The sequence below is a fragment of the Eschrichtius robustus genome, chromosome 4 (assembly GCF_028021215.1).
Source record: "Eschrichtius robustus isolate mEscRob2 chromosome 4, mEscRob2.pri, whole genome shotgun sequence".
NCBI classification, from domain to species: domain Eukaryota; kingdom Metazoa; phylum Chordata; class Mammalia; order Artiodactyla; family Eschrichtiidae; genus Eschrichtius; species Eschrichtius robustus.
The window spans coordinates 45,053,979-45,126,067 of NC_090827.1; the positions used below are offsets into that span (position 1 = coordinate 45,053,979).

At 38.4% G+C, this 72,089-nt stretch overlaps 1 protein-coding gene across 2 annotated transcripts; it reads right to left on the reverse strand.

Moving 5' to 3' along the window:
• Positions 1-6,815: 6,815 nt before the first annotated feature.
• On the reverse strand, positions 6,816-15,020 carry FGG (fibrinogen gamma chain). 2 transcript variants are annotated; one of them, XM_068542660.1, is made up of 10 exons: positions 14,781-15,020; positions 14,635-14,679; positions 14,257-14,440; positions 14,052-14,145; positions 12,372-12,502; positions 11,938-12,071; positions 10,834-11,018; positions 9,102-9,379; positions 7,560-7,729; positions 6,816-7,036 (listed from the first exon to the last, which is right to left on the reverse strand). In XM_068542660.1, the coding sequence occupies exons 1-10, from the start codon at positions 14,856-14,858 to the stop codon at positions 7,022-7,024; spliced, it is 1,314 nt and encodes a 437-aa protein (XP_068398761.1). In that variant the 5' UTR covers positions 14,859-15,020; the 3' UTR covers positions 6,816-7,021. The 2 variants fall into 2 exon arrangements, with proteins under 2 accessions (XP_068398761.1, XP_068398760.1); XM_068542659.1 differs by lacking the exon at positions 6,816-7,036 and having other exon boundaries at positions 7,204-7,729.
• Positions 15,021-72,089: the final 57,069 nt, after the last annotated feature.

Genomic DNA, 72,089 nt, shown 5'->3' on the forward strand with positions numbered 1-72,089 from the left:
ATCCCTTTCTTTACCAATTTATTTTAAATGTATTGAATTCTGAGGCCAGTTCACTTACTTATTCATTCGTTTGAATATAACAAACATTTATTGTATGTCTACTATTTGTCAGTCCTGCATGCCATGTTCTTGAGATAGAAAGGCAAATAATGTATAGCCTTGTACATTCAAGTTGCTTACAGTTGGGGAGCAAATAAATACATGTGCAGCTAAGAAGTTAAACCATATAAAATTGCCATTTTTGTAGATCAAAATGATGAATGTCTGCAATTTCATATGATTTAATCTGATATAAAACAATGAAAAAAATTCTGTGAGGTAAGTTCAAAGTACTTTTAGAGCACAGAGTAGAGGCTGAAATACCGTTTCTGCATTTTCTGCATTGTTTTCTGTCACATTTTGTGTAAAATGTTCCTTAAAATATCAGATTTAATTCAAGCCTAAAAATGAAATATGCTTTTGAAAAAATACTAATTGTAAGTCTTTTAGCATAAAAATCTGTATGAATCTATAAATTTATTATTCTCCTAATAACAAGAAGATAATGGTACCTTAACAGGAAATATTTTATTAAAATAATATTAAGTGTACAACTGGAAAGTACCACAATTAATTTCTAAATTTCGAAATGCCTGAATTATAAAAATATAGGAGGTTCTGGCCCTTATACTACTCTTTCAGAGCCTCTGCCTCAGGTTTGGACAACAGTGACGGATCTATAAAGGATTTACTGGAAAACACTGGCAAGGCTCCTTAGCTTTGTGTATATTATTTTCTCTCCTTGTCTCCTGCATTTCAAGAGTATTGCAGAAATTTGTTTTTAACCAATCTGCTTATTGTGAAAGGTGAATGGGATAGTATGATGATCGATCTGAGAGGAACTAATGGGACTTTTACTTTCAGAACTCATCAGTACTCTGACGGCAGATGGTTTTCCTGTAAGTTATAGCTGTAGAAAGAAGTTGGGAATTTCCTTAAATACACATAAATAATTCTGAACTACACTTATGAAAGTGAGGAAGGAAAAAAAGAGTTTTTCTTGATGGTTCTGATTCTATCACATTGTATTTCTCTTTAATCTCTTTATTCAGGAAAGAAATCTACTTTATTTCTTGTAATTAAACTGTTCCCAGATGAGTAGCCATTTAATTGAATAATTTTTTAACATTTTTGGAATTAAATTCTGTAATATTCCAACAATAGAATGATCATTCTTTTTTTTGTTTTTATGCATGATTTTCATGGTCTTTTACTTAAGCACTTTTAATCATTTCCACTAAGTCGTTATGTGTGTGTGTGATGTATGTATGTATGTATGTATGTGTGATGAGTGTGTGTGAGAGAAAGAGAGGTGAAGGTGAGGTCCTTGAGTTTTTGCCACTGCTTTATTTCCTTTGGTTTTTAACTGCATTATGAATTAAATAATTCATTTTTCAAGATAAATTAATTTTACTTATAATGTGCTTTGCTAAATTTTACTGGAATTATCAAATTCTTTGTTGAATGTGTATTAAAGTATAAATCCTTTCTTGAAAAGTAAAACCATTATGCAGATGAATAATCAAGTGATGTATTAATATCAACAACATGAATTCATTCCACCGTCATACAGCTTAAATCCATTTAATTTGGCACACTGTCGATTTCATTGTGGTTCTTCTATTAAAGATTAGCAAACATGATCTATCAGTTGGTATTTATTTAATAGGGATGCATTGAGATCTGGGGAAATAGTATCTGTGAGGTATTTAGACTTTCCACAGCAAGGAATTGTGTGAAAATTATGGGGTAATTTAATTATCAAGATCCATTTAATTCTCTGTGATTCTTCTTGAAACCTATTTTTAACAGACCATTCTATAGTAAAACCAAGGCAATTTAAAGAAGGCATTTTGGTAAAATTTTGCTTAGATAAAATTCAACAAAAAATTATTGAGCATAACAGAACAGAAACCCAAATTGAGGGGCATTTTACACATACTTGACCAGTCCACCAGAATATACTCTAAACAGTCAAGTTCATGAACAACAGGGAAAGACTAAGAAATTGTTACCAAAGCTGACTAAGGAGATATGACAACTAAATGTAATGTATCCTGGATGGGATCCTGGAACAGAAAAAGGACATTAGTGTAAAAACTGATGAAATCTGAATAAAGCATGGAAGTTAGAAAAGAGTGACTACTAGGGTTGGTTTCTTAAGTTTTGACAAATGAGCCATGGTAATGTCAGATGTTAACATTAGAGGAACTGGGTGACAGGGGTAGGGAGCTCTGTATCTTCTTTTCTGCAAATTAAAATGTATTCTGAAATTTAAAATTTATTAAAATATAAAAGCCAAAAAATTAAAGTTTTAAAATTATGTTTCCAAACTTAACTGACATTAGATTCAAATCTCATGCAGCAATACCAATCTTAACAGCAAAAAACAATTCAGTTTTGTTTTTGTCTCTGGAGCAATTTCATATGTGATCTCATTTGACCCTTCCCATAGCTTTGTGATATAAAAAGTGTGATTTAGGAAGGAAAACATTTCCAGTCCAAGGTCTCTTAAATGTTAGATCATTTTTTTTCTAAGTCACACTTTACCTATTTGTCCCTGAGGGTTCGAAAGAGGCCACTTTCATCACAGAATGGAATCTGCCCTACTCTGTTTATTTAGGGAGAGTCATCATTCAGATTTATTTAGGAAGGATTCCCATCTACCTCAGGTTACTCCATGCTTTTAAGTTACCAGCAGAAGCAAACCTGGGTGAAGATCGGGGAAATGGGAGAGAGGGTCAAGAATACTGGATTTGGGATTTGGAAAAGACAGTTTTGAGCCAGTTGAAGACCTGATTAAATGTCATGATCTGAATTTATCCATTTGGACTTTCAAATATTTCCCAATGAAACTGAGATGAACAAGAGCTTGAAATTTCACCAGCCAGCCTTCCCAAAAGGCTTTCAAACCTGCTACAAAGGTGTGTTCTACAAGTCAGTGGTCAAACCTATTATTGATGCTCATAATGGGCCATGGCTACAAGGCCATTTGGGCCAAAGCTCATGTTTACAAGGCCAATCACTATCTATCTTTAGTTCATTTTCCTTCTTAAAGGAAAAAAAATATTAATACTCTTCTTGGATGCAGATCATTATTGGAGAGTGGTTATGATTTATGTACACTTTTATGGGGTTAATTAATTCTCTGATAATTCCTATGTCCCAAAGTAATTTGTGAACTGTCTCTCAAGAACCAGTATCATCAAAATTATGTTCTTTGACCATAATGAAATGAACTTAGATGTTAATTAAAAATACAGTTTTAAAAAGCACAAGCTTTGGAGCCAAATAATATTCACTTTTTAAGTCTTCAGTTCAAAAGGAGATCACAGGAAGTTACAAAATACTCAGATTGTGGGTAGATCTTAACTGTGTTGAATGGAAAAAGTAACAAATACAATGAAGACCTTAGTAGTGTTTCTCAAAGTGTTTGTTCTAAAGGACTAGTTTTATTAAATTTCTAATCAGTCACAGACCTATTAGCTTATAAAATGCAATAAAAATAGTTTCTAGTAAAATAAAATGTAAAAAAGCAAAAATATAGGTCAATTTTTTAATTATTAGATTCCAAAGACATATAATTACATTTGAATAAATACAATCATCACATACATAATATAGGAAAAATGTTTCTACATGATAATTCTCAATTTTTTTACTTATAATGCTGACTAACAAAAAATTTGTGGATCAGCATTCTGAGAAACACCCATGATTTATAAGAATATGTACAAATAAACATGCATCAAATCTATTACAATGGTTGATTATTAAGGGATTAAAGGGAGGAATCAGAGTGACCCAGCACAGATGAATGAGAATGGTGTGCCAGAAGTATGACTAATTTAACTTCTGTCTCTGGGACACACACACACACACACACACACACACACACACACACGGAAAAGGTATATGAAACAGTCTTTCCCACACTCTTGGTCTCTTTATCATCAACTTAGTATTTTCCATCTACTTTAACTCATCTTATTATCTTTAACTCTTTTTTTCCCCATTCTTTCTGAGCTACATCAAACTGATAAGAAGTCATCAGTAGATTAATTTTCCCCAGGGTTAAATGTGTATTTTGTTTTTCACTTCGATCATCTGAATTTATATCTACAAAGATACATACTATGTATAACTTGGCTTAGTTTATGCTGTTCAGAGTTAAGAATTTTAGACCTTGTAAGTTCTCAAATATGCTGTCTATACTTACATGTTTTCACTTCCCACTCACTTTCAGCCTACCCACAAATCTGAAACATGATCTTTAAAGCCAAACTACTAAACATAACAAAGAATTGAAAAAAAGCTATAGCACTTCAGAGGTATATTTAAAAATCTTGATATTGTCCAATAAATGACTGTTCCTGTCTGCTGATTAAAGAACTCTGCCCTGTAGTTCATGACCTGAAGTCATAGTATCGGTGCATCTGTACCAGTACTCTCCTTTTTGGAAACTTCCCTCTGTGGGTTTTTCAAAGTGTGTGACCATGCACATCTGTTTTGTACTTAGCCGCCCTATTTTGCAGTGACCTGAGTTTTGTGTGCCCGGAAAGTGAAGGGAAGGGTTGGGTAATAGTTATCTGTGATTTGAGCTGTGCAGAAAATTAATCTGTCGCTAGGAGGCTCCAAACTCTTTGTTTCACTTAAAAGTAAATTTTTAAAAGTTGATTTGTCAAGATAATCCTTTCATTTCTATTTTATTTGTGGAGACACGATCCAATTGAGTGTGGAAGTATATATCTTGCTTCATTTCTTAAGCTATAACCCTTCAATGTTCACCATTGAATATTAATAACTAAACAAGTAAAAATTTTAAATTCACCTTTTTATCTCTACCTAACTGGGTTTTAAATTAACTACAAAACTAATAATGTACTCATTATAACAAATCAAACAATGCAGAGGTATAGAAGGAGAAAGTTAGAAGCCCCTTCCCACTAATCAATCCTGAATTACCCAACATATATGTACTCTGGACACCCACAAAAACAGGGGCCTCCAAAATGTTTTTGAAAGAATGTTATAATTGATATTTTAGAAGAAGCATTGGAAAAGTGATGATGGGAAAAATCAGAAACTTTTGGACTTGTTTATATTTATTTTGTTTAGTATTTTTATTAAATTTTATAAATCGATTGGGGAGAACAAATATATACAAATAATGCATGTATGTCAAGGTTACATTTTGTTCAAAAGTATATGCATATATACTTTTCCATACTTATCATTGTAGAATTGTTTTTCATCTTAAAATTTCACATATTATTTAGTAAATGTTTCTATGCTCATACAGAGATATTATACTTATTATGTAATCATTGCATTCTCTTCCATTGTACTAATAAACCACCTTGCTTGTCCATTTTTCCACTGTTAAATATTTTCTAAATTTCCCACTGTTATTAAATATTTATTTAATATTTAAATATTATCTATATTTCTATATAGAGCTATTTTTTTTTTTCAAAAATAATTTTCTTGGGATAAATCACTAGAGTGATATTACTGCATTTAAACTTACGAATATTTACATAACTCATCCTGTCTATGACCAAATTGCTCACCCAAAGGATTTTATAGATTCTCAAAGGGTAGACTATATGCATGCTGAATTTAGAAGCGGTTTGGAGCATGATGAGGTGGGAACAGGTAAGGCTGGAAGCAAGATGGAAAACAGGAAGGAGGCATTTGCCATTATCCTGGCAAGAGATATATATCCCAACTAGAACGGTGGCAGTTGGCATAGAGAAGTAAATGAATATAATAAATATTTAGGAGGTGGATTTGACAGGCTTGAGGATATGGGGAGGGAGGAATAAGGAAGACTTATTGCTGGTTTTTTGGAACTTGAGAACTGGATGGAATGGAACAGTACTGGGAGAAAGGAGGATGCTACTATGTGCTATATACCCAGCACAGGGGCTAGTACAATGAAGGAAGTCAATAAATGTTAGTTGAATGAATGCCTCATGCATACATGAATGAATGAGTGCTACAGACAATGAATCAATGTTGCTATTTTCCCAAAGCCTCACAAGTATTTGGCTGTATACCTAGAAGTTGACTTACTGGTTTTTATCTCCTCAATAGGATGCTTTTAAAATCAGGACTTATGAGAACAAGGAAGTGAAAGAGGAAAGAAATTGTGAAAAGGAAGAGAATCCAAAGCCAATGCTCAGGACTTCAGAACAACCAGATCTCCCCCCACGACCCCGTAAAATTAGTCAATTACTTTTCATGTTCAACTTTATGCCAACTAATGTAAATGCAGCTATTCCTTACAGAAAGTTGGCGATTCCTGATCTCTGGCTACTGCAATAATGGCTTCATTCTGCTCAACTTGTTCAGCAGTGAGGGGCTGAGCAGATTGTTCCCTGGAGCTCTCTGTTCTGAGTTGTAATCCTCTCCAAGTGCCCACATATGGCCACAGGAGCCCGGAGCTAAAAGGATTTGCTGGGAGAATCCCCAAACAGCCTAATGTCTCCAGCTGCACTGGGGTACTATGAACCTGAGTTATGTGATTGTGACATGTATTTATGTTTTTATATCAAATTTTGTCATTTTGGGTTACTGTATTTTTCTGTATTTGTCTTATAACCCCTGGAGGGCAAAAGCCATGATTTCTATTCCTTCATAACTTCCCAAGAGTCAGGTACAATGTTTAGCATAAAGTGAACACTGAGCAACTACTGATGATTGTCCAACTGTAATTATTAAATTGAAGGAAAGTGATGGTTTTTAATGGTCAATAAAATGTACCATGTATCTAGTCTTAGGAAACAAAATGTTTATTGAAATGGTGTGTAGATAAATTACAACCAGCATAAAACTGTTAGTGGAGTTTTCAACATGGGTTCTTTTTACTCTTAAAATGAAGTGAGGCTTTGCAAGTCCATTGTCCCATAGGAAAAATATTATATTTTTCTTTTTAGATAGAGTCATTTCATAAGTAAATCACTTTTGAAATGGTCTTTTATACGTCTCCAGCCTATGACCAAAGCAAAAAATATATTAAAAAGATATAATTATATCCATTTAAAAGAATAATTAAATATGAATGATTTAGGGGTAATAAATATGGAAAAAATATTTAGTCATTTGAAATGCTAGAGTTTGCTCCTATTATATTAGTATATACTAAAATATTTAAGAAATAATTTAAAAAATCACCAAGACACAATGACATGTGATCATTAAAATGCAAACTATCACAATGATTTTATTACATATTTAGGAAATAAGCTAAAATATTATTATCTCATTAAATAAACAAATTTTAAATAATTCTGCATTCAGTAATTTGGGAATACAGTCCAAAGTGAGTTTTAATTGCCATTCAAGGCTAACTATTCTTAATAAAAGACTTAAAATTAATAAATACAGTAAGAGAAAATGGGAAGAAAATTTCATAAAAGTTTCTGAAACTTTGTGGGTTAATAGAAGTGAACAGCTAATCCTCAGGGTAAAATGACTTAGTAATATTCTATTTCAACATGGTGTTCTGGTCTGACCTGTTTGGCTCCCCCAAGGTGGTGCTGCTGTCCTTCTCCAATGGCGATTCTGTTGTATGGGATTAATTTCATGGTGGTTGTCTTCATTGAATACCACCGGGATTTCCAAGTGGCCCAAATAATGCCATTATCATAACCATTAGGAGTAGATGTTTTTGAGTAAGTGCCACCTAAAACAAATTGTAGATGCACATATCACTGCTCTTGAATCTCTTCCCCTCAGAAAGTCTATAAAGAACTGTCTATTATGAAGTCCATTGTCATATACATCAGATTTTACAGTGTTATCTACTAACTGAAAATATCCTTAAAGACTCCTAAATTCTCCATTTACAATTGACATAAACTTATTATTAAACAAACTCTTACAGCTGTGTTGTGCTTTCTGGTCACATCCATACTTTAAATGTATTCACTGCTAACAGGCTTAGAACCCCAAATTTCCCCAATTGGTCTCTCTCCCTAAGTTTAGCCATCCTGGATTCAGTTATTATGGACCAACTTTCTGAAAACAGGTCATAATTCCTCATCAGATGATCTCAGGTCATCTGAAAAACACAATTTTACTGGAAAATACGAGGAGCTCTAGAAAGCGGTTCTGGAATGTTATTTTACATCTCCATTATAAAGTGGAGGCTAGGCTGAAGTGCCTTCACCTCGTTCCTGGACACTAAATTTCATGTGATTTTGTAAGGGATTGTCGGGGTCTAGCACTGGAGGGTACCAAAAGATATCAACATGGCTACTCTGGATCATATGGATCAGGCAGCTTCCCTGAGAGCTTCTTCTAATCACATGGTTTGTTGGTGCAAAGCTAAGTTAGGTTTCAAAAAAAAACATTGTGAAAACCAAAAGGTAAGTTTAAGTAGTTTTTAAGAGGATTCCAAGTCACCTCTTGGCTAGAACAGTGCCCTAAGGAGGGAAGATTGCTCATTTTAATGGATGAGGGTTTCCCCATGCATACCTGTTGGGTAGTTACAATAGTTTGTCAGTAAGTAAAACCAATGCTCAGAACTACTCCAGTCTTAGAGCAAACTATAGCTTGCCCTCCTCTTGTCCTAAAATAAGTGTCTACACTCTTCAGGCTGGACTCCTCTCCTCTTAAGCTTTCATGGACATCTGCCCTCACCAATACATCCCTGCTCTTTGCTTAATTCCTCCAGACACCTACTCACTGCTTACTGGATCTATCTGACACATAGCTCATGGGAAGCTGAACCAGGCTACTGTGTTAACAAGCATAAACATGGTAATGTTAGTCCATCCAGATCATATATATGGTAAGCCTAGAGGAGACACCATAACCCAAAGTATTAACTCTGATGGAGGCACGATGAATACCACTGCATAGTTTGCAGCAGTTGGATTTCTTGTAGAAGGACCAATTTCAGGTATAAGCTAGCACTATTCAATTCTGGTTTAAAATAAAGAACTATATAATAAGCTCTCAATATCTTTATTCATTTCCTTATATTTATTTATTACCTTTTATAAAAATATAGACTATGCACAAATTCATGCATCTAAGGAAGAAAGCCATACCTTGGTAATAAATTCCATTGAGGTGGCCAGCATGACATTTGTTCATCCACCAACCAGATCCATCCTGTTCAGCACAGTTGCCTTCAAACTTATCATTGTCATTGTCCCAGGTACTGAACTGCATGCCATTGTGGGATGTGAAAAACTTGTCACTAGTATCCTCGCCAAAATCGTAGCCATCAAACGCATCTCCAGCATCTCCACCAATGAAGTAGGCATATGTCATGCGGTATTTGTCGCTTTCACCTGTCACCCTGAATGTAGCATAGTCTGCAGTACTACAAAGAAGGGAATAAAGACCTTAGACCCTGAGCCTCAGAAGGCATCTCAGAAGTTCTCTCTTTCATAGGACAATTGTTTGGAATCTCTAACTTTGCTTCTTCATCTGAAATGTGCTCATTGAATAAAATTTTCTGCAAATCTGGCAAGGGAAAATGGATGTGGGAACTAGCACCACTCAGGATGGGTCTAGAAGCCTTCAAGGAAGGCTTCTAGTCCCAGGAAGACTAAAAATTTCAGCCATCTGAATGCTTTTTGCCTATAGGATCCTAATATCCAACCCAGATATGTGGATGAACCTGACTAATTTCATATTTTCCACTTTTATCTCAGTATGTAGCATGTACACACAGTTCTCATAAACCACATTAACTTTCTGACAGTGAGTGACAAACAATGCAGCAAACCTGAAGGAGCTACAGTTCCATTAGCCACTCATACCATCTAAAGTGTGAAGTCCTAAAGGGGTTTTTCTTTCCCAAGGCAGTGTGGCAGTGACAAGAAGGAGGGTTTCCTCAAGCATCACATAAAAGAAGTTCCCTGTATGGCCCACAAAACATGAGCTATAGGATCAGAGAGAGATTCTCCCCTGGAAAAAAGTTGTGAATGACGGCCAGAAATCTATGGAGTGCAGGGAAGAATGGGCTTTGGTGCATGAACAGAGATTTCCAGAAAACATTTAGCTTCCCTGATCTCTAGGACTTGGGATATAGGAGATGTTCTCATAGGAGGTCTATTGACTATGGTATTACACTTTCTGGTTAAAAACTTAAAAAAGTAAAAATACGTATTTGGGCACAGACTATATTTCATCATGCCATAGACATAACAAGAGGGTTGGATATTGTTTTGAATTTTAATTAGGCATACAACACTCAAAGTGCCCAGACAGCTCTAGCTCACCAAAGAAGCCAGCTGGTTTCATTTTAAAGTAGCTCCTGGATTTGACTGACTGAATGGTCATTAAAGCACTGGGAAATCTGAAGAAGCTAGATTCACTCTTCAACAAGGATAATCACTAAGAGGATGGGTTGTAGAGTTAAACTACCTGAGTTTAAATCCAACCTTTACCATATACCAGCGATGCGACCGTGGAAATGTTAATCTGTAAAATGGGATTAATAGTAGTTCTTGCCTCATGAAACAGTTATTTGGATTAGATTAAATTATAATTTCATGTTCAATTTATGGTACATATTAAATGCTCAGGAAATACTAGCTATTATTTTGTATGGTTCCAGGGTAAGTGGATTGTACCAGAACACTTAGACCCTGCCTAAATAGGACCTAGCATCTTGGACTGCCCAAGAACCAAACTGACTTCTGGGGAACATAGTTGGATGTTCTCTTCACATCTGTCAGACTGTTTTCCTCACTGTTCTGTTGAGAGCTGGAAAGTGCATACTCCAGACTGTCTCTATGGCAAAAAGTTAAAAGTCCTTTCTAATAGTACCTGGTTCTGCCATTCCAGTCCTCCAACTGCACTCTTAATACATATGGGATGGTAGACTGTGTGCTTATCAAATGAATCTTCTCATTTCCCAGCCAAAATTCTGTGTTTCCAGTAGGAGACAGATGTCCAAACCCTTCTTTATATTGAATCCAGTTTTTCTTGAAATCCACACTGCCATCAAGCCTCTAATTACACAATTGCACGGGCAAAAGGAGAGAGTGGATTATCAGTGCACATAAAAAAAATTATAAACATTTTGTACAAAACATGGAGGATATGATTTCATCATTTACTAAGTGACCCTGGGCTAGCTGCTTCAGTTTTCTCACCTATCAAGTAGGAATAATGATGCTTACTTCTTAGGGTTGTTGCAGGGATTACACCAGAGAATGTAAAAGTACTTAAAAGAGCAACTGGCACATGATAAATTATAAACTAGTAGTAGTTTTAAAAAGACTCCTAGAAGACTCCAGAACACCAGCTTGATGTTGCTGACTCTTGTACTGATGGTAGAAAGGTCAACCTATTGCTCAATCTGTGTCTACCAGCCAGAGCTCCCATCACTCACTGGCTCTGAGTGGCCCCTTCAGGATTAGTTGTAACAGTGGTCAAAGGTAAACAGAATGCAAGAGGATTTGCAGTGGGTGCCTGGGGCTGGCAAAGGCAATAGAGGGTCCTGGTCTTGGAACAGCCTAAGTGTATCCTCTGGGTGACATCATCTTCTTGTGATGGGCAGCCCTAGGTCTTGATGTACCTGTCAAGAGAGGTCTCTTCGAGTTCTTTGTCACTATGATACTGTGATTATGTGCAATCATGAATCTACAACAGCAGGGCCAGCATAGTAGAGAGTCACAGCACAGACTGAAACCAGACTATATCCTTTCTCTGTTACTTATTAGTTATGTGACTTTGGGCAAGTTACTGATACTCAGCCTCTTGTGCCTGTTTCCTCCTCTGTAAATAGGGATAAGAAGGCAAAAACTACCACAAAGGGAAGTTGTGAGTGTTAATTGAGTTAATGTTCACAAGGTGCTTGGAAACGTATCGGGCATATAGCAGAACAATTAAGTGTCTATTAAATACACACGATGTGGGAAAAAATACCTTCTGAAACACAGTCCATCCATTTCCAGACCCATCAATTTCACAGTAGACTAAGAACTGCTGCTTAGCTTTCAGAGGTTTGATAAAGTAAAGGCCACTCTCTCTGGCCCCCTTATTGGCAATGTCTTGACAATCTGAAAAAGAAGAAATTATTGTGGTGATTTGAAATCCAGGTAAGACTGTTCCAGTCTTGAAAATGAAATTTTTAACATGTCATAAACTATTCATTTCCTGAGAAGTATTTTCTTACTTCTCACATGATTATTCCTTTCAAAGTATTTTTTTCAGCCACTCAAGAAAAGTCTAAGCAGACTGTTTAGATTTAATAGCTAGACATTTTCCAATGTATTTGTATACATTCCAATACATACAATCTCCTTTACTTTTTATATTTGCTTTGATGAACTTAATCCCAATATAAAACTTTCACTTACCTTTCCCAGTTGTATCACGTATTTTCACTGTATCTTGACAAGGTTCCTGACACTTTGCTTCCAGCTGGACCACTTTCTGTTTCAGGTTAATGATTTTTTGATCATTTGAATTATATATGTCCTGCAAAAATCTACAAGCAAAATAATAAGATAACAGAGTATTCCTTTTAGAGGAATAGTTTTGTATATTCTTTTAAAAATACCACCTTATTTTCTCAAGAATTATTTCCTGATAAATTACTCCATTCTTGGAAAAAGTGTAAAATGCTGTTAATAAATAAATTGAGGTGAATTAAAATTCTAAGCTTTTTGGAAAAGAAAATAACAAGGTCCTTGCCAATAAACAGTATCATTGTTAAGTGGCCTTTCTGAATTTTATCTTTTGCATAAAGGGCAGCAGATAATGATGTACACAAGTGATGAGCCTGATTAATAGGAAGACCATCTGGTGATTATTCCTGGGACAATATTATTAGGGAAGGAAAGGCCCTGTTCCAAAATTCACATGTGCTGAAGCATTATTCCTTTTCACTTGTGGATTTACTGAGGATCTGTTTGTGGACTTCAATCTTATAACTTACATAGGAAAAGTATCTGGGGCACTACCTTACCTAAAATAAAATAACAGACATTTTCCCTTTCTTCTTAATGTTTCTATTTACATAGCTTCAGAAAAAGGCTGGGGGAAGTGAAAAATCCTGCTTTTGTTGTTTCTCACAGGGTTGCTTGTACATATTCAGAAATGATAGAAAACTATCTACAGTGCATAGACTGTCATCTCTTTCTTTGAGGTACAGGATAGACAAACTATTTGACTATGTTTTTCTCTACTGCGCCTTAGAAAATTTCTGCACTGTAGTCTCCTTCAACTTCAATGATGGGCAATAATAATGTAAATCATAATGCTAATAATATCACAATAACAATAATAATAATAGCTCTCTGATATCAAAAAGAGGATAAATCCTTCCTGGGCCACTTTTCCTCAGCCACCATTTATCTCAATTTCTTATACTACTTTGAGAACAATTTAGGAAAAAAATTGAGGAAGAAACTAAAACTGTATCTGAGACCCTATGTTCAGAAAGTCTACGAGTCCCTGGGAAGTTGTTAACAGAGACATTTTACTTTCAAGAGAAGGGAGGAGAATACGTAATTGCAGGTTCCATGATCAACAGGTAGCTTTACAATGTTTGTTACACTTATCTCTTAAAACACATTTTTTCTGTTCTGCCTTCAATATAATTTACTTTTGCAGCCAAGATCCTTCCTATGTCTCTGCTTACAAATTCCTCACCACACATTTGTTGACATTCTTATAAAAAGAATTTTATTTTCAACACCCATATTCCCATCAGTTTGAATTTACCTTGTAAGACAAATGGGGGTGAGGGGAAACATTTTGGTAAATACGGTCATAAAGCATTTGAAGACACCTAAAACATTTTTCTCCCACATGATTAATTTTTTTCCACATCATTATTAAAAAGCAATTACAATCCAATACAACTCATATTGCCTAAATACTCCTATCTCCACTGTGTTCAAGATGGTCAGGCATCATGTCAATTAGATATTACAAGTAGAAAAAAATAAAAAGTTTTCTTCTACTGAAGCTTGGAATATTGAGTAAACACTAGCTCAGTGTTTGGAGAGCAAATTGAAACAAAAAATTCTTACCGAACTGTTGATTCATGTGTTGAAATAAATGTTTCGTATTTCATAATTTCTTCCAACATTTTCTTGGAAATCTTGGTAGCACTGTCTATCCCATCTGTAACATGGGATCAGAGACATAAAAATACGTAAACAAACAGAACCACTGAAATAACAGCAAAAGAACTTCACAGATGAAGTTCTCAGTCAGTGGTGGTTAGATTCTCACTTGGCTTTGCTGGTCCATCAGAGCGGTAGCTGATCTGGATTGCTTTGACCAACTCTCTGGCTTCTGATGTCTTGTTCTCAACTTGACGTAAGATTCCTTCCAAATTCTGTAGATCCTTGTCTACACTGGTTTGGTAAGTAGACAGGAAATCTGCAATTCCACAGGTAGTTGGGCAATAACTACCCTGAAAATACAATAATAGAGTGATTAAAAATCCTGATAAAAAGCTACATAAGATCTACTAATCAAAATAGGTAAAACCTAGACTACGTTTTAAAAAAAAAGTCTAAACTGCCAAATGGTATTTGAGAGAGAATTTCTTTTATTTCTCTGCCCACGTCCAGTGCAAACACAGTGAGAAACATAAAAACTACTTACAAATCTTTCATCTAAGATGCAGCAGTTGTCTCGGGTAGCAATATACTAGAGGAGGAAAATACAGACATTTCACTAGTTTATCATATATTTTCTTATTTTTAAGCTTTCCGTTTAAAACAAATACGTTTTGTAAACATCACACTTACTGCCAGGCATGTTGAAGAGAGCAATGAAAGAGTGTAGAAGCAGAGGATTAAACTCCGGGGGTGCGAGGACCAACTCATGGTGTCGGGGTGCCCGGTGGTCCAAGCCTGAAGGGTCAGAACTGTGACATCTCGGCTCCAATTGTCCCTTTATTTAAGCTCCGAGGATGGCAGGACCGCCAGTGGCTGGAGCTGATCACGGGGCTTTCTTACCAGGGGGGCGGGATGTCTTTCCAGTCTTTTTGTCCTCTTCCTGGCCCCGGACTAATGTTTAGTCAGGTTCCCAGGTTTTGCACACAGGTCTAAGCTCCTCCTTTCTGGCCCAGCTCAACCCTTCTCCTGAGAAGCCAACTCTTCTGCAAAGGCTAGTGAAGCATTAGCCGTTGCGATGAGGAGGGAGGGGGCCGGGGAGGCTGCGTGTTGCAACAGCTTCCAGTACAGGCGGAGAGAACAAACACACAGCTGACCTCGGCCAGAACAAACCTCCCCAACCTTAAGACGGAGCCTGGTACCATAACTCAAATACCCCAAATTACAGCAAGTCCTTTCTTAGACCTGCGATGAAGGAACATCATTACTTTTAACCTGTGCCTATGGCAGGTGGAGGCTTTGCCTTCCACCAGGTCTCAGCACGTCACTCTTGCCAGGAATGAATGACACTGGAAATGTATTCCTGCCCCACTGTGTTGGCCATTTTCTTTTTCTTTTTTTTTTTAATTGAAATATAATTAACATATAACATTATATTAGTTTCAACTGTGCAACATGATTTGATATTCGTATATATTATGAAATGATCACCACAATAAGTCTAGTTAACATCTGTCAGCACACATAGTTACAAAAAACTTTTTTTGTGTGTGTGATGAGAACTTTTAAGATCTACCCTCTTAGCAACTTTCAAATATGCAATACGGTACAATTAACTATAATCCCCATGCTGTACATTATATCCCCTGGACTTATTTTATAGCTGGAAGTCTGTAACTTTGGACCCCCTTCACCTATCTATTGACTATTTTCATAGGCTCTCAGTTTGCAGTGGGCTTTTTTTCCCAGATGGTAGCCTAAGGACACATGCCCCAGCTCATTTTATTTCTTTTATTTTGTTAACCTTTTTTTTTTATTGAAGTATAGTTAATTGACAATGTTGTTTCAGGTGTACAGCAAAGTAATTCAGTTATATATATATATGTGTGTGTGTGTATATATATATATATACACATATGTGTGTGTATATATATATATATACACTTTTTCAGATTCTTTTCTCATTACAGGTTATTACAAGATATTGAATATAGCTCCCTATACTATACAGTAGGTCCTTATTCATTATCTATTTTACATATAGTAGTGTGTATATGTTAATCCCAAACTCCTAATTTATCTTTCCCCCACCCCATCCACTTTGGTAACCATAAGTTTGTTTTCTATGTCTTTGAGTCTATTTCTGCTTTGTAAATAAATTCATTTGTACCATTTTTTTAGATTCCAGACAAACGTGATACCATATGATATTCGTCTTTCTCTGTCTAACTTACTTCACTTAGTATGATAATCTCTAGGTCCACCTTTGTTGCTGCAAATGGCATTATTTCATTTTTTTATGGCTGAGTAATATTCCATTGTGTAGATACCACACAGCTTCTTTATCCATTCATCTGTTGATGGACACTTAGGTTGCTTCCATGTCTTGGCTACTGTAAATAGTGCTGCAATGAACATTGGAGGGCATACATCCTTTCGAATTATGGTTTTCTCCAGATATATGCCCAGGATTGGGATTGCAGGATCATATGGTAGCTCTATTTTTAGTTTCTTAAGGAATCTCCATACTGTTCTCCACTGTGACTGCACCAATTTATCAATACATTCCCACCGACAGTGTAGTGAGCTTTTGAGCTCAACTCCTCCCTCTGTCTGGAAGCACCAGCTGGTGGGGCACCACACCTGCCGCAGAGGGGATACAAGTCAGGAGCCTACTTTGTTTTCTCTGAGGCTCCATCTCGTTACCACAGAGGAAACCCTGGCTACAGGAGGCAGGGGCTAGGAAAATCCACGTCCCATATATGTGACTGGGAGCATAACTGAAGGAAAGGGTGCAAAATGAAATATTAAGCGGGAGCTGTCCTTTTCACTCTGCCCCTAGAGCTTCCTTGTATATTGGGACAACATGTTTATCATCATCTCCTATTGATAATTTACAATTATGCAGTATCATTACCCCTACTTTTAATATCCCTCATTTCATTCTCTGAAAGCAAGCTTACTGCAAATTTTGATTAAATATTTAGTGGGAGAAATACATCTAAATTGAAAGAAATACTAATACTTCAATGTTTAATCCTAAATCTTTACAAAGGAATACTTGTTTTGACTTGAAACAAAGATAAATGTTCCTACTCAGTAAATAATCAATAATTATTATAACAAAATGAGTACATCAAAACCAGATTTGTTGCCTTCTCCTTCCTCCTTAACAGTTACCCTCTCTGACTTACCAACCATTGCCAATCACATCACCAACCACCAGCCAATTAAAGCCTCACAGTCATCCTCTTTGCTTATTCATCTCATCAGTTGTTGAAGCTTATTATTAAAACTATTTTCTCACTGTCATTTCTTTTTTTTTATAAATTTATTCATTTTATTTATTTATTTTTGGCTGCATTGGGTCTTCGTTGCTGCACAGGTGCTTTCTCTATTTGTGGTGAGTGGGGGCTACTCTTCACTGTGGTGTGCAGTCTTCTCATTGCAGTGGCTTCTCTCTGTAGTGTTGCAGAGCACTGGCTCTAGACACACGGGCTTCAGTAGTTGTGGCACGAGGGCTCAGTAGTTGTGGCTTGCAGGCTCTAGAGCTCAGACTCTGTAGTTGTGGCACACGGGCTTAGTTGCTCCACGGCATGTGGGATCTTCCCGGATCAGGGCTCGAACCCGTGTCCCCTGCATTGGCAGTCTGATTCTTTTTTTTTCTTTTTAACATCTTTATTGGAGTATAATTGCTTTGCAATGGTGTGTTAGTTTCTGCTGTATAACAAAGTGAATCAGCTTTACATAAACATATATCCCCATATCTTCTCCCTCTTGTGTCTCCCTCACACCCTCCTTATCCCACCCCTCTATGTGGACACAAAGCACCGAGCTGATCTCCATGTGCTATGAGGCTGCTTCCCACTAGCTATCTATTTTACATTTTGTAGTGTATATATGTCCAGGCCACTCTCTCACTTAAGCCCAGCTTACCCTTCCCCCTCCCCATGTCCTCAAGTCCATTCTCTACGTCTGCATCTTTATTCCTGTCCTGCCCCTAGGTTCTTCAGAACCATTTTTTTTTTTTTTTTAGATTCCATATATATGTGTTAGCATACAGTATTTGTTTTTATCTTTCTGACTTACTTCACTCTGTATGACAGTCTCTAGGTCCATCCACCTCACTACAAAAATCTCAATTTCATTTCTTTTTATGGCTGAGTAATATTCCATTGTATATATGTGCCACATCTTCTTTATCCATTCATCTGTCGATGGACACTTAGGTTTCTTCCATGTCCTGGCTATTGTAAATAGAGCTGCAATGAACATTGTGGTACATGACTCTTTTTGAATTATGGTTTTCTCAGGGTATATGCCCAGTAGTGGGATTACTGTGTCATATGGTAGTTCTATTTTTAGTTTTTTAAGGAACCTCCATACTGTTCTCCATAGTGGCTGTATCAATTTACATTCCCACCAACAGTGCAGGAGGGTTCCCTTTTCTCCACACCCTCTCCAGCATCTACTGTTTGTTTGTAGATTTTTTGATGATGGCCATTCTGACCAGAGTGAGGTGATATCTCATTGTAGTTTTGATTTGCATTTCTCTAATGATTAGTGATGTTGAGCATCCTTTCATGTGTTTGTTGGAAATCTGTATATCTTCTTTGGAGAAATATCTGTTTAGGTCTTCTGCCCATTTTTGGATTGGGTTGCTTGTTTTTTTGATATTGAGCTGCATCAGCTGCTTGTATATTTTGGAGATTAATCCTTTGTCCGTTGATTCATTTGCAAATATTTTCTCCCATTCTGAGGGTTGTCTTTTCGTCTTGTTTATGGTTTCCTTTGCTGTGCAAAAGCTTTTAAGTTTCATTAGATCCCATTTGCTTATTTTTGTTTTTATTTCCATTTCTCTAAGAGGTGGGTCAAAAAGGATCTTGCTGTGATGTATGTCATAGAGTGTTCTGCCTATGTTTTCCTCTAAAAGTTTGATAGTGTCTGACCTTACATTTAGGTCTTCAATCCATTTTGAGTTTATTTTTGTGTATGGTGTTAGGGAGTGTTCTAATTTCATTCTTCTGCATGTAGCTGTCCAGTTTTCCCAGCACCGCTTATTGAAGTGGCTGTCTTTTCTCTGTTGTATATTCTTGCCTCCTTTATCAAAGATAAGGTGGACCATATGTGTGTGGGTTTATGTCTGGGCTTTCTATCCTGTTCCATTGATCTATATTTCTGTTTTGGTGCCAGTACCATACTATCTTAATTACTGTAGCTTTGTAGTATAGTCTGAAGTGCAGGAGCCTGATTCCTCCAGCTCTGTTTTTCTTTCTCAAGATTGTTTTGGCTATTCAGGGTCTTGCATTTCCATACAAACTGTGAAATTTTGTGTTCTAGTTCTGTGAAAAATGCCATTGGTAGTTTGATAGGGATTGCATTGAATTTGTGGATTGCTTTGGGTAGTGTAGTCATTTTCACAATGTTGATTGTTCCAATCCAAGAACAAGAACATATCTCTCCATCTGTTTGTATCATCTTTAATTTCTTTCATCAGTGTCTATAGCTTTCTGCATACAGGTCTTTTGTCTGCTTAAGTTAGGCTTATTCCTAGGTATTTTATTCTTTTTGTCACGATGGTAAATGGGATTGTTTCCTTAATTTCTCTTTCTGATCTTTCACTGTTATTGTATAGGAGTGCAAGATATTTCTGTGCATTAATTTTTTATCCTGCTACTTTACGAAATTCATTGATTAGCTCTAGTAGTTTTCTGGTATCATCTTTGGGATTCTCTATGTATAGTATCATGTCATCTGCAAACAGCGACAGTTTTACTTCTTCTTTTCCAATTTGGATTCCTTTTATTTCTTTTTCTTCTCTGATTGCTGTGGCTAAATCTTCCAAAAATATGTTGAATAATAGTGGTGAGAGTGGGCAACCTTGTCTTTTTCCTGATCTTAGTGGAAGTGGCTTCAGTTTTTCATGACTGAGAATGATGCTGGCTGTGGGTTTGTCATATATGGCCTTTAGTATGTTGAGGAAAGTTCCCTCTATGCCTACTTTCTGAAGAGTTTTATCATAAATGGGTATTGAATTTTGTCAAAAGCTTTCTCTGCATCTATTGATATGATCATATGGTTTTTCTCCTTCAATTTGTTAATATGGTGTATCACATTGATTGATTTGCGTATATTGAAGAACCCTTGCATTCCCTGGATAAACCATACTTGATCACGGTGTATGATCCTTTTAATGTGCTGTTGGATTCTGTTTGCTAGTATTTTGTTGAGGATTTTTGCATCTATGTTCATCAGTGATATTGGTCTATAGTTTTCTTTTTTTATGACATCTTTGTCTGGTTTTGGTATCAGGGTGATGGTGGCCTCATAGAATGAGTTTGGGAGTGTTCCTCCCTCTGCTGTATTTTGGAAGAGTTTGAGAAGAATTGGTGTTAGCTCTTCTCTAAATGTTTGATAGAATTCGGGTAGGTGGATTCTTAACCACTGCACCACCAGGGAAGCCCTCACTGTCACTTCTGTTTTATTGCTATTTTCTATTTACATGGCCAATGTCCTAGAGAAGACTCTTTTTTTTCTTGTCTAGACTGCTTGTTTATGCTATTAACTGATTTCCCTTCCTCCAGTTCAGTTACCTCCTGCTCCAAATCAGTTGTCATATTGCAGACAGATTCATCTTCCTATAAATGGAGCTCTGATTATTACATTCACCTGCTCAAAAACCTTCCATGACTTTCTATATCCCATCACAGTGAATGTAAACATAATAAATGTCCCTTCCTACCACTGCTACTTTTTCTCTCTTGATTGTATTTCCTGCACTCTCTAGTCTAACCAAACTGAATCACATAATATCCCTAACGTGCACCATATTGTCCCATCTCTCACATGTGTTTCTTGCTTTACATGCTGCTCCCTCAGCCTAGATTGCCTTCACACACACTCCTGCATCTCTGGCTGTGTCTTGATTCCTGCTTCCTCCAAAACCAAAACCCAAGCTCTGGAGGCCAGCTCCACTTCTTTCATAGCATTTATAGCAACCTAGAATTGTATATACACAGGCTGCATCCACCTCATTAGATTGTAAACTGATTTTTATGGCTATTGTCCCTAGCATAACAATATTAAACACTCAATAATGATTTGATGACACTAAATTGAATTGGGCTGGAATAAATAAAGTTTAAGTAAAGTTTACATTTCTAATATCCCTTAAAACTTCCAAATTGCAAAAATAAATGACTTTGGCAAGGGTAATTATGTAAAGGTAAATGAATAATCAATTAGAAAGTAGCTATTGGTAAGGTGGTTATATAAAAATTACTAATTAGAAATCAATATAGCCATCGTCTACAGAAACAACCAGTTAAAATATATAACAGAAGAAAAAAAATTGCACTTATAATTTCCACCACACAGACTCAACTAGATAAAATATCTAAGGAAAAATTTAACAAGAAATAAGCAAGAAGATTGATATTATTAAAAATTCCAAATAATACTATCAGGATACAAAATAAGAACTGGAAAAAAACTCATGCTCTATGCCTAAATAAAAAGAATCAATAAAAGTATCAATTATTTCCATGATAATTTAGAACTGTATTGATATTGCAATAAAGCTAAAAATGAGATTTTTTCTTCTTCTCCTTCCTTTCTTTCTTCCTTTTTTAAGAACTAGATAAGATGTTTCTAAAGCTCAAATGAAAAAAAGAGAGAAAATTATCTTGGAAAATTCTAAACAAGAGGAAGAAAAATGAGGGCAAAACTATCTCTCAAATATTAAAGCATATTATAAATCCATAATTTTTTAAACAATGTGATATTGATTTTTTAAACAATGTAATACTGTAGGTAGATAGATAAATATTGTTGAGATATAAGACTAAATATAATTTGGTGTTTAGTACAATCAAGTTGGCATTGCATATCAGTGAAGACAGAAAAAATTATTCAATATATGGCATTAGTACGGTGTTAGGATAATTGGGACGCTATCTGCAACTAACTGCAGGTTGATACTGTAATGCTCCCCAGAGGAGAGAGCATCTTGTTGTCTAATTTAGGTGGAAATGCCACCTAAATTAATTCTACCCATCAAAGATGAAATGATAATAGAACCAGTATGCTCGCCTTATGAAAAGGTATACGTCCTACCAGTAAGTGTGTTGGGCAGAGCATGTTGTCATTGTAGTTCTTTTTGTTGAAGACCATAAAATATTGATTTCTTGAATGTAAGGTAACAATTTATAACTTTATGTTTACCCTTTATGTTAACATATATATAATATATATATAACTTCATACTCACAAGGTTAATAAACAGTTAAATTGAGGAAATTGGAAATTCTATCTTATCCAGTTTTAGAAGTGTAGTATATTCTGGTTTTTGCTGACTTGCCTTGGAATCTGATATGTGTTATCAGAATTTTATAGAAATGACTTGTTTTTTTACCACAATCTCAAGTCCTAAATCTGAATCCTATCAGAAAAGATGCTCTCTGAGAGAAAATGGCCATCAGTGACTTAGTGACCTACATTGGCCTTGCATTCAGTCACTTAGGTTTGTTAAATTTTAACTAGTTGTTCTCATCCATGTTTTGGACACTTTTTTTCTCTGATAAATTGTAAATGATTAATGAATTCCAGGAAAGGAGAGTATTTCTTAAATCAAATTTTTTCTACTTCCCAGTTGGTTTTCTGAGAAAATAGCAGAGGTAATATTTAAGCCAAAATAATCATTTTATTTAATGCAGAGGTCAATGAGCTTGCTTACTGGAATAATAATTTTCCAAATCACCTATTATCCAACTATTTGTGCTCTGATTTGAAAATATCATTTTCAAATATTTCAAAATATTGCTAACAGTCTTCATGTATATTGATCATTCACCCTATGAGCTCCCTTTTCTCTTTTGTTCACCTCTGCTCCAAATTGTTTGCTGAATTTGAACTGGATTATGTAGAGTTAAATTTAAAACATCCTGACCTGTGACAAATGATAAAGGCCTAAAGGAATAATAGAAAGAACCACTGATTCTGAGCATCATCTTTATGTTTGACGTCATGCTGTAGTTTAGTTGATGTTGTTTTGTATATTCTGTCATTTATTCTCACAACAGACCTTGGAGGTAGTCTGATTATCTGCATCTTATGAATGAAGAGAGTCTTTGGGAGGTTATGGTGATATATGCAAGGTCACTGTGCCAGAACGGGGTTCCAAACCCTTGGGTCCAGTGCCTGCACTCTTAACCATGACTGTAAATAGAATCATGAAACACTTCTTAATCTAAGGTGATATACAGATACAAAATGTTATTATGAGAACCAAAGTTATTCACTGATGGAATGGGTTGCTAGTGGAGTTTATGGATTTTAAAAAATAATGTGTGTATGCATATGCACAGGTGTGTGTGATTGTATGAACATATATTTACATCTATCTTATCTAGCTAATCTGCCTATCTGTCTTCTTCTCTGGATTAGAAACAAGGTTGGCTGTTACTGTCTTTCTCAAACCTGAATTTTAGTTATTTTATAACGCTTGTATTTTCAGTCCAATTTTAGATGGAAGCAGTTTTTCAATGCTGGCCACATGGTTCAAGTAAATAGGAGTTGATGAATTGAATTCTCTCAGTAGCTTAAAGGAAGATACATCAATTGGGTGGTCCAAGGAAGCTCAAATCAATGCTGACAATGATATGTCTATTTTTCTAACAAGAAACCATTTATAGATCTAATTTATAGCCTTACTCTTCAGAACTGGATTTCCTCAAAATAGGCAGAAAGAAATGACCTGTTGACACTGTTGAAAATCAGTCCAACCTAAGTTGTCTGTTAGAATATTTGCTTTGTTTATAAAAATAGCCCAGGGAAAGTGAAAATGAAAATGTTTTCTTGATAGTCTATGAATAATGTGCTTTTGGTTTCACTATGTAAATCAAAGACAGAAAAACAACGTGTGGCACGTAATATAGAGTTTTCCCTGGGGGTGGGGCAGCAGTCACAGGTTGGGTTTTGAGCTTCTTAACTTTACAAAGAAATTTTCATTGGATGTGTCCATGGAGGCATCTGGCTGAGGGCAGGGATGTTCAAAAAGTGCTACGGATGAGATTTAATTAATTACGGATGAAATTATGCAACTAAGTGCGTTAAGAGAGAAGGATTATCCTAATGTGAATTACATCCAGAGCCCAAAATGGCCAAGAATCAGCCATTTTTAATACTGGCCAGAGATTAAGGAATGTGCTGAGGCTGCCCTGGATTGACACAAATTGGAATGGAGAAGTTAGATTTAAGTGTTTGCTGTGCCAAGTTGGTCCATTACTGAGTTTCTGGTGTGTTTGTTTGTTTGTTTGTTTCTATCTTCATGAAATTTGCAATTTGAGATCTCTGTCCTATGAAAGAATTTTCGCTATTAATTTTCATTCCTCTGAGAAACTCTGGTCATTTTTGTCCAACAAATTATCTTTGGAGAAAAACAATTATCTATTCCCAAAGAAGGAGGGAAAATAAGAATGCTGTCAGATCAACAAAATGATTCATCTTATCTCACTTAATGCCTACATTTACTTTAACATTCTGTCTTGAATGAGGGCAAATAAACATTTGTAAGACTTGTATCTTTGTTTTAAATTGTAACTGCTTGGGTTAGTTTACTACCTTACTGTGATTATACTATAATCCTTTCTGTTCCAAGTTAAGTTCACAAAGAATACACTGTGTATAAAGGCTAACTTCTTATTGACATTTCGAAGGATGTTGCTTCATCCCTGAAAGGTGACATGTGTTGCTACTCTTCTTCCAGCAGAGATTGCTGTGTATGTTTTACCTTGAGTGATGGCGCAGTGACCTCTGATCAGTAAACAAAGATACGATTTGTAAAAGCCCAAATATTTACTGAATGTTTTGCAAGGAAGACCAGAGTCTAAACCACACTCTTGGTTGATTACTATTGTGCCTGCAGGACTAACTAGGACAAACTTATCCATCAAGAAACAAAATAAGTCAAAATTCAGAACACTGTGTCTCATATTTTATAAACAACACAGGGGAAATTCCATTAACCAAGATCCAGGAAACCAATTGCTTAATCATGCACCCCTCTAGGTCAGAAAATACCCAATATTCTTATTTCAGCACTTCCTGTGGATCTCACCCAATATGCCATATTAGGTTAATTTCATTGATATCTAATTCTGCATCATCGCATTATGGGTGTGGAAGTTCCCTTCTTCACACCCCTCCTCATGTCCTCCTCACGTGGCAAACTGCCTCTGGCTCTGACACACAGACTGTATAGCATCATCCTAGGAAAATTCCTGAAATAATGCTTAATCAAATATGCACCCCCAAATTTGGTTAAAGGGTCACTGAACACCTTCCCATGATGCTCCTCCACTGGATCTCAGGCCAAATGCTTATTGAGCATGTACTATACACCAGGCCCTCCTTGTCCAACACAATAAGCAAAATAGACAAAATCCTCCTCTTAAGAAGTTTACCCTCTAGTGGAGAGAAGGAGGCGATAAACAACATATTATGTAATGTCAATCGGTGACAAAGACTGTGAACAAAAATAAAAAAGACCTCAGGGAGTCAGTGCTAGTTGAGGTCTGGTGATCTGGGAAGCACTCTGCTGGGTGCTGTGACTTTGCTGGGTTTGTGGTGGGAGAGTTGCCAAGTGCATGGCTGGCTCACCATTGCCACTTGGAAGTCCCCTGGAGGGTGGTTGGTTTGGGGCCAACATACATATTTTTTTGATTTGGGGTTGTCAGAAATTTGACAAGCCCACGTAAGTGACAGAGTGAGAATAAAGTAGAGGAACCCTGTGAAAATTAGCCCCAAAACACCACGAAGTCTATCTACTCACATCTACTCACTACTGTCAAGTCTGGGATCCTCTGATGATGCCATTTTCCTCATCAAAAGCCTCCAAGGACTCCTTATCTCCTACCCAATTAAATATAAACTTCTTGGCCTTGTATTTAAACTTCTCTGCAAAAATATGCCCAGTATAACTTATCAGCCAGATCTTCTAAGTCAAATTGAGGTTATCACAATACCATAAAATTTTAAGATATTATTATAATCATGTAATAACTAATTAATTAAAATAAATTTTATGAAGCCCCATGAAGGCAAAGATTCTTATCCACTGTTATCTGCAGCCCTTCAAACAGTGCATTAAATAAATATCTGTTGAATAAATAAAACATATTTCATGAAAATATTACTAAATACTAAATATTACTGGAACAATAAAATAAAATATTAAAATGCAGTTTGAGGGCTTCCCTGGTAGCGCAGTGGTTGAGAATCTGCCTGCCAATGCAGGGGACACGGGTTCGAGCCCTGGTCTGGGAAGATCCCACATGCCGCGGAGCAACTAGGCCCGTGAGCCACAACTACTGAGCCTGCGCGTCTGGAGCCTGTGCTCTGCAACAAGAGAGGCTGCGATAGTGAGAGGCCCGCGCACCGCGATGAAGAGTGGCCCCTGCTTGCCGCAACTAGAGAAAGCCCTCACACAGAAACGAAGACCCAACACAGCCAAAAATAAAAATATAAAAATAAATAAATTAATTTAAAAAAAAATAAATAAAATAAAATAAAATGCAGTTTGAGGCAGAACACATGACCATTAAGGGGCTTACAAGGTCAGTCAAGAAAAGAAAAGACAAAGTACACCGGCCTTGAAAACATGTTTCAGAGCGAAATCTGTTCTCAGATGCAGCAAGACAATCAGATAGCACAGGGCGGGTCCGTTATAAAATGGGAGCAGTTGCCCATGGATGAACCATGGCGATTCTTCTATGTCTGCATTTGAGTGGCATCAGGAGGGGAGATAGACACTCACTGTGACTTTGTGACTGAAGGGGACCTCACATGTATTTAATTTTTGGAAAACAAAAGCAAAACTATATAACACTTTAAAACAAATACAAGTTTGAATGATGGCCATAAAATAGGCTGGACAAGTTCCCAGATGCCAAACACCAGGAAGAACTTCCAGGACCTGACAGTCACTGGAAGCCTCTCTGGATCCTCTCTGGATCCTCTCTATGAAGTGTAAGGAGAGAAGGCTACACACAGACCTCTGAGCTACTCCCACTTGCCTGGAACAAGTGGGTTCTAACCAAACAGCAAAACCTTAACAAAGTTAAATAAAATTCTAGAAGATGGGAAATAGAAGAATTTATAATAGCATTGTGTTTGGGAGCTACATCAGGCCCCTGCACTAACATAAGAAAGTCTGGAGCACGCTGGACTTGGGTTAGTGTGTGTGGTAAGGAAAGCAAAAGGCCCTTCACCTGCCCTTTCCCTTAGGCTTGTCTGCCTGGTCCCATGCTTTAGCCCAGCTCACTAACCTGTGCTCCAGGCCAGCATTAATATGAGGGGTCATGGCCTATATTTGGGAATCTTGCAGGGTTTTGCGTTCCTGAGCCCATTCCACTCCTCAGCTACCATTTGCAATGAGCCTCAGACTGACACACCCCTGCCTGCTGTGAGGAAACCCTGGCCCAGCTCCCCAGCCTACTTGAGCATGTTGTGACACCTTCTTTCTCCTTTCAGGAGTCTTGCCTACTTCCTGCTCTTCCAAGAACAGGGTCTGAAACACTCATGTGGTATGAATGGATTGATCTACCCTGAGCTGTTACTTCTACCAAGACTGAAATTTAAACTTGAGATAAAACTAGAAACCAAAGATATGAGCTTCTAAAGATAGGATTTTAGGAAACAGTCAGCTCTTGGGAGAGAATTACGGGATCAAATAACATAAATGAGGTGACTAAGAGTAGTTGTATAAAGCAATTTAATGGTGTAAGGACAATATTTTATTTCTATATTAAATACTTGGATTTTCTTCTACGTGACTTTTTCCTTAAAATGCTCCTTAGATTTCTGTTGTAGTTTGTTTAAAGACGCAGATTCCTCAACTTCCTTCCAAATCTACCAAATCAGTGTATCAGGGTATGGACCCTACTATGCCCAGGAAAGTAGGGGAATTCCCTGCCTTACACTGGACTGCAGAGTCATCACACCTGCTTTACATAAGGGGCCCAATTTCTACTCAGCAATCTCAAAGCTCGCATAATTCCGCTTTGTTATATTTTATTCTGAAGACACGTGAAATTATTTACTGTGACAAAACGAATAAAAAACCAAACTGCATCAGTTCCTTCTATTTAAGTTAAAATTAGATTTTTGGTAATTCAATTTATTGATATGTACTGCTTTATGAGTTTTGCTTCAATGCTGCCAAAAGAATGAAAAGTAGACTGGCGCCAAGTCCAAGGCCTTAACACAGCACAGGAGTCCTTGCACGTACAAAGGGCTCAAGAAATAGTTTGGAGAGATGCAAGCACTTTACAGAAATAGACTAGAAAGGACTTAGGGAAGGACTGAATTGGGAGGATGTGGAGGGGAGGAAAGGGTCAAAGATAATAACTCTGAGGAGTCGAGGAGATGGGAGACCATTAACAGAAATAGGAAAATGAGAAGAAGAAAGTGGTTTAGGGGAGAGAGAAGATGGGACCAATTTCCAACATTTTAAGTTTGAGCAGTAGCAAGACCTGTAATAGGTGATAGCTTAGGAATGCTGGAGACAGAGCTTTGGGAATGAGAATGGACGTTTAGTCAATGGTAGACAATGAGAGTTTCCCAGAAGAAAATATGGTATGAAAATAAAAGGGCCTGAGAACAGAACTTGGACCTGAATTTCAGGCGCTCAGAACAGACAGATAAGGAAAGAATGGTTCTGTTCCTGCCGCACGCCCCAATCCTACAAACGTACAAAGACTTTCAGATCTCCAAAGTGAAATCCCTCAGACTTGAGTTCACCTATTTATATGGGCCTTGGAATGCTTTCAAATTAAAAAACAATAAACAATATTATATAGAGAGAACCTTCTCTGTTGGATAATATGTCCAACAGTACAGAATGAGTAGTGGAGTACTCATTTTATTATTTCTTGTCCTATGGAGCCAGGAGCAGGTAGACTGTCTAGTGAATAGATTTTGTTTTGTTTTCCAAAAATTAAATACATGTACTGAATTTCCTGAGGGTCTTGGAGGAATATGCTGGATTGCATAGTGAATGGGTTTAATATCACACGTGTTATTGTAGATGTCCATGATTACGTAGGGCTTGGCTAGAGCTAGTGACCAGAGTATAAGGAATTTTAAGCATGCTTTCTTTTCAGGCCATAGGGTGGAAGGCAGACCCTCTCCGATATGTAATGTAACAGCGCCGCCTGCTGGTGAAATTAGACAACAGTCACACTTGGGTGGATGCACACCTCTCCACTCAAACTGCCTCATAGATTCTTGCAGGTAAAATATCCTCCTACCCATTCCTTTTGCATGTATATTATTTATTGTCTGAATGTTAGATTTCTCTGCTTTTGTGCTGATGAAGGGATGGTGAGGTGGGAATCAATCATCAGCCACTGCCAATGACCAGCATTCAAAGTGGGTTCTCAGGTCAGAACCCTGAACCTAGAATTCGGGTGTGCATCAGTTTGGGCCTGGTCGAGCTGTGGGTGCTGGGTATGTTTGGCTGCACTTCCTACTGGGTCTTAGGATGTTACATAAATAAGCCAAAGATGGCCCCTGTATATTGGCTCCTGACTTGTGAAGACAACAGGCTGGGATCCATGAACTCAAAAGCCTGTGGGCACCAAAGCCAAATTTTCATATTTACAATGTATTCAGTTGTTTTAAACACAGCATAGATGAGCAGATTTTTAGCTGTTTAGAAATGGCCTGCTTTGCATACCCTGAGAAACCGCATCCAGCATCTGCGAACCATAGACCAGAGAAACTTCGTAGCTGTTAAGAGACTTCGCTCTGCTGCTGCCCTTTGGTAGAGTCCTGACACAGAGACTCCCAGAGGGGCTGCTGAGCGCGTTCATCTAAATGTGTAAGTCCCTCCCCCACCCCCTCTCCCTGGGAGTTCCCTTACCCTCCTACTCTTCTGGGTGCTGCCCTGTTCTGCCAGAGCCTCTGATGGTCCCATGCTGTGTGGGACTCCCCTCCCCGCCTCCTGCATGCAAACCTATCAAAGTGTTGCCCCAAACCTTTGGTCCTATCTTTCTCCTTGATCAGACCCAGTATCCCTCGAACTCACTATATTGGGCAGAATAGGCCTTGCCTGGGCAGGAAGAAAGAGATGAGCTTCATAAACGGACATAAACCAAGTTGTTGTATGGTCATGGCCATACACATCCTCTGTGCTTCCTCTTTGATTGCTCTTGTTCCTCTTCAGAAAACAACACTATTTCCCAAATAGGAGCCCAGAGGGATTGGTGATACTGGCTGTCCCTTCTCAAAGTGTCCTGGAGGCCCGGCTGCAAAGAGGATGAAAGCTCAGTGTGTAGGTGCTTAAGTATGCTGTGCGCTCCTCAGGGAAGAGATGTCCCCTCTGTGTACAATGGCAGGACTGTCTAACTCTGCATTTAGTCAAGGGCGCCTGTGTTCTCAGCATTGCTAGTGGAGTGCAGGAATGATGGAGATGCTTGGAGAGAAAGTCCAGCTCAGCATTAAGCCTGAGAAAGGGCATGAGGGACTGAGTCTAAAGCCCAGGGGCTCAGTATTTGAAGGTTATGAAAGCTTCACATGCTTTCCAGGCAATTCCTTCTCTCTCTGGATGGCTAAATGTACAAAAATAGCATCTCTCTTCCTGTGGTTAGTTAAGGATCAGACTGATGGATACCAGTCCAGTCTTGCCTGAACCACTTACCAGCTCTGTGATCCTGGACAGTTCCTTAGCCTCCCTGTGCCTACATTTTTTGCCTGTAACATGGAGACAATAACAATACCCACCTTGTAGATTTGCTGTGAGGATTAAGGGAGGCAGTGTAACATGAGAGCTCAGAACACTGACACTGGAGACAAGACCACCTGTGATTTTTTTTAATTTTTAATTTAATTTAATTTTATTTTTTATACAGCAGGTTCTCACTAGTTATCCATTTTATACATATTAGTGTATATATGTCAATCCCAATCTCCCAATTCATCACACCACCACCACCCCCCTACCACTTTTCCCCCTTGGTGTCCATACATTTGTTCTCTACATCTGTGTTTCTATTTCTCCCCTGCAAACCGGTTCATCTGTACCATTTTTCTAGGTTCCACATATATGCGCTAATATACGATATTTGTTTTTCTCTTTCTGACTTACTTCACTCTGTATGTCAGTCTCTAGATCCATTCACGTCTCTACAAATGACCCAATTTCGTTCCCTTTTAGGGCTGAGTAATTTTCCATTGTATATATGTGCCATATCTTCTTTATCCATTTGTCTGTTGATGGGAATTTAGGTTGCTTCCATTACCTGGCTATTGCAAATAGTGCTGCAATGAACATTGGGGTGAATGTGTCCTTTTGAATTATGGCTTTCTCTGGGTATATGCCCAGTAGTGGGATTGCTGGGTCATATGGTAATTCTATTTTTAGTTTTTTAAGGAACCTCCATACTGTTCTCCATAGTGGCTGTATCAATTTACATTCCCACCGACAGTGCAGGAGGGTTCCCTTTTCTCCATACCCTCTCCAGCATTTGTTGTTTGCAGATTTTCTGATGATGCCCATTCTAACTGGTGTGAGGTGATACCTCATTGTAGTTTTGATTTGCATTTCTCTAATAATTAGTGATGTTGAGCAGGTTTTCATGTGCTTCTTAGCCATCTGTATGTCTTCTCTGTAGAAATGTCTATTTAGGTCTTCTGCCCATTTTTGGATTGGGTGGTTTGGTTTTTAATATTGAGCTGCATGAGCTGTTTATATATTTTGGAGATTAATCCTTTATCCGTTGATTCATTTGCAAATATTTTCTCTCATTCTGAGGTTGTATTTTCATCTTGTTTGTAGTTTCCTTTGCTTTGCAAAAGCTTTTAAGTTTCATTAGGTCCCATTGTTTTATTTTTGCTTTTATTTCCATTACTCTAGGAGGGGAGGTGGATCAAAAACAATCTTGCTGTGATTTATGTCAAAGAGTGTTCTTCCTATGTTTTCCTCTAAGAGTTTTATAGTGTCCAGTCTTATATTTAGGTCTCTAATCCATTTTGAGTTTATTTTTTGTGTATGATGTTAGGGAGTGTTCTAATTTCATTATTTTACATGTAGCTATACAGTTTTCCCAGCACCACTTATTGAAGAGACTGTCTTTTCTCCATTGTATATCCTTGCCTCCTTTGTCATAGATTAGTTGACCATAGACGCATGGGTTTATCTCTGGGCTTTCTATCCTGTTCCGTTGATCTATATTTCTGTTTTTGTGCCAGTACCATATTGTCTTGATTACTGTAGCTTTGTAGTATAGTCTGTAGTGCGGGAGCCTGATTCCTCGAGCTCCATTTTTTTCCCTCAAGACTGCTTTGGCTATTCGGGGTCTTTTATGTCTCCATACAAATTTTAAGATTTTTTGCTCTAGTTCTGTAAAAAATGCCATTGGTAATTTGATAGGGATTGCATTGAATCTGTAGATTGCTTTGGGTAGTATAGTCATTTTCACAATGTTGATTCTTCCAATCCAAGAACTTGGCATAGCTCTCCATCTGTTTGTATCATCTTTAATTTCTTTCATCAGTGCCTTATAGTTTTCTGCATACAGGTCTTTTGTCTACCTATGTAGGTTTATTCCTAGGTATTTTATTCTTTTTGTTGCAGTGGTAAATGGGACTGTTTCCTTAATTTCTCTTTCAGATGTTTCAACATTAGTGTATGGGAATGCAAGAGATTTCTGTGCATTAATTTTGTATCCTGCAACTTTACCAAATTCAGTGATTAGCTCTAGTAGTTTTCTGGTGGCATCTTTAGGATTCTCTATGTATAGTATCATGTCCTCTGAAAACGGTGACAGTTTTAGTTCTTCTTTTCCAATTTGTATTCCTTTTATTTCTTTTTCTTCTCTGATTGCTATGGCTAGGAATTCCAAAACTATGTTGAATAACAGCGGCGAGAATGGACATCCTCGTCTTGTTCCTGATCTTAGAGGAAATGCTTTCAGTTTTTCACCATTGAGAATGATGTTTGCTCTGGGTTTGTCATATATGGCCTTTATTATGTTGAGGTAGGTTCACTCTATGCCTACATTCTGAAGAGTTTTTATCATAAATGGGTGTTGAATTTTGTCAAAAGCTTTTTCTGCATCTATTGAGATGATCATATGGTTTTTATTTTTCAATTTGTTAATATGGTGTATCACATTGATTGATTTGCATATATTGAAGAATCCTTGCATCCCTGGGATAAATCCCACTTGATCATGGTGTATGATCCTTTTAATGTGTTGTTGGATTCTGTTTACTAGTATTTTGTTGAGGATTTTTGCATCTATATTCATCAGTGATATTGGTCTGTAATTTTCTTTTTTTGTAGTATCTTTGTCTGGTTTTGGTATCAGGGTGATGATGGCCTCATAGAATGAGTTTGGGAGTGTTCCTTCTTCTGAACATTTTAGGAAGAGTTTGAGAAGGATGGGTGTTAGCTCTTCTCTAAATGTTTCATAGAATTCACCTGTGAAGCCATCTGGTCCTGGACTTTTGTTTGTTGGAAGATTTTTCATCACAGTTTCAATTTCATTACTTGTGATTGGTCTGTTCATATTTTCTATTTCTTCCTGCTTCAGTCTTAGAAGGTTATACCTTTCTAAGAATTTGTCCATTTCTTCCAGGTTGTCCATTTTATCGGCATAGAGTTGCTTGTAGTACTCTCTTATGATGCTTTGTATTTCTGCAGTGTCAATTGTTACTTCTTCTTTTTCATTTCTAACTATGTTGATTTGAGTCTTCTCCCTTTTTTTCTTGATGAGTCTGGCTAAGGGTTTATCAATTTTGTTTATCTTCTCAAAGAACCAGCTCTTAGTTTTATTGATCTTTGCTATTGTTTTCTTTGTTTCTATTTCATTTATTTCTGCTCTGATCTTTATGGTATCTTTCTTTCTGCTAACTTTGGGTTCTGTTTGTTCTTTTTCCTCTAGTTCCTTTAGGTGTAAGGTTAGATTGTTTATTTGAGATTTTTCTTGTTTCTTGAGGTAGGCTTGTATTGCTATAAACTTCCCTCTTAGAACTGCTTTTGCTGAATCCCATAGGTTTTGGATCGTCATGTTTTCATTGTAATTTGTCTCTAGGTATTTTTTGATTTCCTCTTTGATTTCTTCAGTGATCTCTTGGTTATTTAGTAACATATTGTTTAGCCTCCATGTGTTTGTGTTTTTCACGTTTTTTTCCCTGTAATTCATTTCTAATCTCATAGCGTTGTGGTCAGGAAAGATGCTTGATATGATTTCAATTTTCTTAAAGTTACTGAGGCTTGATTTGTGACCCAAGATATGATCTATCCTGGAGAATGTTCCATATGCACTTGAGAAGAAAGTGTAATCTACTGTTTTTGGATGGAATGTCCTATAAATATCAATTAAATCTATCTGGTCTATTGTGTCATTTAAAGCTTTTATTTCCTTATTAATTTTCTGTTTGGATGATCTGTCCATTGGTGTGAGGTGTTACAGTCTCCCACTATTATTGTGTTAGTGTTGATTTCCTCTTTTATAGCTGTTAGCAGTTGCCTTATGTTTTGAGGTGCTCCTATGTTGGGTGCATATATATTTATAATTGTTATATCTTCTTCTTGGATTGATCCCTTGATCATTATGTAGTGTCCTTTCTTTTCTCTTGTAACATTCTTTATTTTAAAGTCTATTTTATGCGATATGAATATTGCTACTCCAGCTTTCTTTTGATTTCCATTTGCATGGAATATCTTTTTCCATCCCCTCACTTTCAGTCTGTATGTGTCCCTAGGACTGAAGTGGGTCTCTTGTAGACAGCATATAGATGGGTCTTGTTTTTGTATCCATTTAGCAAGCCTGTGTCTTTTGGTTGGAGCATTTTATCCATTCATGTTTAAGGTAATTATCTATATGTATGTTCCTATTACCATTTTCTTAATTGTTATGGGTTTGTTTTTGTAGGTTCTTTTCTTCTCTTGTGTTTCCCACTTAGAGAAGTTCCTTTAGCATTTGTTGTAGAGCTGGTTTGGTGGTGCTGAATTCTCTTAGCTTTTGCTTGTCTGTAAAGCTTTTGATTTCTCCATTGAATCTGAATGAGATCCTTGCCGGGTAGAGTAATCTTGGTTGTAGGTTTTTCCCTTTCATCACTTTAAGTATATCATGCCACTCCCTTCTGGCTTGTAGAGTTTCTGCTGAGAAATCAGCTTTTAACCTTATGGGAGTTCCCTTGTATGTTATTTGTCATTTTTCCCTTGTATATTATTTATCGTTTTTCCCTTGCTGCTTTCAATAATTTTTCATTGTCTTTAATTTTTGTCAATTTGATTACTATGTGTCTCGGCATGTTTCTCCTTGGGTTTATCCTGCCTGGGACTCTCTGCGCTTCCTGGACTTGGGTGGCTCTTTCCTTTCCCATGTTAGGGAAGTTTTCGACTATAATCTCTTCAAATATTTTCTCTGGTCCTTTCTCTCTCTCTTCTCCTTCTGGTAACCCTATAATGCAAATATTATTGCATTTAATGTTGTCCCAGAGGTCTCTTAGGATGTCTTCACTTCTTTTTATTCTTTTTTCTTTAGTCTGTTCTGCAGCAGTGAATTCCACCGTTCTGTCTTCCAGGTCACTTATCCGTTCTTCTGTCTCAGTTATTCTGCTATTGATTCCTTCTAGTGTAGTTTTCATTTCAGTTATTGTATTGTTCATCTCTGTTTGTTTGTTCTTTAATTCTTCTAGGTCTTTGTTAAACATTTCTTGCATCTTCTCGATCTTTGCCTCCATTCTTTTTCCGAGGTCCTGGATCATCTTCACTACCATTATTCTGAATTCTTTTTCTGGAAGTTTGCCTATCTCCACTTCATTTAGTTGTTTTTCTGGGGTTTTATCTTGTTCCTTCATCTGGTGTATAGCCCTCTGCCTTTTCATCTTGTCTATCTTTCTGTCCCACCTGTGTTTATGTTCCAGCTTTATGACTTCTAGCTTGTGACCTTCTCTATGTCTCAGTCTCAACTGTAAAATGGGGATAATTACAGTATTCATCTCATAGGGTTGTTTTATTTAATGTGTTAATAAATGTAAAATATTTAAAGCAAACTCATAAGAGCTTATATTTATTATAAAGTAAATAAAACTCTTAGAATAGTTTCTGGTAAGCAGTAAGAACTCAATAAATGTAAACTATTTTATTATTAGTCACATAACTCCCCAGATAATTCATAAAATTTATTAATCGTCCTCTAAAGAAGCAAGGCCTGGTTTCTGTTTCCTTCTTTTTATTTTACTTCTTCTAACTTGAACTCTTGCTTTGCTAAATTCAAACTAGGAAGAGAGCCAGCACCAGAGGACTTGAAAGAAAGAAAAGTGCCTTAATGGTAACAAAACGATTCAAATATTAAGTTTAAAAAAGGAGACTGGTTCCCCTTTCTTTGTTCACTAATAATTAACTAGATTGTAACTCCTTGTGCATGGTTCTTTTGCATGCCTTTAAGTACCTAGAAATTAATATTTGCAGTCATCCTGTGTACCAGCAGGCTTTGATTGGATGGTATTTATAACTATACAAAACAAAACAAAACAAAACAAAACAGGTTCCTCATGGTCCTGGCTGGAGAAACAGAGCTGACCTTCATACAGTTCTCTAGCTCCTTGGAAGAGAATTTGGGGGCTCCCATATCTTTATCTTGTTGGATTTTTCCTTCTCAAACTCAGAATTTGGAAGGGAATGGTGAGTGCAGGGAGAATCTTTAAGTTTTTGGCACAAACTCCAAAAACAGAGGGAAGGAGCTGAGCCAGCAACCGTAAACAACATTTTGCGGTCGTGGTTGTTGGAATCAATCTCAGGGGGACCTGACGTGGGGCCTCAGAGCCGAGCTGGGTGCGGTGCGGCCAGGCCAGCAGGGGGCGTGCGGGCGCCGTCACCCCACGGGTTGGCAGAGTGGGGTGCGGGCATGGACGCAGGCATTTGGGCTTCCCACTGTGCGGCCATGAGCAGGGCCCTGTGTGTTGCACCTGTTGAGGGTGACTCTCCCGCCCAGGCTCGGGGTCCCACAGCCGGCCGCCTCAGGCATGGGGCCCTGCACACTGGGCACCCAGGCTGAGGCGGGCGCAGGGTGCCAGTAGGGGCTGGAGGGCCGTGCCATGCTCCGCTCCGTGCTCTTGGGCTGCGCATCCGCCTTCTGGGGACACACGGTGGTGTCAGGTAACCGAGCAGCGGCCCGCGATCCCGGAAGGAGAGGCGGGAAGGGAGGCGCACCGAGTCAGCTGCGGCCCTGGAGAGAGACCCCAGGTCTGGGCCTGAGCGGTGGCACCTGGACTCTGCCAGGCCGGAACCTCACCACACGCCCAGCTCCAGAGGAGGGTCGGCCGCGTGCACCCTAGTGCAGCCTCTCGCTGGCCAGGCGAAGTGCCTGCCTTCCCCACTTTCCTGGCCCGTGATAGTCAGTCCCTCCCTCCCCACCCCGTCTTCAGTGACTTTCCTGTTCTGAGCCTCATCCAGCTCCTTTTAATTCATCCCCCGCTCTTCTTCCCTTTAGAAATCTTCATTTCCTAGTCTGCAAAATCATTCAGCAGACATTGGCAACAGAGTGGATTCCTTAAATGATCCAGCCTCTTTGGCTGTTGGGGGTTGTGAGTTTGAGGGGAGGGAAAGGGACTGTTTATACCTGAATGGTTTAGGACTTTCTTGTGCCTTTGGCCCCCTAAAAATTTTGTTTGAATTTTTTAAATTGAAAGTGAAAATATATCTTCCCTCTCTCCCCCTTTTTGAGCACCTTGATAAGTCAAATAAAGGAAAGAGGATGGGAGATCTGATCCCCTCTATTCAAGTCCTGATTACATGTAGTACTAGTAACATATGGTAATCAGGCCTGGGGGTATTGATTCATCTAATTATTTACATGGGAATCATCTAGCAAAACACAATGAACAGAGAATTCATTTTGAGGAGATGCAATATTTCTTTGCATCGAAGTGTTTGACACCTGGGCCTGCCCTGGTTGCAGAGTCTGTCTATTTGATTTGAGGGCCATTGTCTCTGTCATGAAATGCCAAACCATTGTCTGACTGTCGTTGTGCCCAAAATTCTACTGACATTTATTCCTGTTGGTTTGTGGTCTTAGTGTTCTTTTAGAGCCCTCCTCATGCATGGCAGTTACCATGGGAAGGGTGGCATCATAATAGGTTACTGTAGAAGAGCCTGATCTGGGATTCAAGAAACAGGGCTAACTTCTGAAGGCCTGTGTTCAGTGCTTTCTTCTGGGCCCAGTTCTGTTGCCAATTGGCTATTTGACCTTGGTTGTTCAATTTATTTAATCTCTCAGAACCTTGTTTTTCTCATTTCAAGGAAGCTAGTAGTACTACTAACCTCCATCCATTGGCCAATGACTGCAAAATTCAGTGGTCAATCTTGGCCCTCATCCTTCTGGACCTATCAGTGGTATTGGACCAAATCGATCACTCCCTTCTTAAAATGCTTTCTTCTGGAAGTCTTGTGAAGATTTCTGCCTTCCTGCCTGCCCACTCCTTCTCAGTCTCCTTGACTGGATCCTCTTCGTTTCTAAAAGTTAAGGTGTGGAGCATCCCAGGCCTCTCCTCTGTCTCACCTACTCTTTAGGATTGATAGACTCCACATTTATGCCTCCAACATGGACTTGTCCTCCTGTAAAATCCGTATTCAGGTATCCTGCTGCTTTTTTGACATCTTTTGTAAAAGGCATCTCAGAAATAACATGTTTAAAGCTGAACTCCTGATCTTCACCCCCAGATCTGATCTCCACCCCCCACCCTCAGTCTTGTCCATCTCCATAAATGGCAACCCTATCTCTCCATGCTCAGGCCAAGACCTTTGCAGTCAAATTTGTCTTTCACCATCATTCTAGTATATAGCACCATCCCTCTAATTGGACTATAGCAATAGCCTCCTGCCTAGTCTCCCCTTTCCCTTCTGCAATCTGTTCTCCTCACAGCTGCAAGAGCAATCATGCAAGTTAGTCATGTCCTGCATCGGATGAAAACTGTACAATGGTTTATCTCCTTCAGAGTAAAATCCAAAGTCCTTCCAGTGACCTAAAAGACTATGTGATTTAGTCTGGCCTCATCTCTTTCTTGCCACCCTCCCCTCCCACTACTAACACTGCTAGGGGCTTCCCTGGTGGCACAGTGGTTAAGAACTCACCTGCCAATGCAGGGGACACAGGTTTGAGCCCTGGTCCGGGAAGATCCCCCATGCCGCGGACAAACTAAGCTCGTGTGCCACAACTACTGAGCCTGTGCTCTAGAGTCTGTGACCCACAACTACTGAGCCCGCATGCCACAACTACTGAAGCCCACGCACCTACAGCCCGTGCTCCACAACAAGCAAAGCCACCGCAATGAGAAGGCTGCGCACCACAATGAAGAGTAGCCCCCGCTCGCCGCAACTAGAGGAAGCCCGCGCACAGCAGCAAAGACCCAATGCAACCAAAAATAAATAATACATAAATTAAAGAAAAACACTGCTGGCACGTTGACCTCCCAGCTATTACTCCAATAGGCCAAGAACATCCCTGTCTTGGGGACTTTGCACTTATTAGTCTCTCCATCTGGAACACTCTTTCCTCAGACAACTGATGGCTGGCTCCACTTCCTTCTGCTCACTCAAATATCTTACAAAACACACCTGCCCTTGACCACTGCACATCCAATAGGTACAATTCTACCCAATCCCTCTTGGTACCTCCTAACCCCTTACTTTGCCTTATCTTTCTCCAGCGCACTTGCCAAATATCTGTAGGAATTTTTTTTTCTTCTTCCCACCCCCTTCCCAGAATGTAAACTCCAAAGACAGTTTTGATCACTGCTGTGTCTCCAGTGTCTAGAACAGTGCTTGGCATATGTCTTAGTCTCTTTGGGCTACTGTAACAAGATACCAGAGACCAGGTAGCTTACAAACAACAGAAGTTTATTTCTCAGGGTCCTGGGGGCTGGAAGTCTGAGACCGGGGTGCCAGCATGGTTGGATGAGGCCTCTCTTCCAAGTCAAAGGTTCCTTGCTGTATTCTCACATGTCAGAAGGGGCTAGGGAGCTCTGTAGGGTCTCTTTTATAAAGGCATTAATCCCATTCATGACCTAAACACCAACCAAAGGCCCCACCTCCTAATACCATCCCAGTGGGCATTAGGATTTTAGCATATGAATTTTGATGGGGACACAAACATTCAGTCCAAAGCAGCAGGTAAAGTTATCAATACATCTTTATTGAATGAATGAGTCTGTAAAGTGATTTGTAATATTTATATACTACATAGGCCCATAGGCCATATTCTTAAGACTCTAAGTTTAGAAGCTTCTAGGGCACTGCTGTGGGGTGTGGGGGCTGAGACCCAGGCCTAGTTTTGTATTCTTATGGGTGGAGATTTAAGAATCATAGTCTATAGGACTGCTACATAAATGGAGACAGCCTCAAAACCTTCTTGAGGATTCCCAAGCACTCCTACTTAGGTTGTGATGTGCCTTTTAAGGTGTGATGTACAACACCTTCTTTAATACATGCAGCTTCAGAATGACTTCAAGAACCCAGGTACCTGCTGAGGTTTCCCTAGATCCACACCCCACCTCCCTGACAGCCCCGCCTGAACAAGGCTAGGCTCCCTAGGGGCCCAAGCAGAGCACACCACCTGGTGTTGAGAGGGAGATGATCCCAACGTGTGAGGGTTCAACCAGGACAGAGTTGTCCTAGACCTGGAGAAGAGATGGGTGTACTTGACCTTGGGACATTACACTTGAAGAAGGGACTTCTTCAATTAAGAAATTGGGTATGGGGCTTCCCTGGTGGTGCAGTGGTTAAGAATCTTCCTGCCAATGCAGGGGACACGGGTTCGAGCCCTGGTCTGGGAAGATCCCACATGCCGTGGAGCAACTAAGCCCGTGTGCCACAGCTACTGAAGCCTGCACTCTAGAGCCCACGAGCCACAACTATTGAGCCCGTGTGCCACAACTACTGAAGCTCACGTGCCTAGAGCCCGTGCTCCACAACAAGAGAAGCCACTGCAACGAGAAGCCTGCACACCACAACAAAGAGTAGCCCCCGCTCGCCTCAACTAGAGAAAGCTGCGTGCAGCAACGAAGACCCAATGTAACCAAAAATTAATTAATTAATTAATTAAAAAGAAATTGGGTATGGTCAATAAATGCCTTTATTTTTCAATAAAGTAAAGACGGCCTGGTAAGCACTCACAAGACTGCGACCATGTTTTATTCATTCTTGCTTGGTACAGTGCCTCTCACACACAGTATATCCGTCATTTATTGTACATTGATTTATTCTTTAGGAATATCTATGAGTCTCATATTTATTCGTCAGGAATTCTGGAACATCTACATAATTTGAATTGTTTTAGTTTAGTATTTACTTAACAATAAATATTTCTTGAGCACCGTACTGGGCCTTGGAAATACAAAACAGAATACAACCTATTTCCTGAACCCAAGATCATTTCTACTGGTCTTTGTTTTATCTCCAGGTTTATAGCAAATTCAACATGTTGTTTACCTTTCAAAAACCCAGGGCTCTCAACAAACAACAATAACTTTTTTAAATGTAAATATAAACCATAGAGAAATAATTTAAGATGATTATTTTTATATTCTCATCTCTATTTCCTTTTTTAAAAAGTTCTAATTAACACAGTGTACAAGCAATGTCATTCATTTAATTCTTCAGTAGCCCTCAGCCCCATAGTTAGAGTGGGACAAAATCAGATCCAACTCCGACCCTCAGCTCTATCTCCACAGAGGGTGAATTCAGTGAGGATGCCTTACAGCCCTTGGGAGAGAGGCATCTAGTTAGGTCTCTGATGCTTCTGCATCCTTGCACCTTCCCTTTTTGGCTTGGGCTCCTTGCATGTTCCTGTGCACTGTGGGGAAGGCAGACTGACAGCCAGTTCTGCTCCTTCTTGAAATTTTCCACTACGTCTTCCACTTGTTCAGATACCTTTTTTCAAGAAGGCAGATTTCGTGAGCCACTTCATTTGCTTCTGGACTATTGAAACTCTCACTGGCAGATATGATGATTTAAGAATCTGAACAAGGAAACATTTAAAAATACATGATACTCATTTGCAATGTGGTTTCCATCTCTACCTTGGAGTTTGCATTGTCTCTGCAGCCTATGGTGGTCATGTGATTATCTGTCAGCCGCAAAGCGGGCTTTGTCTGATCTTTGTGGCATCCATTTGTTCTTGTTTTGCTTTTCTCCCTTCCCACAATATTCCCACGATCGCAGACACAACCACTTGTTATGACTTGTTTGAATTTTGCACTTTTACTAAACATCTTGACCTGAAATCCCAAAGTGAGATTTGTCATCATTCTCTGAAATCCCTAATGAAAAGATTCTGTTGCGTGCAGTCTGTAGAACAGTTTAATTGGAGACTGACGGACGTTTCATCAGATGGTTCTGCTTCTCATCTCAAAGTAGTTTCTGTTGACCTTTCTGAGCTGAAATGTCCTGGAGAAATAACATAGAATTAATTATAGAACAATTTGTCTTTCAATAATTTCTCCTCATATTTTAAAGGGTTTTTCGTATGTATATCACATCATGTCTGAATTTACTCTTATGATTGTAAAAGCCATCCATCTGTCTTATAGCATACTGTAGCTGCATTATATAGGGAAAAATGTGTAAATGACTTCTCAGTAATTAAGCAATACTTCTACACTGCACTTATTTTATGTATTCACATAAGGCTTTGCTGTGCCAAGGACTCTGACGTAGTGGAAAATGTTTCCCTGTGAAAAACTTTTACATAGAATCTTTACAGTAGGTCTGGGAATTTCAACAGGTCAGAAGAAAGGGATTCTATGGCAGTTAATAAGAAATTAGAGGTTTAAGTACTCCTTGGTTATGCATAATAACTTATGAAAAATGAGAGATATGATGTGAAGGAACCTTTAAGAAGAAGAAATGTTTTGAAATATATTCTCTTATTCATTCAGCCCTTAATTCAACCAACTTTTGCTAAGTGCCCATCGGGTACAGTACTGAAGACTTCGGGACCCCACATTAAGACAAAGCTCCTACCTTTAAACATACCACTGTTGAGGAGGAAACAATATCTTTTGATAGTATTTTTCTTTAGACTTTTTATACCTCTGTTTTGCATTTTGGGAACTGCCTTTGAGGCTTTTAATTAGGAAATAACTTAAAGACAGCCAATTATCTTAGAACCATGGAAGGAGCAAAACTAGGGGCTTGGTCAGAGCAGATTTCCCCTTTGACCTCTCATATTTGCCTCAGACCAAGTTTCGTGAGGGGCAGTGTTGATTTTTGCCTGAATTAATTATAAGCTTGGAATAGCAAAGATTTAACACCTGATGAATTAGAAATATATCATTTCTTTTACCAAGAGATCCTTGCCATTTGAGGGAAATAATTTTTGGAGCACATTGGGAATAGGAATATCTGCTACCACTGCTATAGATATGTTTCTGTTTTCTTGTCTTTTCTGTTACCCTGCAATAATTTACTTTTCCTTTAATCAGCAGGGTTCAGTATGTGGATTTTCACCCTAAAATGACAGTGCTTAGATGTAAAGTACAATGACCAAAAACTCATTGCAATAGAAAGGGTTCCCAGGGCATAACCCCAAAAAGCATAAGTATATAGCTACAGCTTCTGTATTTGGAAAATGTAAAGAAATGAGATCTTACACATTTTTTCCAATTTTGATTAAATTATTATTAAACTTAAATTTTAAAAAGTAAATTACACTTTGTGCTTTACTTCCAGTTCCTCAGCTACTATACGGAGAGCAGCTGGATTATTTGTTTTTGATTATCTCTCAGAGATGTGTCTGCTAACTGCTACAAAAGAAAAATCGTCTGTAAGTTAAGTACTGTGGTCATTTTAATGGCCATGTAGCCACACATGGCTAATTATACAAGACAATGTTTATGTGACTTATTGTAAGACTTTAAAATGTGAGGTCTTCTTGTTATTGGGAAAAAAATGTAAGTCATTTGGCTATTTACCATCAGTTTGTCAGAATTGTCTTAAGGAAATATAGCTAACTGCGGAAGAGCTTTGCTCTCAAAGATGGATAGTACAGCCTTATGTATAACATACACAGAAAACTAAAGGCCTAAATGCCCAACAGTAAGGAAGTGATTAAATAAATGATGAGAGATCAAGGCAATGAAAGCTTATATACCCACTAAAATTATGTTTATGAAAAGCTTTATTAGCAAGGAAATTTGTTTATGCTGTCACGTATGGTGCGTGATAAATGTCTTAGTCTTAACTTTGAAATATTTCTGTTAGTTCTATTAGTTCCAGTGGATTAAATTTTCTTATATTAATATGTAGGGCCTAGATGTTGGCCTGAGGCATGGACTTGTTTAGCTTGTTAGAGAATATGTAAAAGTCTTAGTACAACTTTGTTATTTAGTCTATGTAAGTACCTGCTTTTACTTGGTAGAATTAATTTTTTTTAAATGAACCCATATTAACATAACTAATTATCTAGTTTGTGCTTTAAACTATAGTTTGACTGAAAATGAGATACTTTTGAATAACTCCATCACTCCTGGTAACTCTTACCCTAATCTACCTTTTTGGTCTCCTGCATCTGTTTCTATAATCTATCAATTACATGTGAACTCATTGGCTTCTACTGAGAATTAGTGTTGGATTTTCATAATGAATGCTCAGGGCATGTATAGTGTTGGAAATTTTAGATTTTAATGGAACTTTGGAATTAAAATTGCTAATAGATCACAAAAGAGAAGTGATTACTTTTTAAAGTTATTATCCTTATTTCATCACTTTGGTGCTGATGAAAGTTCCATTTATTTTGAACATAATGTTAGACCTTTCCATTGATTGATTGTAAACATAAATATTACAATTACTTAATATTTAATGTAGTTTTCCAAGTAATTAAAAGATTGATTAGTCTGTTGCCTTTGAGTTGATTACGTACATTTTATAGTGCATAACACATTTATTTTTATATTTTAGGACATGGACTATGTTCCTGATTTTGTACAAACTGCCATGGTTCCATATATAAAGGACATTCATCAAAAAAGTAATCTGAAAAATGTTTGTCATTAAATCATCTTAATTTCCTGTTTTCAGTGCCATGTCAACTTTTAAGAATGAGAGGATTTATATATAAAAAATATATAGGGGCTTCCCTGGTGGCGCAGTGGTTGAGAGTCCACCTGCCAGTGCAGGGGACATGGGTTCGAGCCCTGGTTCGGGAGGATCCCGCATGCTGCGGAGCAGCTGGGCCTGTGCGCCACAACTGCTGAGCCTGTGCGCTAGAGCCCGTGAGCCACAACTACTGAGGCCCGCTCGCCTAGACCCCGTGCTCCGCAACTGGAGGGGCCACCGCAGTGAGAATCCTGAGCACCGCAACGAAGATTGGCCTCCGCTAGCCACAACTGGAGAAAAGCCCACGCACAGCAATGAAGACCCAACGCAGCCAAAAATAAATAAATTAATTAATTTAATATATATATATATATATAAATAAAACTGTTTTATATAGTCACTAAAAGTAAATAAATAACTCAATGAACATTTATTAAAAGGGCTTTATTAGCCACATTGATGTAGTTCTGAGGAAAGAAGGCAGTTGCCATTAGAGAAAAGAATACTTGAAATATGGCCACTGTTAACTAACCAGCATATTTGGGTTGATTTCTAGTCAGAGGGTTAGAATTGTGGTTGTTTGCTCTCTCTCACCCTGGGTCTTCTGCGGCTCAGTTCAAATCTTACTAAGATGATTTGCTGGACTCAGGGTGAAACTTGTGGATTTAGGACGCATAAAAGGTGCCGACCATACTTGAACCAAATCCAGGGCTCTGGCCTCATTATCACAGTGCTGTTATTTATTGGGCTAACAAAGAAAGTCTTGCAGTTGGGTACAGAGGTGGCATTACCGAATATTTCTTTTTTAAGTACTGAAAATGTATCTCTGCTTAGGAAGGATAAATCCCTTAGAGTATGTTGTTATTTAAGATCATAAGATGAAGAGCTTTGAATAATTAATAGTCTGGACATAGTTATACCTGTTAGTTTTATTGTTGATGCACTTCAGAATACACCAGTTAGGAGGGTCTGGTTTTTTAATATCATTATTTTCCACCAGAAGGAGCTATATCCCATTTAAAAAAATTAGTTACCCAGAAAAAGTAAGGCAAAAACAAAGCAAGGTGTCAGACTTACTAAAACTTCTCATGAACCCCAGGTATTGGTTATTTATATTGTCTAATTCTGGAATAATAAAATATCTAGTAATCCACAAGAATTAACACCACTCTTGCTACATGGCAGAGAGCAAGATGTTCCCCTACAAATAAGGCCCAAGATACTAACTCTCCTTAGAGGAGAGGGTGGAAGCAGAAGCAGGTTTGGAGGAGGGAGCTTCATTCAATGGAAATAGCAATTGAAGCCCTTATTGGGAAGGATTTCTGTGCGAGGGTGAGAATGGATATGAAGGAGGGTAGGGCTGAGCTTTAGGGAAGCCCTGGGAAGAGGAGGGGGATGGAGGTGGTGAGTCCTTGCAGAGACAGGGGAAGAACCTGGAAGTGCAGTCACCAGAACTCAAGGAGGAGGGAGTTTTAAGAAAGTGTTGGTGGGTGGAGGGAGGAGGGAAGGAGGTTAGGGGTGGGTTCAGATGTAGCTGAATAGGTTGAGGAGAGTGAGAACAGAGAAAGAATGTTGTCTTCTGTTAGAGGATGAGTGGGTATGAATTCTAGCTGCATATACTTCCTCATTCTCTGGACAGTTAATAGGAGTGGTAGCAGAACACTCAAAGCTCTGCAGATATTGTCTGATGGCTCTTGTCATTAACCCCACATCTCCCCACACGCGAAAGTCCATAGAGAGTCTGACCCTGCAGACGCAGCAGTTGTACAATAAGTGGGAAGAGCGGGTTTTCATCTGGCCTCTGTCACTAACAAGCTGTGGCCTGGGACAAGGCACTTAGCCTCTCTGCACCTTACCTTCTTCATCTGTAAATGATGTGATTAGATGAGGTCAAGGTTTCTTAATCTGATTTCCAAGGATGGGCTTCAAGGAATCTGAGATTCCCCCTAAATTATAAACAAAAAAGTGTTTTTCCCCTCTAAGGAGAGGATCCATAACTCTTATCAGATTCCACAAAGGATAATGAACCTTAGAAAGATAAGAACTAGTGGAATAGGTGATCACTAGAGTCCTGTCTTCTATAGAATTCTGGAATTTTGTTCACCTCTCAGGCTTTAGTGTTCCACATGGCCTGTCTCAACAAATCACTGTCAGAGATGGAGTTAAAGATTGGAGCTTCTGAAAGGTAGTTGATTGGATCAGTCCTCTCTAGAGGATTATTTAGAAAATCCAGACAATTTTAAAGATGAAAACTAATCGTTTCTTTAACAGCCCACAGATATTTTTATTAAGACCTAACTTTTACATCTCGGTTCACATCAGTTACTAGCCATGCTTCTGAGGAGCATAAACACCAGAAGTGGCTGCAGCCACTTAAATATTGTACAGGGATGCCATTGCCTGTGGTGTGCTTGCCTCTAAAAGGAAAAAAAAATGTAAACAACATAAAAATAATGTGAAGGGAAAGCAGTTCATTGAATGTAAACTGGTGATGGGACTCAGGTCAGAGTGGTTGCCATGGTGTTTCTATTCTGGCAGGTGTGCGCATGATCAGCAATGCTGGGGGTACCAATCCTCTGGAGTGTGCTGCTGCCCTTGACAAGATGGCCAGGAAGGCTGGCGTCAATTTGAAAATAGCAGTTGTCACTGGAGATGACATCATGGGAGAGGTTACTGACATTTATGTGATACCTCCTAAGCAAGAAGTTATATCATGTGATAAACAATTACCATAATTTAATTTGGTCTAATTATTGGGTTTTGGTATAACTCAGGACTGAGCTCTAGAAATCTCTTTCTGATCTGTTACTCTATAAAATCTGCCTATAAAAGCTGCCTAGATTGGTTATCCATTTATGTCTATTATTTATGTTTAAACCACTTATGTCTGGTATGAAAGATTTATTGATTCATTGAAGCCAGTGTTTAAAATGACTCTGGACCCTTCTTTGGACATGAAGGTTAAATTGAAATTGTGCTTCTTACAAAACATAAAGTTATTTGGTATAAGTCATTATCTACCACTCTAATCTTACCATCATTTTGTTACAGCTGATGGATTTTGCTGCAAGTGATACATTCTGTGTCACAACCGAAGGGAAATTAAATTAATAAATTCTTTTATTAACACTTCAGTGTGAAAAGCTGGATGTTTCAGGCAAGCATCATGTTTTGCATGGCACTCTTTCCTTAGTACCATCTGAGCTTGGTTCCTGGTAAAATGCAAAAGATGTGAAATCCCACTTGTGAAATGCAAATATTTTTTGTGGGTCTTTGGTTATTTGTAATATTGGTAATAGCTGTCAGGAACCCACAGAAAACCAACTGACTCATTTTTTGGAGTGTAAACAGAACAGATCTGATAATTAGCTTATCTTCCTAGAGCCAGGCCTGCTAAATGTACTATCTGCAGGGTTAGATTTATGATTTGTGAAAACTGCTGTGGAGAGAACCTTGGGAGCCATCCTATTTCTGTGTAAATAGTGTATTGTTAGTTTATCTGTGTCCTTCTTCTAAAACAGAGGTTCTTATTTTTACACTACTTAAAAAGTAACTGCTATGAGTGAATTTGCTGCCATAACTATCTATTGATATATTTTAAATCTGATGCAACATTAACATGTGACAGACTTCTGTTTTAATAATTACAATGTGATGATGAACATGCTAAATCTTATCCAAGAGAATTAAACTGTAGGCATGTTTTTCTCTTATGGAAAGGAAGATACTCCTCGGGAGATTTAAACTTATTTAATGTGTTTACAGAAAACAAATATGGAAACAGTAATACCTTGAGAAGCAGGTCCCCCCCTTAGGAATAATAACATTTGACCTTTCATAGCCTAAACCTACTCCCTGTTGTAATGGTAACTGACACAATATAAAATATACTTCTCATAATATATAACATGTTCTTATATGTTCTGTATTTTATATATATGTTTTCTATTACATATATGTCATCGTGTATAACACCAGATTCCACTTAGGGTGGAGCAGTCCCAGCTTTAGCTTTTGGTGATTGAGTTCCTTTTGGCTTTGGTGCCACTCTGAGCCACGCACAGGCTTGAGAGTAACAGAAAGTGTCCTTGGCAGCTTTGGAGCCTCTGCAACGCGATTACATATGAATGACCATAGCTAAGCACCTTCAGCTGGTGCTCTGGGGGTTCACACAATTTTCAGGTCCTTTGTTGCGGTTTCCATAGCTCTAGCCTGAGCCCGGCTGGGGGAGGGTATAGAGATCCCCCTATAACCATGTTCTCTCTAGTGCTCAGCCTGGGAAGGCATGCCTGTGTCAGGGGTCCCTGAGCACAGAACCTCATGATTATGGGGAGAAATACCAAAACAAAACTCACGTCTTTCAGGGACACGTATTGGTAACTTTTATTCTTAACTTTGTAGGAAGCATGATTCTTTACTGGAGATAAATTGCTATAGAACCTTTCAAATTTGGTAAATCACTTTGTAAGAACAAGAAGAGATTATCTGTCTATTTACACCAATCCTATGAGACAGATACTATCAGTGTCCTACTTTAAAGTGAAGGGAACTTGGAGAAGCCAGGGGGTACCCAAGGTCCAGAGCCCGCAAGGTTCTGGCTTCCTCAGCCTCTCTTTGGTTCACGTTTCTCATCTATCAAGTGGGGGGTTGTAATACCTGCCTAGATGAAACATTGAATGAAAAGTCCCTGAAACAGAATACCTTTTTCAATACATATTAATTTCTTTATTTCAGCAATGAAATGTATAGGATTCTACTTACATATTACATGTTTTTATTGCTTTAGCATGTGTAATAAAAAGTAAGATTTCTATGAATAAAGATTTTAAACTTTTTTTTGCAAAATATTTATAGAAGGAGACTCTGCAAGGATCAGCTATCACAGATATAGAGAGTGGGAAGAAATTTCCAGACACCATTAAAAGCATGAATGTGTACCTTGGTTACCCAAGGTCTTCTCTTAGGTTCTTTATTTCTCTCCCTCCCTCTCTTGTCGATCCTTCCTCCCTTCAGAGGTAGCTGGATACATATGGCTTCAAAGTGATGGTCATTTAAAAAGCCTTTCTCTCAGGGTGCCCAGGTAGCAGCAAGAACTCTTAGGAGTATCAAAAGGACTTTCTCAAAGAACAGACTTGTGGTTGCCAAAGGGGAGGGAAGGACTGGGAGTTTGGGGTTAGCAGAGGCAAACTATTACATATAGGATGGATAAACAGCAAGGTCCTGTTTTTACCACATCATTTTATGACTGGAATTACTTGAAACATATTGTGTCATTGGATGAAATGATAACATAGGCCATTTTGCTTCTTTTAGTCAAAAGCTTTCATCTGACCTGGATTAAAAACAATGATGTCCTACTTCCCAAAGAGCAAGACCAATAAGCAGGGCCCTGGATCTTGGTGCCGACTTGGTTCTGACAGGGAGGTGTGTGGACAGTGCTTTGGTGCTGGGACCCCACATTCATGCTGTGAGTTTAAGGGGAGAGCACATTTATCAGCTGAAGCAAATCATCTTTGTTTTACTTACTAACACACAGTTAATTTTCTCTGGCCTTTTCAAAATGTGTTTCAGCTGCCAATTTGTTAACTTTAAAACATTAAAAGCAATCCAAAGTAAATAAATTTCTTTCCTATTTGAGGTTAATACCTAGTGTACCAAAAGGCACACAGTGAATTTCAAATCCAATTTTATAGAATGATAATGTTCCATTAAAAATGGTAGACATTTTGTTGCTCTTGTTAACCAAATTATTCAGAGATGACCGCGTGAAGCTGGTTTATAAACTGAGATGTGTGGTTGCTATAATAACTTCTGCACCTTTATATTCAATATCCCCAGATTTTTTATTCAATACCTTGCAATTCTTTAGAATCTTAGGGTAATTAGAAAAGTCTTTACTGAGGACCTTCTGCATCTTTGGGGAGTATTTCGCTGAAGTTAATTTTTTTTTTTTCCCCCACTGGGAAAACTGTCTGGACTTTATTTTGTAGACTGAATTTAAAATACAAATTCAATGCCTTTAAGAGCAAAAAACCAATGGAAATATATTTGACATACAACATTGTGTAAATTTAAGGTGCAAAACATACTGATTTAATACATTTCTACATGATAATATGACTGTGCATTGTAGCAAGGGTTACCACCTCTATCATGTCATATTATTATAATAATAATTATTTTTTTAACATCTTTATTGGAGTATAATTGCTTTACAATGGTGTGCTAGTTTCTGCTTTATAACAAAGTGAATCATTTATACATATACATATATCCCCATATCTCTTCCCTCTTGCATCTCCCTCCCTCTACCCTCCCTATCCCACCCCTCTAGGTGGTCACAAAGCACAGAGCTGATCTCCCTGTGCTATGCAGCTGCTTCCCACTAGCTATCTATTTTACATTTGGTAGTGTATATATGTCCATGCCACTCTCTCACTTTCTGCCAGCTTACCCTTCCCCCTCCCCATATCCTCAAGTCCATTCTCTAGTAGGTCTGCGTCTTTATTCCCGTCTTGCCCCTAGGTTCTTCACGACCATTTTTTTTGTTTGTTTTTTAGATTCCATATATATGTGTTAGCATATGGTATTTGTTTTTCTTTTTCTGACTTATTTCACTCTGTATGACAGTCTCTAGGTCCATCCACCTCATTACAAAAAACTCAATTTCGTTTCTTTTTATGGCTGAGTAATATTCCATTGTATATATGTGCCACATCTTCTTTATCCATTCATCTGTTGATGGACACTTAGGTTTCTTCCATGTCCTGGCTATTGTAAATAGAGCTGCAATGAACATTGTGGTACATAACTCTTTTTGAATTATGGTTTTCTCAGGGTATTTGTCCAGTAATGGGATTGCTGGGTCGTATGGTAGTTCTATTTTTAGATTTTTAAGGAACCTCCATACTGTTCTCCATAGTGGCTGTATCAATTTACATTCCCACCAAAAGTGCAAGAAGGTTCCCTTTTCTCCACACCCTCTCCAGCATTTATGGTTTGTAGAATTTTTGATGATGGCCATTCTGACTGGTGTGAGATGATATCTCATTGTAGTTTTGATTTGCATTTCTCTAGTGATTAATGATGTTGAGCATTCTTTCCTGTGTTTGTTGGCAATCTGTATATGTTCTTTGGGGAAATGTCTATTTAGGTCTTCTGCCCATGTTGGATTAGGTTGTTTGTTTTTTTGATATTGAGCTGCATGAGCTGCTTGTAAATTTTGGAGATTAATCCTTTGTCAGTTGCTTCATTGGCAAATATTTTCTCCCATTCTGAGGGCTGTCTTTTCTTCTTGTTTATGGTTTCCTTTTCTGTGCAAAAGCTTTTAAGTTTCATTAGGTCCCATTTTTGTTTTTATTTCCATTTATCTAGGAGGTGGGTCAAAGAGGATGTTACTGTGTTTTATATCATAGAGTGTTCTACCTATGTTTTTCTCTAAGAGTTTGATAGTGTCTGGCCTTACATTTAGGTCTTTAATCCATTTTGAGTTTATTTTTGTGTATGGTGTTTGGTTAGGGACTGTTCTAATTTCATTCTTTTACATGTAGCTGTCCAGCTTTCCCAGCACCACTTATTGAAGAGGCTGTCTTTTCTCTGTTGTATATTCTTGCCTCCTTTATCAAAGATAAGGTGACCATATGTGCATGGGTTTATCTCTGGGCTTTCTATCCTGTTCCATTGATCTATACTTCTGTTTTTGTGCCAGTACCATACTGCTTTGATTAATGTAGCTTTGTAGTATAGTCTGAACTGTGGAAGCCTGATTGCTCCAGCTCCTTTTTTCTTTCCCAAGATTGCTTTGGCTCTTCGAGGTCTTTTGTGTTTCCATACATATTGTGAAATTTTGTGTTCTAGTTCTGTGAAAAATGCCAGTGGTAGTTTGATAGGGATTGCATTGAATCTGTAGATTGCTTTGGGTAGTAGAGTCATTTTCACAATGTTGATTCTTCCAATCCAAGAACTTGGCATATCTCTCCATCTGTTTGTATCATCTTTAATTTCTTTCATCAGTGTCTTATAATTTTCTGCATACAGGTCTTTTGTCTCCTTAGGTAGGTTTATTCCTAGATATTTTATTCTTTTTTGTTGCAATGGTAAATGGGAGTGCTTTCTTAATTTCACTTTCAGATTTCCCATCATTAGTGTATAGGAATGCAAGAGATTTCTGTGCATTAATTTTGTATCCTGCTACTTTACCAAATTCATTGATTAGCTCTAGTAGTTTTCTGGTGGCATCTTTAGGATTCTCTATGTATAGTATCATGTCATCTGCACACAGTGACAGCTTTACTTCTTCTTTTCTGATTTGGATTCCTTTTATTTCCTTTTCTTCTCTGATTGCTGTGGCTAAAACTTCCAAAACCATGTTGAATAATAGTGGTGAGAGTGGGCAACCTTGTATTTTTCCTGATCTTAGTGGAAATGGTTTCAGTTTTTCACCATTGAGGATGATGTTTGCTGTGGGTTTGTCATATATGGCCTCTATTATGTTGAGGTAAGTTCCCTCTATGCCTACTTTCTGGAGGGATTTTACCATAAATGGGTGTTGAATTTTGTCAAAAGTTTTCTCTGCATCTATTGAGATGAACATATGGTTTTTCTCCTTCAATCTGTTAATATGGTGTACCACGTTGATTGATTTGCACATATTGAAGACTCCTTGCATTCTCTGGATAAACCCCACTTGATCATGGTGTATGATTCTCTTAATGTGCTGTTAGATTCTGTTTGCTAGTATTTTGTTGAGGACTTTTGCATCGATGTTCATCAGTGATATTGGCCTGTAGTTTTTTTTCTTTGTCACATCTTTGTCTGGTTTTGGTATCAGGGTGATGGTGGCCTCGTAGAATGAGTTTGGAAGTGTTCCTCTCTCTGCTATATTTTGGAAGAGTTTGAGAAGGATAGGTGTTAGCTCTTCTCTAAGTGTTTGATAGAAGTCACCTGTGAAGCCATCTGGTCCTGGGCTTTTGTTTGTTGGAAGGTTTTTAATCACAGTTTCAATTTCAGTGCTTGTGATTGGTCTGTTCATATTTTCTATTTCTTCCTGGTTCAGTCTTGGAAGGTTGTGCATTTTGAAGAATTTGCCCATTTCTTCCAGGTTGTCCATTTTATTGGCATAGAGTTGCTTGTAGTAATCTCTCATGATCCTTTGTATCTCTGCAGTGTCACTTGTTACTTCTCCTTTTTCATTTCGAATTCTATTGATTTGAGTCTTCTTTTTTCTTGATGAGTCTGGCTAATGGTTTATCAATTTTGTTTATCTTCTCAAAGAACCAGCTTTTAGTTGTATTGATCTTTGCTATAGTTTCCCTCCTTTCTTTTTCATTTATTTCTGATCTGATCTTTATGATTTCTTTCCTTCTGCTAACTTCGGGGTTTTTTTGTTCTTCTTTCTCTAATTGCTCTAGGTGTAAGGTTAGGTTGTTTATTTGAGATGTTTCTTTTTTCTTATGGTAGGATTGTATTGCTATAAACTTCCCTCTTAGAACTGCTTTTGCTGCATCCCATAGGTTTTGGGTCATCGTGTTTTCATTGTCATTTGTTTCTAGGTATTTTTTGATTTCCTCTTTGATTTCTTCAGTGATCTCTTGGTTTTTAAGTAGTGTATTGTTTAGCCTCCATGTGTTTGTATTTTTTACAGATTTTTTCCTGTAATTGATATCTAGTCTCATAGCGTTGTGATCGGAAAAGATACTTGATACGATTTCAATTTTCTTACATTTACTAAGGCTTGATTTGTGACCCAAGATATGATCTATCTGGAGAATGTTCCATGAGAAGAAAGTGTATCCTGTTGTTTTTGGATGGAATGTCCTATAAATATCAATTAAGTCCATCTTGTTTAATGTAGCATTTAAAGCTTGTGTTTCCTTATTTACTTTCATTTTGGATGATACGTCCATTGGTGAAAGTGGGGTGTTAAAGTTCTGTACTATGATTGTGTTACTGTCGATTTCCCCTTTTATGGCTGTTACTATTTGCCTTACATATTGAGGTGCTCCTATGTTGGGTGCATAGATATTTACAATTATTATATCTCCTTCTTGGTTTGATCCCTTGATCATTATATAGTGTCCTTCTTTGCCTCTTGTAATAGTCTTTGTTTTAAAGTCTGTTTTGTCTGATATGAAAATTGTTACTCCATCTTTCTTTTGATTTCCATTTGCATGGAATATCTTTTTCCATCCTCTCACTTTCAGTCTGTATGTGTCCCTAGGTGTGAAGTGGGTCTCTTGTCAACAGCCTATATACGGGTCTTGTGTTTGTATCCATTCAGCCAGTCTATGTCTTTTGGTGGGAGCATTTAATCCATTTACCTTTAAGGTAATTATCAATATGTATTTTCCTATGGCTTTTTTCTTAATTGTTTTGGGTTTGTTATTGTAGGTCTTTTCCTTCTCTCCTGTTTCCTGCCTAGAGAAGTTACTTTAACATTTGTTGTAAAGCTGGTCTGGTGGTGCTGAATTCTCTTAGCTTTTGCTTGTCTGTAAAGGTTTTAGTTTCTCTGTCAAATCTGAATGAGATCCTTGCTGGGTAGAGTAATTCGTTGTAGGCTTTTCCCCTTCATCACTTTAAATACGTCCTGCCACTCACTTCTGTCTTGCAGAGTCTCTGCTGAAAGATCAGCAGTTAACCTCATGGGGATTCCCTTGTGTGTTATTTGTTGTCTTTCCCTTGTTGCTTTTAATATTTGTTCTTTGTATCTAATTTTTGATAGTTTGAATAATATGTGTCTTGGTGTGTTTCTCCTTGGATTTATCCTGTATGGGACTCTCTGTGCTTCCAGGACTTGATTAACTATTTCCTTTCCCATACTGGGGAAGTTTTCAACTATAATCTCTTCTAATATTTTCTCAGTCCCTTTCTTTTTCTCTTCTTCTTCTGGGACCCCTATAATTCGAATGTTGGTGCGTTTAATGTTGTCCCAGAGGTCTCTGAGACTGTCCTCTATTCTTTTCATTCTTTTTTCTTTATTCTGCTCTGCAGTAGTTATTTTCTCTATTTTATCTTCCAGGTCACTTATCCGTTCTTCTGCCTCAGTTATTCTGCTATTGATCCCTTCTAGAGAATTTTTAACTTCATTTATTGTATTGTTCATCACTGTTTGTTTGCTCTTTAGTTCTTCTAGGTCCTTGTTAAATGTTTCTTGTATTTTCTCTATTCTATTTCCAAGATTTTGGATCATCTTTACTATCATAATTCTGAATTCTTTTTCAAGTAGACTGCCTATTTCCTTTTCATTTGTTAGGTCTGGTTGGTTTTTACCTTGCTCCTTCATCTGCTGTGTGTTTCTCTGTCTCCTCATTTTGCTTAACTTACTGTGTTTGGGATCTCCTTTTTGCAGGCTGCGGGTTTGTAGTTCCCATTGTTTTTGGTGTCTGTCCCCAGTGGCTAAGGTTGGTTCAGTAGGTTTTGCAGGTTTCCTGGTGGAGGGGACTAGTGCCTGTGTTCTGGTGGATGAGGCTGGATCTTGTCTTTCTCGTGGGCAGGTCCATTTCTGGTGGTGTGCTTTGGGGTATCTGTGGCCTTATTATGATTTTAGGCAACTTCTCTCTAATGGATGGGATTGTGTTCCTGTCTTGCTAGTTGTTTGGCATAGGGTGTCCTGCACTGTAGCTTGCTGGTCGTTGAGTGGAGCTGGGTCTTGGCATTGAGATGGAGATCTCTGGGAGATTTTCGCCATTTGATATTACGTGGAGCTGGGAGGTCTCTTGTTAACCAATGCCCTGAACTTGGCTGTCCCAGCTCAGAGGCACAGCCCTGACACCTGGCTGGAGCACCAAGAGCCTGTCATCCACACGGCTCAGAATAAAAGGGAGAAAAAAAAGAAAGAAAGAAGATGATAAAATAAAATAAAATAGTTATTAAAATAAATAATAATTATTAAAAAAGATTTTTCAAGTAATAAAAAAAAAGACAGAAAGAAAGAAAGAATAAGCAACCAAACCAAAAAAAAAAAATCCACCAATGATAACAATCACTAAAAACTATACTAAAAAAAAACAAGAACAAAAACAAAAAACGGACAGACAGAACCCTAGCACAAATGGTAAAAGCAAAGTTATACAGACAAAATCACACACAGAAGCATATACATACACACTCACAAAAAGTGAAAAAGGGGAAAAAATATATATATCGTTGCTCTGAAAGTCCACCTCCTCAATTTGGGATGATTCTGTGTCTATTCAGGTATTCCACAGATACAGGGTACATCAAGTTGATTGTGGAGATTTAATCTGCTGCTCCTGAGGCTGCTGGGAGAGATTTCTCTTTCTCTTCTTTGTTCGGACAACTCCTGGGGTTCGCTTTTGGATTTGGCCCTGCCTGTGCATGTAGGTTGTCTGAGGGCATCTGTTCTTCGCTCAGACAGGACAGGAGAAGCTGATTCGGGGGCTCTGGCTCACTCAGGCTGGGGGGAGGGAGGGGTACAGAGTGCGGGGCAAGCCTGTGGCAGCAGAGGCCGGTGTGACATTGCAACAGCCTGAGGCATGCCATGTGTTCTCCCAGGGAAGTTGTCCCTGGATCACGGGACCCTGGCAGTGGCAGGCTGCACAATCTCCCAGGAGGGGAGGTGTGGATAGTGACCTGTGCTTGCACACAGGCTTTTTGGTCGTGGCAGCAGCAGCCTTAGCATCTCATACCCATCTCTGGGGTCCGCACTGATAGCCGCAGCTTGTGCCCATTTCTGGAGCTCCTTTAAGCAGCACTCTTAATCCCCTCTCCTCGTGCACCAGGAAACAAAGAGGCAAGAAAAAGTCTCTAGCCTCTTCCACAGCTCCAGACTTTTTCCCGGACTCCCTCCCGGCTAGCTGTGACGCACTAGCTCCCTTCAGGCTGTGTTCACGCAGCCAACCCCAGTCCTCTCCCTGGGATCCGATCTACAAAGCCGGAGCCTCAGCTCCCAGCCCCCACCCGTCCCGGTGGGTGAGCAGACAATCCTCTAGGGCTGGTGATTGCTGCTCGGCGCCGATCCTCTGTGCGGGAATCTCTCCGTTTTGCCCTCCGCACCCCTGTTGCTGCGCTCTCCTCCGTGGCTCTGAAGCTTCCCCCCTCCGCCACCCACAGTCTCTGCCCGTGAAGGGGCTTCCTAGTATGTGGAAACCTTTCCTCCTTCACAGCTCCCTCCAACTGGTGCAGGTCCTGTCCTTATTCTTTTGTCTCTCTTTTTTCTTCTTTCTTTTGCCCTACCCAGGTACGTCGGGAGTTTCTTGTCTTTTGGGAAGTCTGAGGTCTTCTGCCAGCGTTCGGTAGGTGTTCTGTAGGAGTTGTTCCACATGTAGATGTATTTCTAATGTATTTGTGGGGAGGAAGGTGATCTCCACATCTTACTCCTCCACCATCTTGAAGCTCCTCCTCCTATGTTAATATTTTTATAGTAATTTCCCCTAAAATTAGGTGGAGTAATCCTTTCCCAGTCAAATTCCCAACTCTTGGTGTGCCTCCATTTAATTCTTTAGGGGCTTGAGGTTCTTTGTTGTAAAGTATTCTCAAGTCAAATTGGGGTTCTCAGGGCTAGTGGGCCCTCTTTCCTTACATATGGAGAGAGAATGATGGTCATTGTGTTATTTAGGTAGAAAGGAAGATCCATATTTCTGGCTTCTAGGATTGCCCTGTTCACCCATTCAGACCCAACCCAGTGGGGTCTTAATTTTGCTCTTGTGAAGTTGAGTTGTCTAGTTTTAAGTCTACACTCCCCCACGGGAGGCTGCTTCTAGAGCCAGATCCCTCACGTTGACCCTCAGATCCATGAACCTTTGGGCCCTGCTATTCCTCCAGCAGTCACTTCCTTCCCTGCCTTTTCCAATCAGTTTCTCTCTTTAGGGCCTGGCTCTTACTGACATTGATCTGTCTTTTCCTCTCTTTTCTTCCTCCTGTTCAATTAGTACTGTTCTTTGTAATCTTGGTTTTGCTAATGTTTTGAGCAAATTGTATAGTATGTAAACTCAAGAGGCTGCCAGTATTTTTCATTATCTCCTACTAATTGTGTGATTTTGGGAACTTATGTAACTGCCAGGCCTCTGCCTCTTCATCTTCGTATCCACATAGGTTATTATGAGGATTAAATAAGAGAATGCAGGTGAAGGCCTTAGTTCAGTGTCTGTAAGGTCCCAACAAACATGTTAGTTGTTACTACATATGATGAAGATTATGGAAGGGAATGTTTAAGGAGCCTAGGAAATTTATAGCAGGGACCCTAACCTGTTCTGTGGGGATGAGGAAGGTCCTCCAGGGGAAGTGACATTTAAGTTGAGACCTTCAGGGTGAAGACAGTTTGTTCTGGGGAAAAACAAAGGTTCCAAGTAGAAGAAACGACACTGCACATCCCAGGCCCTGAAGGCATGTGCTGGAGCGATGCGAGAGCTGAAAAGTCCTGAGTGGTGGGATGGAGAGAAGGAGCTGGGCAACAGACAGGAACAATAGGCTATTGCTGGAGGCCAGTTGAGAGCCAATGGCCTCAGCAAGCGAAGGAACCGAGAGAAGTGTATTGATTGAAGAATTTCTTAGGACGGAGAACGGGCAAGATTTGGTAGTAGAGGGGATGTACAAGGTCAGATAGAAGTGGTTCCAGGCTTTTGGACACAGCACCGAAATTACATTTTTAAAAAATAATAATAAGGCACAAAACCTATAAACATCTTAAAATATCTAATAATAACGAAATGCTTAAGCAAACACTTTGCTCTATTAAATAATACCATCATTAGTTATTATGTTTATAACAATTATAAAACATAGGAGAGAAATATGATTTAATTTCAGGAAAATAATAAACCATAATCATAAAAGTATACCAATAGTCTGATTTAAAATATGTTGAAAAAATAGACATTAAATTCCTGTGCATAGGGCAGGATCAGGAAGGAATTTATACTAGATGCTGTTGTTGATAGTGGCTTAATGAGTAATTTCTTCTTCTCTTCTTTTTTATTTTCCAAATTTTCTTGGATGACCAAGAATTACTTTTATAGTAAGAAATTTATTTATACAATAAAATAATATGGACAGGAACAGCTATTTTTAAAGGAAAATCATTTGTCACTTGTACTTTGTTACTTGTGTAAATCTAAACTTTTATTTGTGGCATGTCTAAAGTAAGACAAGGCTGCATAGCTATTTTCTTAAAGGAAAAGTTGCATTATTTATTTTTTGTTTATGTTAAATTCTGCTAATTGTTGGGAATTAACTAGTTTTAAAATGTTTGGAATGGTTTTCTGTATTGAACACCATGTGGCAGCCCATTTAATCCTCACTTGAAGTTACATAGGGCTGCCCCAAGTGTTGGCTGTGAACCCATATAGTTTGCACCACCATGTGTGGAAACCCTAAGAGACAGAGGGGTCCAGGACCCCAGGTCTCCTGAGTGCTAGGCCCATGCATGTAACCACTGTCACTCAACACTGTATCACTCTCATCCTTCCACACCAAGCGTTGTAGAGGGACTGAGGCTGGCTGTTGGTCAGTCCATTTCCTCAAGGCCTGATACATGGTTGGCTATCAAGGCACTTGCTTGAACAAATGAATGAATTTGTTTTTCTGTATATAGAATTATTTCCTTGGGTTATCTTCAAGAAATCAAATTAGTGTGTTAAAAGTTATGAATATTTTACATTTCCTAGGTTCTTATAATATATTCCCAATTGACTTTGTAGAAGTCTTGTACCAATTTGTACTCACTCCTACCAGAAGTATAACTATGTTTGCTTAAACATACCTTTACCAGCACTGAGCATCTTCATTTTCTTAAGATTTTTAATGTGTTTGGTAGGATAATGTCTTGTTTTTAAATTTTAGGTTTTATCTAATATCTTGTTTTAGACAACACATTTTGTGTGTTTCTTTGTAAAAGTAATGCAGGTTCATTTTTGAAAATATGGTTAATCAAAAGAGGAAAGTAAAATGCAATAATAATCCCACTTCATATAGCTACAGTCTACGTTTTGGTATGTATTCTTCCCATCATCTATGTATGGATATATACACATATATTTCATTTAAAACCCATCATTATATATGCGTAGTAAAAAGCCTGACTCCATTTTTGATGTGTGGATGCTGACATCTGTTGAGCACCCCCATTCCCCCTTCCTGTACTACCCTACATTTGAGCAAGCTGATAGGAAAGAACCATTGCTCCCTCCTTTGGTTCCAGTGACAAGTTGAAACACACAAAGCTCACACGTGGGAACCTCACCCCAAGCCCTCCCCCTGAATCGCAATAAAGTACAATCCAGTCTCCTTTCCTTGTGCTCTCAAGCTGGTTTTAGATCCGCTTAGGAGACTTTATTCTCCTCAGAGAGGCTCTCTATGTGAGTAATAAACCTTTTCTTAGGCTCTTTGTGTGTGTGTGTGTGTGTGTGTGTGTGTGTGTGTGTGTGTGTGTGGCACATCATCAATCTCTGTGTGTGAACAAACTTCAGTTGGTGGGGGCTGGAGGAGGGTGTCCATCAAGTCTCCTTGTGGTAACCACAACACTGTGGACTATAAACATGAAAATATTAACTTATATATCTCAAACAAGAATGAGATTATACTATGAATGCTGTCTAAAATCTGATTTTTTAAATAATGTACTTTGAGCAGGAATATCATCGAATGTTTTTCAAAACATCATTTTTAATGGCTGCATATTTTACTGATATATGGCTCAAATGATTTAACCAACTTATAAGTGGACATATATGTTGTTTCCAATTTTTCTTTACTATTTTAAATAAGCTACAGTGGATATCCTTGTAGCTAAATCTTGGTGTCTTTTAAAAATTATTTCTTTAAAATAAATCCTCCTGGTTTTAAGTGTTAATGAATCATACACACGTTCAGCTCACTAGGGTGATCACTGATGGAGTACGTGCTGTGGGCAGGTATTGGGGGTCCTCAATACAAAAGACATCAAACTTGTTTTCAGAGACACCCAAATACAATAAGAGATTCAGAGGAATATTTGCAAGTTAAAAACTGTGATTTTTTAAAAAATGAAGACAGCTAAAACCAATAAATGTAGCCTCTTCATTTGTATAAAAATTTATAAGGTGTGAGGTTGACCACAGGGTGGCACCAATACTTTTCTAGTTATTTGTAACGTGTTAATGAGCAGTTTTTTCTCTGCTGAACTGTTTTTTTGGTGAAAAACATTAAGGTTTAGTTTAACATTTTAAAAATTAGTTTACATTAAAAAAAAAGACAAAGCAGGATTTTTATTTTTATTTATTTATTTATTTATTTTTAAAACATCTTTATTGAAGTATAATTGCCTTACAATGGTGTATTAGCTTCTGCTTTATAACAAAGTGAATCAGTTATACATATACAATATGTTCCCATTTCTCTTCCCTCTTGCATCTCCCTCCCTCCCACCCTCCCCATCCCACCCCTCTAGATGGTCACAAAGCACCGAGCTGATCTCCCTGTGCTATGCGGCTGCTTCCCACTAGTTATCTATTTTACATTTGGTAGTGTATATATGTCCATGACACTCTCTTACCCTGTCACATCTCACCCCACCCCCTCCCCATATCCTCAAGTCTATTCTCTAGTAGGTCTGTGTCTTTATTCCCGTCTTGCCACTAGGTTCTTCATGGCCTTTTTTTTTTCCTTAGATTCCGTATATATGTGTTAGCATACTGTATTTGTTTTTCTCTTTCTGACTTACTTCACTCTGTATGACAGACTCTAACTCCATCCACCTCATTACAAATACCTCCATTTCATTTCTTTTTATGGCTGAGTAATATTCCATTGTATATATGTGCCACATCTTCTTTATCCGTTCATCTGTCGATGGACATTTAGGTTGCTTCCATGTCCTGGCTATTGTAAATAGAGCTGCAATGAACATTTTGGTACATGACTCTTTTTGACCTATGGTTTTCTCAGGGTATATGCCCAGTAGTGGGATTGCTGGGTCATATGGTAGTTCTATTTGTAGTTTTTTAAGGAACCTCCATACTGTTCTCCATAGTGGCTGTATCAATTTACATTCCCACCAACAGTGCAAGAGTGTTCCCTTTCCTCCACACCCTCTCCAGCATTTATTGTTTCTAGATTTTTTGATGATGGCCATTCTGACCGGTGTGAGATGATATCTCATTGTAGTTTTGATTTGCATTTCTCTAATGATTAATGATGTTGAGCATTCTTTCATGTGTCTGTAGGCCATCTGTATATCTTCTTTGGAGAAATGTCTATTTAGGTCTTCTGCCCATGTTTGGATTGGGTTGTTGGTTTTTTTGTTATTGAGCTGCATGAGCTGCTTGTAAATCTTGGAGATTAATCCTTTGTCAGTTGCTTCATTTGCAAATATTTTCTCCCATTCTGAGGGTTGTCTTTTGGTCTTGTTTATGGTTTCCTTTGCTGTGCAAAAGCTTTTAAGTTTCATTAGGTCCCATTTGTTTATTTGTGTTCTTATTTCCATTTCTCTGGGAGCTGGGTCAAAAAGAATCTTGCTGTGATGTATGTCATAGAGTGTTCTGCCTATGTTTTCCTCTAAGGGTTTGATAGTGTCTGCCCTTACACTTAGGTCTTTAATCCATTTTGAGTTTATTTTTGTGCATGGTGTCAGGGAGTGTTCTAATTTCATACTTTTACATGTAGCTGTCCAATTTTCCCAGCACCACTTATTGAAGAGGCTGTCTTTTCTCCACTGTATATGCTTGCCTCCTTTATCAAAGATAAGGTGACCATATGTGTGTGGGTTTATCTCTGGGCTTTCTATCCTGTTCCATTGATCTATATTTCTGTTTTTGTGCCAGTACCAAACTGTCTTGATTACTGAAACTTTGTAATATAGTCTGAAGTCAGGGAGCCTGATTCCCCCAGCTCCATTTTTCGTTCTCAAGATTGCTTTGGCTATTCGGGGTCTTTTGTGTTTCCATACAAATTGTGAAATTTTTTGTTCTAGTTCTGTGAAAAATGCCAGTGGTAGTTTGATAGGGATTGCATTGAATCTGTAGATTGCTTTGGGTAGTAGAGTCATTTTCACAATGTTGATTCTTCCAATCCAGGAACATGGTATATCTCTCCATCTATTTGTATCATCTTTAATTTCTTTCATCAGTGTCTTATAATTTTCTGTATACAGGTCTTTTGTCTCCTTAGGTAGGTTTATTCCTAGATATTTTATTCTTTTTGTTGCAATGGTAAACAGGAGTGTTTTCTTAATTTCACTTTCAGATTTTTCGTCATTAGTGTATAGAAATGCAAGAGATTTCTGTGCATTAATTTTGTATCCTGCTACTTTACCAAATTCATTGATTAGCTCTAGGAGTTTTCTGGTAGCATCTTTAGGATTCTCTATGTATAGTATCATGTCATCTGCAAATAGTGACAGCTTTACTTCTTCTTTTCTGATTTGGATTCCTTTTATTTCTTTGTCTTCTCTGATTGCTGAGGCTAACACTTCCAAAACTATGTTGAATAATAGTGGTGATAGTGGTCAACCTTGTCTTGTTCCTGATCTTAGTGGAAATGGTTTCAGTTTTTCACCATTGAGGACAATGTTGGCTGTCGGTTTGTCATATATGGCCTTTATTATGTTGAGGAAAGTTCCCTCTATTCCTACTTTCTGCAGGGATTTTATCATAAATGGGTGTTGAATTTTGTCGAAAGCTTTCTCTGCATCTATTGAGATGATCATATGGTTTTTCTCCTTCAATTTGTTAATATGGTGTATCACATTGATTGATTTGCGTATGTTGAAGAATCCTTGCATTCCTGGGATAAACCCCACTTGATCATGGTGTATGATCCTTTTAATGTGCTGTTGGATTCTGTTTGCTAGTATTTTGTTGAGGATTTTTGCATCTATGTTCATCAGTGATATTGGCCTGTAGTTTTCTTTCTTTGTCACATCTTTGTCTGGTTTTGGTATCAGGGTGATGGTGGCCTCGTAGAATGAGTTGGGGAGTATTCCTCCCTCTGCAATATTTTGGAAGAGTTTGAGAAGGATAGGTGTTAGCTCTTCTCTAAGTGTTTGATAGAAGTCACCTGTGAAGCCATCTGGTCCTGGGCTTTTGTTTGTTGGAAGATTTTTAATCACAGTTTCAATTTCAGTGCTTGTGATTGGTCTGTTCATATTTTCTATTTCTTCCTGGTTCAGTCTCGGCAGTTTGTGCATTTCTAAGAATCTGTCCATTTCTTCCAGGTTGTCCATTTTATTGGCATAGAGTTGCTTGTAGTAATCTCTCATGATCGTTTGTATTTCTGCAGTGTCAGTGGTTACTTCTCCTTTTTCATTTCTAATTCTATTGATTTGAGTCTTCTCCCTTTTTCTCTTCATGAGTCTGGCTAATGGTTTATCAATTTTGTTTATCTTCTTAAAGAACCAGCTTTTAGTTTCATTGATTTTTGCTATTGTTTCCTTCATTTCTTTTTCATTTATTTCTAACCTAATCTTTATGATTTCTTTCCTTCTGCTGGCTTTGGGGGTTTTTTGTTCTTCTTTCTCTAATTGCTTTAGGTGCAAGGTTAGGTTGTTTATTCGAGATGTTTCCTGTTTCTTGAGGTAGGCTTGTATTGCTATAAACTTCCCTCTTAACACTGCTTTTGCTGCGTCCCATAGGTTTTGGGTCGTCGTATCTCCATTGTCATTTGTTTCTAGGTATTTTTTGATTTCCCCTTTGATTTCTTCAGTGATCACTTCGCTATTAAGTAGTGTATTGTGTATCCTCCATGTGTTTCTATTTTTTACAGGTCTTTTCCTGTAATTGATATCTAGTCTCATAGCGTTGTGGTCGGAAAAGATACTTGATACGATTTCAGTTTTCTTAAATTTACCAAGGCTTGATTTGTGACCCAAGATATGATCTATCCTGGAGAATGTTCCATGAGCACTTGAGAAAAATGTGTATTCTGTTGTTTTTGGGTGGAATGTCCTATAAATATCAATTAAGTCCATCTTGTTTAATGTATCATTTAAAGCTTGTGTTCCCTTATTTATTTTCATTTTGGATGGTCTGTCCATTGGTGAAAGTGGGGTGTTAAAGTCCCCTACTATGATTGTGTTGCTGTCGATTTTCCCTTTTATGGCTGTTAGTATTTGCCTTATGTATTGAGGTGCTCCTATATTGGGTGCATAAATATTTACAATTGTAATACCTTCCTCTTGGATCGATCCCTTGATCATTATATAGTGTCCTTCTTTGTCTCTTGTAATAGTCTTTATTTTAAAGTCTATTTTGTCTGATATGAGAATTGCTACTCCAGCTTTCTTTTGATTTCCATTTGCATGGAATATCTTTTTCCATCCCCTCACTTTCAGTCTGTATGTGTCCCTAGGTGTGAAGTGGGTCTCTTGTAGACAGCATATATACGGGTCTTGTTTTTGTATCCATTCAGCCAGTCTGTGTCTTTTGGTGAGAGCATTTAATCCAGTTACATTTAAGGTAATTATCGATATGTATGTTCCTATTCCCATTTTCTTAAATGTTTTGGGTTTGTTATTGTAGGTGTTTTCCTTCTCTTGTGTTTCTTGCCTAGAGAAGTTCCTTTAGCATTTGTTGTAAACCTGGTTTGGTGGTGCTGAACTCTCTCAGCTTTTGCTTGTCTGTGAAGGTTTTAATTTCTCCATCAAATCTAAATGAGATCCTTGCTGGGTAGAGTAATCTTGGTTGTAGGTTTTTCTCCTTCATCACTTTAAGTATATCCTGCCACTCCCTTCTGGCTTGCAGAGTTTCTGCTGAAAGATCAGATGTTAACCTTATGGGGATTCCCTTGTGTGTTATTTGTTTTTTTTCCCTTGCTGCCTTTAATATGTTTTCCTTATATTTAATTTTTGACAGTTTGATTAATATGTGTCTTGGCGTGTTTCTCCTTGGGTTTATCCTGTATGGTACTCTCTGTGCTTCCAGGACTTGGTTAACTATTTCCTTTCCCATATTAGGGAAGTTTTCAACTATAATCTCTTCAAATATTTTCTCAGTCCCTTTCTTTTTCTATTCTTCTTCTGGGACCCCTATAATTCGAATGTTGGTGCGTTTAATGTTGTCCCAGAGGTTTCTGAGACTGTCCTCAGTTCTTTTCATTCTTTTGTCTTTATCCTGCTCTGCAGTAGTTATTTCCACCATTTTATCTTCCAGGTCACTTATCCGTTCTTCTGCCTCAGTTATTCTGCTATTGATCCCATCTAGAGTATTTTTAATTTCATTTATTGTGTTTTTCATCGTTGCTTGGTTCCTCTTTAGTTCTTCTACGTCCTTGTTAAATGTTTCTTGCATTTTGTCTATTCTATTTCCCAGATTTTGGATCATCCTTACTATCATTATTCTGAATTCTTTTTCAGGTAGACTACCTATTTCCTCTTCATTTGTTAAGTCTGGTGTGTTTTGACCCTGTTCCTTCATCTGCTGTGTGTTTTTCTGTCGTCTCATTTTGCTTATCTTACTGTGTTTGGGGTCTCCTTTTCACAGGCTGCAGGTTCGTAGTTCCCGTTGTTTTTGGTATCTGTCCCCAGTGGCTAAGGTTGGTTCAGTTGGTTGTGAAGGCTTCCTGGTGGAGGGAACTAGTGCCTGAGTTCTGGTGGATGAGGCTGGATCTTGTCTTTCTGGTGGGCACGTCCACGTCTTGTGGTGTGTTTTGAGGTGTCTGTGGCCTTATTATGATTTTAGGCAGCCTCTCTGCTAATGGATGTGGCTGTGTTCCTGTCTTGCTAGTTGTTTGGCATAGGGTGTTCAGCGCTATAGCTTGCTGGTCATTGAGTGATGCTGGGTCTTGATGTTGAGATGGAGATCTCTGAGAGATTTTTGCCGTTTGGTATTACTTGGAGCTGGGAGGTCTCTTGTGGACCAGTGTCCTGAAGTTGGCTCTCCCACCTCAGAGGCACGGCCCTGATGCCTGGCTGGAGCACCAAGAGCCTTTCGTCCACACGACTCAGAGTAAAAGGGAGAAAAAATAGAAAGAAAGAAAGAAAGAGGCTATAATATAGTGAAGTAAAATAAAGCTATTGTAAAGCAAAGCTATACAGACAAAATCTCACCCAGAAGCATATACATATACACTCACAAAAAAAAAGGGAAAGGGGAAAAATTAATATATCCTGCTCCCAAAGTCCACCTCCTGAATTTGGGATGATTCGTTGTCTATTCAGGTATTCAACAGTTGCAGGCACATCAAGTTATTTGTGGAGTTTTAATCCACTGCTTCTGAGGCTGCTGGGAGAGATTTCCCCTTCTCTTCCCTGTTCGCACAGCTCCTGGGGTTCAGCTTTGGATTTGGACCCGCCTCTGCGTGTAGGTCGCCTGAGGGCGTCTATTCCCCGCCCAGACAGGACGGGGTTAAAGGAGCAGCTGCTTCAGGGGCTCTGGCTCACTCAGGCCGGGGGGGAGGGAGCGGTACAGAGGAGGCGGGGCGAGCTTGCGGCGGCCGAGGCCGGCGTGACGTTGCACCAGCCTGAGGCGCGCCGTGCGTTCTCCCGGGGAAGTTGTCCTCAGATCACTGGCAGTGGCGGGCTGCACAGGCTTCCGGGAGGGGCGTTGTGGAGAGTGACCTGTGCTCACACACAGGCTTTTTGGAGGCGGCAGCAGCAGCCCCAGCGTCTCACGCCCGTCTCTGGGGTCCGCGCTGATCGCCGCGGCTCGCGCCCTTCTCTGGAGTTCGTTTAGGCGACGCTCTGAATCTCCTCTCCTTGCGCGCTGCGAAACAAAGAGGCAAGAAAAAGTCTCTTGCCTCTTCGGCAGCTGCAGACCTTTTCCCAGTCTCCCTCCCAGCCAGCTGTGGTGCGCTAACCCCTTCAGGCTGTGTTCACGCCGCCAGCCCCAGTCCTCTCCCTGCGATCCGACCAAAGCTGAGCCTCAGCTCCCAGCCCCGCCCGCCCCGGCGGGTGAGCAGACAAGCCTCTCGGGCTGGTGAGTGCTGGTCGGCACCGCTCCTCCATGCGGGAACCTCTCCGCTTTGCCCTCTGCACCCCTGTGGCTGCGCTCTCCTCCGTGGCTCCGAAGCTTCCCCCCTCTGCCACCCGCAGTCTCTGCCTGCAAAGGGGCTTCCTAGTGCGTGGAAATCTTTCCTCCTTCACAGCTCCCTCCCACTGGTGCAGGTGCCATCCCTATTCTTTTGTCTCTGTTATTTCTTTTTTCTTTTGCCCTACCCAAGTACGGGGGGAGTTTCTTGCCTTTTTGGAGGTCGGACGTTTTCTGCCAGCGTTCAGTGGGTGTTCTGTAGGAGCAGTTCCACGTGTAGATGTATTTCTACTGTATCTGTGGGAAGGAAGATGATCTCTGCGTCTTACTCTTCCGCCATCTTCTCTCCTCCCCCCAGGATTTTTATTTAAAAACCAAAATATTATGCATGTTCTAGAACCACAGAGCCTGAACCACAGAGCCTGACAGATGATTTTTTAAAAGCCCCAAATCATATTACTGAACATAGTGTATATTTATGTGTGTGTGTGCCATAAATTTATGGGCATAAGAGGGTGAAATAGCCAATTTGCAGAGTTGGGTTTATATTCTGACTTTGTGTCTAAGCTTTTATATTTTCTTAAGTTAGGGATCCTCAGTGGTCCATTTCTTTTCTCTCCTGCACCAATAAAATCTTGGGGTCAGGAAACTTTTACACAGTATACGCTACTGTTTACCCCTGCTTCTTCGCATTGCTGAATGTTCTGAACACACCTAGGGGCCTTCCCTCCCCTCCTTCACAGTTACTACTCTAGTGAGCTGTTAATGACAATTATATTTACATAATTAATTATTATTTCCTTCTGATGAATGACCTCTGTAATTATAAAATGAGATGTTTTTTATTCCTGGTGGTGGTCTTTGCTCTGAAATCTATCCTGTCTGATACTAATGTAGCCACACCAACTTTCGAGTGTTGCTTTTTTTATGTAATCTAACAATCTCTGCCTTTTAATTAGGCTATTTAGGCCATTCGCTTTAATGGTACTATTGATATAGTTAGGTTTAAATCTGTCATCTTGCTTGTGTTTGTTTTCTGTTTGTCTTATCTAATTCTTTGTTCCTTGTTTCCTCTTTTTCCGGCTTGTTTGAGATTGAGATTTTTTTTTAATGACACCATTTTATTTCAATTATTGGCTTATTAGCTGTAACTCTTTGTTATTTTAGTGGTGGCTTTAGTGTTTGTTATACACATCTTTAATGTAGCAGTCTACTTTCAAGTGATGTCACATGTAGTATAAGAACTTTACAATCATATACTTCTATTTCTCCTCTCCTATTTTTTGTACTTTTGTTTTCGTACATTTTATTTGTATATATGTTATAAACTCAACAATTCATTTTTATTATTTAATATTATGTTCTTATTATTGTTATTTATATTTTATTGGCATTGTAATCTTTTAAAGTGCTTTAAGTGCTAAGAATAAGTAAGAAATCTTATATATTTACGCAAGTAGTTAACATTTTTGAGGCTTTCCAGTCTTTGGTGTGGATTAATATTTCTATCTAGTAACAGTCCTTCTGCCTGAAAGACTTTAATATTTAGAGTGTTATAATACAGGTCTGCTGGTGATGAATTCTTTCAGCTTTTGTATGTCTAGAAAAGTCTTTCTTGTTCTTGAAAGATATTTTCCTTGGGTGTAGAATATTAGGTTGACAGGTTGTTTTTCTTTCAGTACTTTAAAGTTGATGCTCTATTGCATTCTCAACATTGCTTCTGATGAGAAATCTGCTGTCATTCTTATCGTTATATCTCTATATGTGTTTCCTTTTAAGATTTTCTCTTTATCGCTGGTTTTAAGCAATTTTATTAAGATGTGACTTTTCATCATGTTTCTTGTGATTGGTGTTTGTGATCTTCCTGTATCTGTGAATTTATAGTTTTCATCAAATTTGAAAACATTTTAGCCTTTATTTCTTCAAATATTTTTTATGTTCCTCTCCCTTCTCTGGGACTACAATTACACATATATTATGTCACATAAAGTTCTCTGACAGCTTCATTTTTTAAAATTCTTTTATCTCTCCATGAAACTTTTGGATAGTTTCTATTGGATAATTTCTATAGTTTCATCTTCAAGTTAACTAATCTTTTCTTCTGCAATGTCTAATTTGCCATTATCAAAATCAGTATTTTTTCATCTCAGTCTTGTAGTTTTCTTCTTTAAAAATTCAAATTTGGATATCTTTTGTGTTTTTGTTTGGGATCTTGTTTATGTTTTTTTTCAACACAAGGAATACAGTTAGAGTAATGCTCTTTGTCTGCTGTTTTTAACATCTGTGTCTGATATGCGTCTGTTTTAATGGATAGATTTTTTTTCCCCTCAATGTGGGTTGCATTTTCCTGCTTTTTTGCATGCCTGGTAATTTTATTTTATTTTTTTTTTTTCTTAATTTTTTTTTATGGCAATGATTTTTATTTATTTATTTTTTAACATATTTATTGGAGTATAATTGCTTTACAATGGTGTGTTAGTTTCTGCTTTATAACAAAGTGAATAAGTTATACATATGTTCCCATATCTCTTCCCTCTTGCATCTCCCTCCCTCCCACCCTCCCTATCCCACCCCTCTAGGTGATCACAAAGCACCGAGCTGATCTCCCTGTGCTATGCAGCTGCTTCCAACTAGCTATCTATTTTACATTTGGTAGTGTATATATGTCCATGACACTCTCTCACCCTGTCACATCTTCCCCTTCCCCTTCCCCATATACTCAAGTCCATTCTCTAGTAGGTCTGTGTCTTTATTGCCGTCTTGCCACTAGGTTATTCATGAACTTTTTTTTTTTTTCCTTAGATTCCATATATATGTGTTAGCATACTGTATTTGTTTTTCTCTTTCTGACTTACTTCACTCCGTATGACAGACTCTAACTACATCCACCTCGCTACAAATACCTCCATTTCGTTTCTTTTTATGGCTGAGTAATATTCCATTGTATATATGTGCCACATCTTCTTTATCCATTCATCCAATGATGGACACTTAGGTTGC

Bases quoted from the DNA above. Each gene is read 5' to 3' on its own strand.
- FGG (XM_068542659.1), bottom strand. From the start codon at position 14,858: ATGAGTTGGTCCTCGCACCCCCGGAGTTTAATCCTCTGCTTCTACACT. The intron at 9,380-10,833 runs GTACTATTAGAA...CCTTCTTTGTAG, and splicing joins GACTGGAATGGCAGAACCAG to TACTGCAGACTATGCTACAT. The intron at 7,730-9,101 runs GTATGGCTTTCT...AATTTGTTTTAG, and splicing joins CAATGGAATTTATTACCAAG to GTGGCACTTACTCAAAAACA.